The sequence below is a fragment of the Phascolarctos cinereus genome, unplaced genomic scaffold (assembly GCF_003287225.1).
Source record: "Phascolarctos cinereus isolate Bilbo 61053 unplaced genomic scaffold, phaCin_HiC Scaffold_726;HRSCAF=1367, whole genome shotgun sequence".
Classification (NCBI taxonomy): Eukaryota; Metazoa; Chordata; class Mammalia; order Diprotodontia; family Phascolarctidae; genus Phascolarctos; species Phascolarctos cinereus.
Window position 1 is genome coordinate 292763774 of NW_027556098.1, and position 72089 is coordinate 292835862.

At 37.4% G+C, this 72089-nt stretch overlaps 1 protein-coding gene across 2 annotated transcripts; it reads left to right on the plus strand.

Annotated features, from left to right (window-relative positions):
• Positions 1–23304: 23304 nt before the first annotated feature.
• On the plus strand, positions 23305–51573 carry CFAP300 (cilia and flagella associated protein 300). Of its 2 annotated transcripts, XM_020996101.2 has the most exons (7): positions 23307–23984; positions 24073–24154; positions 27501–27576; positions 41179–41345; positions 44281–44453; positions 48360–48426; positions 50965–51573. In XM_020996101.2, exons 1-7 carry the CDS (start codon positions 23878–23880, stop codon positions 51094–51096), a joined length of 804 nt encoding a protein of 267 aa, XP_020851760.1. In that variant the 5' UTR covers positions 23307–23877; the 3' UTR covers positions 51097–51573. The 2 variants fall into 2 exon arrangements, with proteins under 2 accessions (XP_078012959.1, XP_020851760.1); XM_078156833.1 differs by lacking the exon at positions 48360–48426 and having other exon boundaries at positions 23305–23984.
• The last annotated feature ends 20516 nt before the right edge of the window (positions 51574–72089 follow it).

A 72089-nucleotide genomic window follows, 5' to 3' on the forward strand; every position in this document is an offset into this window, starting at 1 on the left:
CATTTGTTCCTGGAAACAACAGGAAACCACTAAAGTTTGTTGAGGGATGGGGAGGGGAGACGGGGAATGTGACATGATCAAACCTGTAATTTGGGAAAATCACTTTAGTGGCTAAATGCAGAATGGATTGGAGTGGGGAGAGGCTTGAAGCAGGGAGTCCCACCAGCAGACTATTGCAATAATTAAAGCACGAGATGATGAGGACCTGCACTAGAGTGGTGGCAGTGTCGGAGGGCAGAAGTTGCAAAGGTGAAATAGGCAGACCTTGGCAACAGCTTGGATATGGGGGATGGGAGATAGTAAGAAATCCAGGATGACTCTTAAGTTGCAAACCTGAGGGACTGAAATGATGGTGTTACCCTCTTCAGTAACAGAGAAGGAGGGACTAAGGGGGAAAGATGAGTTCAATTTTGGACATATTGAGTTTAAGATGTCTGTTGGACATCCAGTTCGAGACGTCTGAAAGACAATTAGAGGAACAAGACTAGAGATCAGCAGAGAGATTGGGGCAGAATAGATAGATCTGAGAATCATCAGGATAGAGTATCCATGATTGCTGCTGAGATCGGATAAGAGGCCTGGGACAGAACCCTGAGAGACACCCATGCCTAGAGGGTATGATCTGGAGGAGGATCCAGCAAAGGAGACAGAGAAGGAAGGAACAGTCAGGTAAAAGGAAAACCAGGAGAGAGTGGCATCCCAAAAACCTAGAGTATCAAGGAGATGCAAGGGATGCCTTTTGGTTTTTTGTTTTGTTTTGTTTTTATTACAGTAGCTTGTATTCTCTGATCTAGGCCAAGGCCAGTAATGATGTGCCAATATGTTTATAAGCCACAAAGCCTCCTTCTGATTCATCTTCCTTCCATCCTGCTGTGGACATCATTATTTCTCCCAAAATACCTTCCCAGTCCTCACAATAATAGCTTTGGGAAGTGGTTTTAGTAGTAGACTTCTACCAATTCTGGAGTTTTGGATGTTTTATGTTGTTTCTTCTGTCATCTGTTTGGGTTCCATATTATGGGCAATCACTAGGTAAGATTACATGAGTTGAGAACATATGGAATGATTTATTCTTGTTACCTATAATTAGCAGTGATAGTTGTAGTTTGGAGTCAAGGTGAGTCAATGTTGCAAAGGCTGGTGTACCGTCATGGGCTTCTCACTCTCTCTCAATCCACATATCCAATCAGCTGCCAAATCTTGCCATTTCTTCCTTCATAACAGCTATCATAGCCTATCTTTCTCTCTACTTGCACAGCTACCAAGTTAGTTCAGGTTTTCATCACATCTCACCTAGATTATTGCAACAACCTCCCAATTTGTCTCCCTGCCTCCAAGTCTCTCACCACTGCAGTCCATCCTACATATTGCTACCACTTTGGTAGCAATTACTTTAATTCTCCTTAAACATAGATCTGACTATGTGACTCTACTACTCAACCAATTCCAATGGCTTCCAATTGCCTCTACAAATAACCTCTCTTTTAGTTTTCAAAGCCAGGCCCCCAACCTAAGCTTTCCAGCCTCATTAGATATTACTTCACCCACCCATTCTACATTCCAGCTAAACTGATCATCTCACTGTTCCTCACTCTTACCACACTGTCTCCCATCTCTGTGCCTTTACCCTGGAAATGCACTTTTTCTGCCTCATATATTCCTTCTCTTCCTTTAAGATGTAGCTCAAGCACCATCTTTGTCATGATTCCCCCAACTACTACTGTACCCCCCAACTACCTTGTATTCAATTACTGTGTATGTTTATTTTCTTTATATTTATGGTTTATTGGTTTTATATATTTTTATGTCTTCCCCATTAGAATATAAGCTTATCTCAAATTATGCTCATTTTTAATTTTAAAAAATTATCCACTTTTATTTTTATCCAGTTACAAAAAATTGTCCACTTTACCTTCTGTGAGTCTCTCTTTTCCTTATCTAGTCGTGAGCTCTTCTCCTATCCACAGATCTGAAAGGTAGTTTTTCTGTACTCCTCTATTTTTTTAGAAGCCATCCTTTATGTTTAAGTTAGTTAAAGCAGTAATCATCAAAATGATTTGATGCTTGAAAAATAATAGGTCAATCAGTAGAACAGATTAAGTACATAACACAGAGAAGCAAATGAACACAGTATCGTAGTGTTTGATAAATCCAAACACCCCAGCTACAAGGATTAGAACTCAGTATTCAACAAAAACTTCTAGGAAAACTAGAAGGTAGTTTGGATGAAACTAGGTTCAAACCAACCTCTCACAACAAAAGAGAGGCTGCAAAAGGACAGCCAGACCTGGCATCCCACGATCAAGGACTCTCTAGGGATATAATGGTGGTTGGACCCCAATGTGTGTGGCTCCAACTATCCCACATAATCATTGACAATGGGAACTGCATTGTATGGAGTGAATGAATAAGGACTCTCCCTTCTACTCATATTGCAGGCTCCTAGTTTGTTGGCTAGAAGAATACTGAGTGGACATTACAAGTTTGTAACCAAAAATGAGATTCTATACACACATTTCCAATAAATGCAAGTTATATATAACCAGGCTAATTCATCCCAGATGGGCACAGCAAGCCCTAATAAATGTGTGTATACACACCTATATATGGGAGTATTACATGCTAAGTCCTTACCTAGGATCCAAAGTAGCTACATAATCTATCATAGTCCTTTTCTCTTCTAGTTAACAATCTCATCTCTAAGAAGGGATATCAAAAGTATCCTCAGTTTCCTAGAAAAACTCATTCACATGGTCAGATAGGAGACTATCAGTGAAGTAAAGGGTGGCCCAATAGGCATCCTGAATTGCTAGGCAGGACACCATGAAGGATATCTTGTTGAGGTCTTTGGTGAATCTCCAAAGGTGTATATCTATTAATAACTGAGTCAAGAACTGTGGGAAGTCCTCTGCTCACCTAACTAAAATAAGTCTGAGGGACTAAAGGTGCTACCTTGTAAAAGGATCACTATTTCATGGGCTGCCTTAGCACTTGGAGTTTACGGCCTTCAGAATCTTAAATGCGCTTGCAGTATATCTAGTTACTCAAAGGCTTGAAATAAATGCCAAACTGCTATCCCAGCTTTTGGATCCGTAAGCCCCATACAAGGAATGAAGGTAAGAGAGAACTGCAGTATGGCAAGCTACATCATCATTGAAGCAGGATTTCTTTGTGGAGTCAAACATTACTTTCCTATGTACCTGAGGCCAGAGCAGGTACTTGGGAATGATGGGCATTATACTGAATAAGGTACTTCTAGGAGCCCAGCAGTTAGGGATCTGGGTATGAAATGAAAATCCTTTGCTATTTTTTGTAGTAGCATGATTACATTGTGCTGAGATCCATGGGCTAAAATAGGCAAGACTTTGTTATTAGAAGAAACTTAAGAGCTAGAAAAATTAGGAATTAGGAAGAGATTAAAAAGCTGAAAACCAGGGAGTGTCCATAAGTCAACTGTTTATAAGATTCAACCCATTTTTAGTCTTTTTAGCATGACAACTTGCATTCTTCTTTCCCAGCCAGTGCTTGGCAGAATGACATATATAGAGGTATAAACAATAATTCCTTGGAGAAGTCACAGGTCCCCAGCATTATCCTTGAAATACTATTATGTCTGGGTCAACCACTTGGCCATTCCCCCTAAAGAATTAGAAAACATCCCAAAGTTACTCTATAGAGTGCTCTCTCAATCATAGGGAGTGGTATCCCAACTGAACTAAAATGATGGCTGCATCCCACTCTACAAGTGGTATAAACTTGGTGGATAAGGGATGGATGAATCTAAAGAGGTACACACTGCATTGCCTAATACTGAAGTTTTGCCTTTGAAGAACTACTTTACCTGCACTAAACAGCTTCTAAAACAATATTGTATCTGGTTCTCTTCCAGATGTTTTAAAGTTGTGACAACTTGATTGTGTCCATAATAATGTTCCTTCCTAAGTAATCATTATCAATTCTATAATCTTTAAAAAGTTTAATGCTATAAATAGGATTTTCCAAGATTTATCTCACCAAGATACAGCAAGTGGCATTTGTGAAAAAGCTTTTAAGAGTATTTTGGATTTTTTTTTTCATTTTTAATATTATATTTCAAGTTTTGTTGAATGCTTAGCAAACTTTTATAATGCATTTTTTCCAGAGATGTGTATGCTTCTGGACAAAAAAAATTCACAAGCAAGCTTTCAGAATGGCCTAAAGTCAAAGCAAGGGAACAGGAAGGAAGAAATAGGAAGATAAAAAGGCATTTTTGAATGAAAGCAAGAAACCCCATCTTCCAACACAGAAGTCCAAGCACTTGCTTTTCCTTAGTCAAAAGTGATGCTGTTAGTGCTACAATAACCTTTTTGCTGGGCCAGTGACCCATCAGACCTTGCTCAATCTTCCAGGACTCAATTCTGGAAGAATAAGCATATTATTTCTGTATATTTATTTAAAAGCTTTATTTAGCAATAGCAATACATCATCATTATTATTATTATTATCAAAATGATATTAAACTATTTTTTAAAAATTAAAACAAAAGGTTGTCCCAAGATATCTTTATTTCATTAAAATGGTAAGGAAAGGCTGGAAAATATTCTTGTCTTGCTGGAGGAAGGGCAAAGGATAGCTGGAGTTTGTTGAGTTTTAAAAAGCCAGTAAATTTTAGGCTTAGAGTACAGATATTTCTAGGAGATACTGGCTGATTTCTTCCTAATGCAAAATATATTCCACTGTATTGATTTAAATAGAATTCCAAATGTGCACACTACCTGAAATGTATGAGGTTTTCAAAAGGTCTGTTGCCAGATGGACTGAGAAGGGGAAAATATTTAAAACACAAAGATGTTATCAGAATATTCCAGACAAAGACTTGGAGGCTGGAAGTCAATGGGCCCTATAGCTAAAATAAATTATATCTCTTTAAATTAAGGAAATTTAAACCACTCTATTCTTTATACACTTCCCCTTGCTCTTCAGTTTACTGCCATGCTGAAAAGTGTATTTTATGAAAAAATAAAAATTTAAAAACCTGTCTTAAAGTAAGCCAATTAATTAAGCTGCTTAGATAAAAATAAGGCTGGTTCTTCTTAGCTTTCTTTTTCAAAGCTGTTTAATCACAAAAAGAAGCAAGAAGGTTCTTGTCTGTTGGGTGGGCCTTGGAATCAGATTTGATACAGGGCTAGGATATAATCATACTAGAGCCATCCCAGACTTGCAGATCAAGTCTGGAGTATTAGGGTCACTCCAAATAGTAACAAGTCTCTAAGGTCCTTTCCCTTCCAGAGCCAAATCTTTACAGTTGCATCAAAGCCAAGAATATGTTTTGTGAATTTTAAAAGATTAGTCATACCTACAAAGGCCATTTTGGCATTATATACCATGAGAAATACTATATTCTCATTCCAAAAGAGTTCCAAAACTATTTTTGAGTAATAGGAATGTTATTGGAATAACTATATGGCTCTCCAAGGTAAGTACTTTGAAAAACATGTATATGGATATGTGTTCCAGTATGTTTGTCCAGCCTGCCCTTCCTTGGTTATGGGCCATAAAATTTACACCCAGGTTCAAGGGACTCTTGGATCAGCATCTATTTCAGAAGTTCCTACCAATGCTTCTCTTTTACTAGACCAAGGCAGAAGACACATTATTTCAAAGCAAAAAGCATTTAATTAAACATCACAGCAAAGTATATAACAAGAAAGACTCCCCCACATCCCATACGCACTGGGGCACACTGTCCTAAAAAAATTCCATGCCATCAATGGGAGTGGGACCATATATAGGAAATATACATGAGAGAGGGAACTGGGAACACACATGGAGAGGGAGGAAAGAAAGGAAAAAGAAAGGGAGGAGAAAGAGAAAAATGAGCAAAAGATAAATAACAAGAGACTAAGTAATAAAATCCAGAATAAACATGTATGGAAAACATTGGCACCAGAGGGTGGAGCGCACCAAACCATCATGGGACCCTTTACCTGAATGACTCTAATCTCAGCCCTGCTTGCCCAGATTCAACCAGAATCTCCCTTTACCAACAGTAATGGGACTAGGATTTCCAGCATCCTAGCTGCTGAACAAATGCAGCTTCTCAAATGCCTTCAGTGAGCAGGAAGTCACCAATCAGCCATAATTCTAGTGAATTGGAGGATCACCAGGCCTAACCATCTAACTGCCACTCAGCCCTAAGACCATTAGACTTTTTCATTTGCTCTGCCTTTAAGCCTTCATTTTAGGAGTACAGATGCATAGAGTACCCCAAGAACCTAGTAATTTTTGCCCCTCCCTGGAGACCTAACCTACAAAACCTTAAGTACTGAATTGAGGTAGTAGCCCAATTAGGGTGCTACACTGTGGGATCCTGATCTAGAATATATGGTTCTTCGGTGAATTTTCAGGGACCTACTAGAAAGATTTTCTATCTAGGATTTTCCTTCTTGAATGCCCTTGAGGTCCCTTTGATACATTAGGAAAAAAATAAGATAGGGGTATTCTCTTATTTTAACTTAACAGTCAATTTTCTGGTAAGTTTCCTTTACGAATCATACCAGTTTCTTTAGGACAATTTTTTTTCAATTTAGGTTGAATACGTAAAAACTGATATAAATCTTGCAGCACTGTGATACAGTCTTGTATCATTGTGAATATGGGAGCTGATAAGAGCGGTAGAGATGGTGCTTTCTTAGAATATTGGTACCTAAAAACTTACCTAGAGCACATAGTAGGATCTCATCCATGTTGATTATTTCGTCTTATTTTGATCAGACCTAAACTGCATGCCTTACTCTGACGTAAGTCCAGACCGCCTGTCTGAAATCCTTATGGATAGCAGGTTAAGGTGGCACTGCTTAATGGCCTAGAAACTCTTGAGTAATAAATTCCAAGTGCTTAATCTCTTTATGGGAGCTCCATGCCCCTTTTCCTGCCCCACAGCAGGAGGGCTAGAAGGGCTAATCCCATGATTGTTAGTAAGGGAGTGAAGGGCCAAAGGGTTGGAGAGGAGACTCTGGGGTCTCTTCTAACAAGGGTAGAAATAAAAGGTCAACATCAAGTTGGGCAGGAAAAAAGGAAGGGATGATGGGAAGGTTGTGGAATGAGGAAAGAGAAGAGGGGATGTAGCAAGAGGAGGAACATTGGGGTTCTCCCTGCTATCTCCCATCAGCCATTACTCCAATCTCAAGAAACCCCACTGGAAGCTCTTACACTGACAAATGTTATCCAGGTATTAGTTGGCTTGCAGAAGTGATTTTTTAAAAATCTTTGTTACAAAGGAAGTTTGCTAGGTGGTGTGGAGAGAATATATTCAGAAATGAATGTAATTTAAAGCAAAAGGTACCAACAAAAGAAAAATATATTTTAAAGTAAAACATTTAATTTGAACTTAAAAAGTAAAGGAACAGGGAAAACAATCTTAGGACATACATTCTAGGGATAAGGTCTCATCTTGAAAGGAACTATGTGGGAAATCAAGTCCTTACAGGAATCATTTGGAGCATGATAATATCTTTGGCATAACCAGATAAAAACTTGGAAAGATCTGCTCCTAGAACATCAGATTATCTTTTTGGAACATTTGCAACTTTTCACCATCTCAGCCATCCTCAGACTACTCTAGGTAGCTGGCAAAAAAAAAGGCTGAGGTATTCCTTTTCCCCTTCCTAACCAGGTGCCACCACTCCTCCCCAAAGTCACCTTCCTTCTCCCCAGAAATCTTTAATGTCTTCCTGAAGCAATCAACCTGCCATATGGATACACAGTCTAACAATACTTCAAGTCCTAGGAATTTCAACAAAACCTATTTTGAGGCATGGAGCTTTATGGGAAATGTGATGCAGAAATTAGAGTATTTTTGATACATATTAACCCTTATCACTTGCTTGAACAGAATTATAATTGTATGTCTACAAGCAAGTGATAAGGGTTAACATGTATCAAAAATACTAATTTCTGTTAACTATAATTAACTTGAAATCCTTATGATAGTTCACCTGAGGAGCACAGAGAGAGAAAGAAATCTGGAAATACACAGATGTCACTTAAGGGGGGGCAAAACCTTAACAAAATGAAATAACATTGGTCATCAGGGTTTTGCCACACTACAACTCAAAAGGAATAAAGGTGAGTAGGAGCTTCTTGGGAAAATTAATAATGAGTTAGAAGTTTAATAAACAAAGTGTTCATGAAAACCACATGACTAAAGGGAAATGAAATTCATTTGTACAACTTACAATATATTTTTGAATATCCTCATTACTGATAATTAGGAAGTATTAGTAGATGACAAACTATGCTTGCATAAAAAGATACAATGTGTTTTTTGCTTCCCAAAGAAGTGAGGTACAGAGCTACTGATTACAAATGACAGCAGGCCTTGCAAACAGTCATCATTCCTTTCTGGAGAAAATTCCATTTAGTGAAGGTAGAGACTGTATGAAATCTCTTCATAGGATTATGGAACCTCCAACTGAGAAGAGAATTCATAGGCCATCTAGTCTAACTCCTACCCAAATCACAATTCTCTGTCACATCCCCAACAAGTGGTAGACTTCACTAAAAGATCTTCAGTGACTGAAAAGTCACTGACAGAGACAATGTGTTCCATTTTTGTCAACTCTAATGGTTAGGAAGTTTTCCCTTATGCTGAGCCAAAATTTACTTCTTTGTACCTTCCACTGGTTGGTCTTTAGTTCTATTTCTCAGAGCTATGAAATTTGATACTAGGGAGAGAATTATTTTTATTGCATCTCTAAATAGAACTTCAGGGGCTTGAAAGAATTAATATGATGTCAGGGAGTGACAGAATCCATACTACTATTCCTTGTAAGTACATAACAGTCAATTCCCACATAACTTCATTCACCATTCTCTCTGACTTCCTTGTCTAAAATACTCCTCCATAATCACCACTCTCCAATATGTACTGTCTTCTTTATTAGAATGTAAGTTCCTTGAGGGCAGGGACTATATTGCTGTCTTGTATATGTAACTCCAGCACTTAGCATAATACCTGGCATACAATAAGTGCTCTTTCATTTATCTATTCATTCAATCCCATACGTATCCAAATATTTATACAATCTCATTTTGTGGTAGCAAAAAAACTGGAAACAAAAAAGGCACCCATCATAAAGACAGAGCTGAAAGGAAATTAGAAACAAGTCCAACCCACTCATTTTACATATGAGGAAACTAAGGCACAGAGCAGTTAACTGATTTGCCTACTATGTGCAAGGCGCTATGCTAAGGGCGGGGGATACAAAAAGAGGCAAAAGATAGTCCCTGCCCTTAAGGAGCTCATAGTTTAATGGGGGAGACAAGCAAATAAGTATAGACAAGCTATGTACAGGATAAATAGGAAATAATTAAAAGGGAATGGGAAAGGCTTCCTGTAAAAGCTAGGACTGGAAGGAAGTCAGGGAAGCCAGTAGAGAAAATGCCTGGCACCAAGAGATGTAGTGTCTTTGTTGATGGAATAAAAAGGAGATCAGTGTCACTGGATCAAAGAGTAAGTGGTAGGGACAAGGTGTAAGAAGACTGGAAAGATATGGGCTCAGAGGGGTAGGAGGGAGAAGGTTATAAAGAGCTCTGGACATCATACAACTAGTCACACAACTAGTATCTCAAGTAGGATTTGAAGGTCTTCTAACTCCAAAACCAGCATTCACTTGGATGAGGTCTAAAAAAAAAAATTTATATTTGAGTGTCATAATGTTATTGTGCTGTAAAAAATGACAAATATAAAGAATTCAAAGAAACATGGGAAGTTTTGTATAAACTAATACAAAATGAAGTAAGCAGAACCAGAGCAGTATACACCATGACTACAATGATGCATGTGAAAACAACACAAGTGGACAAGAGAACTCTAATTAACTGTGATTAATTAATGACAATATTGCTCCTTTAAAACAGATAGTGAAACACACTTTTCCCTTCTGTAAGCAGAAAAGTGAGGAAATACTAGTTGGGAATATTGCATATGCTGTCAGGTATAGTTGCTATGTTGGTTGATTTTGCTTAACTGTTTTTCTTTTTTACAAGGGAGGAATCATTATAGGGAGAATCTACTGTGAAGTAACTAAGATGTAAAACCAAAAGGCATGTGGGAGGTAGATGGTATTGTTCCCATTTTAAAGATAAAGAAATTAAGGCAGACAGAGATTAAGTGACTTTGGCCAAGAATCATACAGCTAGTAGTATGTGAGGCAGGATTTGAACTCTGGTCTCCTGACTCCAGGTCTAGAGAGCTATACAGTGTACCACCTAGCTGTCTAGGTGATATGAGAAGCACCTAACCAAAGGAATGGTGGTGGAAAATAGAGTCCAATGAGCACTCCAGGGAAGAAAGAAGAAAAGGAAAATTCAGCATTGGATTATCTCTCATAGACCTTTACAAACATAGTCATGAATTCTGTTAAGAGAAAAGCACTATGAAAGGAGGCAAGTATGGTGGACTGGACAGACTGCTTAACTTGGGAGTGGGAAAACCTCACTTTGACTCCTGGCTCTGCCTCTTAATAAAAGTTGTATAGCCTTGAGCAAGTCACCTAACCTGAGCACAGAATCTACATCTGTAAAATGGAGGCATAAGAGTGAAGCTACTTAATTCACAGAGTGATTTTAAAGCTCAAATTAGATAATATTTGTAAAGTGTTTTATAATCACAAAATGTTGGCTAATGTGAGCTGATATCTACTAGATTGTGAGTTATCAGAACACTTTCCAGAGGCAAGTGGGTGGAAAAATACATAGGACACTGGGCCTGGAATTAAGAAGATCTGAGTTCAAATCTAGCCTCAGATGCTTACAAGCTATGTGACCCTGGGCTTACCCAAATAACCCTGTTTGCCTCAGTTTTCTCAACTGTAAAACGGAGATAATAGCACCTCCTCCTGGAATTGTTGTAAGGATCAAATGATATGCACTTAGCAGAGTGCCTGGCGCATAGTAGGTGCTTAAATGTCTATTCCCTCCCCTTTCCCCTTTAACTACATATCTCTTAAAATGCCTGTTAGTATATTACACATAGTAAACATCTGTTGAATAAGTGACTGAATACACAATGGAAAGTAGATACAAAAGCACAATTGTGCTATGAAATATCTATCACAGTATTGTAGAAGACTTTTAGCAAGTCATATCAAGTTTCCACATTGAACATGTATGTATGTGTGTGTGTGTGTGTGTGTGTGTGTGTGTCTCTCTCTCTCTCTCTCTCTCTCTCTCTCTCTCTCTCTCTCTCTCGGAATATATACCCTCAGTTTTCCCTCCATAGCAGTTAGAATAAGGAGTTGTATTTATGGTCCCAAGCTGGGACTTATCATGCAGTGCTGGAGGCCTGGCAGATTGATTTGAGCAGGAAATTGGGGTACCTTACTTTATAACATTTCATAAACTTTGTTTAAACAAGTGTAAACAAAAAACAGGATTTTGCAATAAAAACTATTTTTATGGAAGCCAAACAAAGACTCACATGACCTTGTACCCAACCCTTAGAAAAGCAGAGGAATTAACTGGTTTGTTCGCCAACCCCAAAAAGCTTTAAATTAACGTCAAAGACAGGCATCTTGCCAGAGAACAGAGACACATTCCAGCCCCTACATGTTTATATCTTCCTGGTGCCATAACTCCGCCCCCTAACACTTGATCAGAAACAAAAGGCAGACTTAACCCATTCCTATTTTCTATATCTGCTTCCTCTGCTGCTGGAGTAAGTTTCTGATTTCTGCTGTACCACTCTATTTTGTGACAAGTTAGCATTAAAATAATCTCTTTGAGCCTGAGAAATTGAAATTACTGGAATTTAAGTTTTGGAAGTAGCAGGTTACTGCTACGATCAAGGCTGTGTGCCTCAATCTATAACAAATATCAAAATGACTACAAAATTCTGTAAGGAAATCATGATGGATTTTTGGCATCATCTAAACAAAACCAGAAGCAGAAAGACTGGTTTTTTTTTTCTATTTTCAACCACTTGTAGACATAACCTATATTCTGTTAACAAGGATCTCAGAAATCACCTTTAAGTGAAATAATTGACAATTGCTGAAGTTCTTAGCTAAATTAAGATACCCAATAATGTCAGTTTAGCACTTTCGTGGTGTGAAAGATTCATTGTGTGAAAGGAACTCCCCAGTATGGAAACATCCTCCATTGTTGGCAAGTTAACAACTTGTTTGTAAGTTAGTCTTAGAGATGCCTAGCCTCTGTTGCATTAGATACTGTTGATCACTTTCTCCTCCTGGATATTGTCTCCTCTCTATATTTTTAGGACCCTGCTCTTCCCTGGTTCTTCCTCCCTTCTTCCTGACTTCTTAGTCTCTTTTTATGAGTCTTCATCCATGGCATGTCCAAAATTTGTGGATGTCCTCCAAGGTTCCACTCATCAGAAAGACTCATCTTCCTAAGTTCAAATCTGGCCTTAGATATTTATTAGCTATGCAACCCCAGGCCACTCACTTTATTCTGTTTGCCTCTGTTTCCTTATCTGTAAAGTGAGCTGGGGAAGGAAATGGTAAACCATTCCAGTATCTTTGCCAAGAAAACCCAAAATGGAGTCATGAAGAGTCAGACACAACTGAAACGACTGAACAACAATCTCCCTAATGATTTCAGCTCCCATGGGTCTAATTATCTTCTAGCAAATGATTCCAAGCTCTATGTATCCAGTCCCAGTCTTTCTCCTGAACTGGGTCCATCTCACCAAATACCTTTTAGAGGCTGAGATGCAACAAAATATGGATCAATTCCCTGCTGCTTGTGCTAATTTTGGCCTAATAGTTAACAGCAAGAAAACACAGGTTCTCTGCCAGCCAGCACCACACCATCCATAAGTGGAACCATCAGTTACAGCAAACTGAAATTTTTTAAATTCTGTGGACATGTTCACCTACTGTGGCAGTATACTTTCCAGGGATGTACACATAGATGATGAGGTTGACACATGCACTGCCAGAGCTAGCTCAGTGTTTGCAAGGCTCCAAAGTAAAGTGTGGGAGAGAAGAGGTATCAGACTCCTACCAAACTGAGGGTCTACAGAGCCATTGTGCTGACCTCATTATTGTATACATGTGAAACCTGGAGAGTATCCAAGTGCCATGCCAGGAAACTGAATTACTTCCATTTGAAATGTCTTAGGAAGATTCTGAAGATCCCGTGGCTAGATAAGGTACCAGATGCTGAAGTCCTTTCTCAAGCTAAACTGCCAAGCATTCAAACTCTACTGCAACTCTGATGGACTGGCCACACTGTTCAACTGCACATTTGCCTAAAAGACTATTTTACAGAGAACTCACACAAGATAAGCGCTCGCATGGAAGTCAAAAGAGCAACATAAGGACACTCTCAAGGTCTCTCAAGAACTTTAGCACTGATTGCATGACATGGAGATGCTGGCAAAGGACCACCCAGCATGGCAGGCCCCATCAAAGAAGGGGCTGTGCTCTATGAGCAAAGCAGAATTGTAGTAGCTCAAAAGAAATGTAAGATGCACAAATTTAGAAACATCTCCACTCCAAATGTTTTTATGGACTATTTGTGCCCAACCTGTGGCAGAGCCTTCTGAGCTAGTTTTGGTCTCCTAAATTCTGTGGCCCAAGTTACTATAAAAGGGCAGAATCTACTTAGCTGTATCTCCTGCACCACTGTGGAAAACAATTCTAATCATAAGCAGATCTAATCATTAGCACTGACCTGTGCTAGCTGGCTCAGTCAAGGAAGGAGTGGCACAGCTGAGAAGCCCACATTAACAAGCAGAGCTACATAATGGAACCCTCCTACCTTATAACCTCATCTGAATTAACAAGTGCCACAAAAAAATAAATAAATTCAGTAAATTTAAAAAAAAGTCCAAGGCTATGACTGTAACTCTTGACTCTTGGTAAAGGACTCACTTCTACCGGAATTGGAAGTTAATAGGGAAGAACACCAAGAGCTGCATGAAGTGAGTCAGTAGGGCCCAGCAGTCTAGCCATCGCTTAACTCTTTGGAATGAGTTCAGGCTCAATTTCCCCACAGTGGAAGGGACCAGAAAAATAAGTAGCTGGAAACCATGGAGATGATAAGGAACTAGACAACTAACCTATAGATAGGCAAACCCCTAGTGATAGATAGATCAGTCCCACAGACAGATACATGACCTTTAGCCCAGCTGCTCTGTGGACAATACACTGCTGCTTAGTGGTCAACTGACTGGTGATACCCCAAGGCTGCACTCAAGTCCATTCATCTAAGTATATAGCCATTGATGCCATTTGTACTGAGTCAGCATTAAACATAGTCATAGTTATAATATAATATAATACAATATAATATAATATAATATAATATAATATAATATAATATAATATAATATAATATAATATAATAATATAATATAATATAATATAATATAATATAATATAATATAACATAATATAATGTAACATAATATAATATAATATAAGATTTAGAGTTGGAAAGCATCCCAGTAGTCATGTAATTCAAAACCCTCAGTTTATACATGGGGAAACTGAGACCCAGAGAGAGGAAGTGACAAGGTCATGCAGGGAGTAAAGAACAGAACTAAGATTTGAGCCCAGGTCCTCTGGTTCATGATATAGTCTGACTCCTCTTATAAAAAATAAATAGCTTAGCAGTTTTTAACAGTGAAATACGGGCCAAAACAACCCAGAACTAATAGTGAGAATTCTAGGATTGAGTAGAAAGAAACAAAGCTTTTTAAAAAATGAAATAATTATTTCTGCAAAATTTAGAGAAGATTTAAACTGAACGCAAACAATGGCCATGTGAAGGGGAGAGAAGAGAATGGATGAGAGAGATGTTATTGAGGTAGAATTAACAAGATTTGTATATTTGTATAATTGTATATTTGAAGAGAGAGAAGAGTGAAGAGTCTGAGAATGAAAAACAGAGTAACTGGATGAACTGTGAGAAGTTTGGTAGAGGGATGGGCTTGGAGTAGGGACAGGGAGTAAATAATGAGTTCCATTTTGGATGTGTTGAGATGCCTACAGGATCTCTACTTCAAAGTGGTCAATAGCAGCTGGTGATGCAGAACTAAATCTCAGGAGAGAGACCCAGGTCAGATAGATAGATAGATAGATAGATAGATAGATAGATAGATAGATAGATAGATAGATAGACAGACAGACAGACAGAGATAGACAGATAGATAGACTGATTATGCAGAACTCGTCTGCATAATTGAACCCATGGGAGCTGATGAGGTCACTGAGGGAGAGTGTGTAAAAGCAGAAGAGAAGATAAGGATGCCTCAATTCCTTGCTACACTATTCAGAATTGCTGGGAAAATGTATTATTAAATCTTAGACGTGTATTTGCAGAAAATCGAGCTGGTTACAGAATAGGAAAACAGAATGTGGCTTCAGAAAACACAGCCAAACACAGGATCTGATATATGTCATAAAGCAAGTAGCTAGAAACACACTTGGTTATGGTAGAGAGTTTCACATATGTTTAATAAATATGTTCACAAAAGATCATGTAATAAATGTGTTCATTACAGTACAATAAGACAACTGGAAGTCACTAAAAACAGAAGAATGGTGGTGACAGATTCATAAAAATTGACCCACTCATTTTGGTGGTACAAAAGTTATACCACTTATTTTGCAGTTATGCAGAAACTAAAGCATTTTAGGATCCACTGGATTCTCAATAAATATTGAAAGTAAAACTGTATATTCTACCTCCAATTATTTATTTTTCATTTCATAAAGGGATCAAAAAATTAAAAAATGATTAATCAGTGAAAATCATATATGCTTTTCCAAATTTTCCAAATAAGTAAACAAAAATAAGTTTCAGTAATTCAAAACTATTTTAAATAGACATGTCAATCTTCATTTTGACCTCATAATTTAAACTCCATCAAGGAAATACATAGATTTTACTATAACATGACAAAATAAAAAAGATGATAAAATCAATGTTCATATTTTTCAATGATCCTTTAAGAGGACATGATGAAATATTTTTCTTGGGGCAGGTGTATCCAGACCTTTGATTTCACCTATATGGAGAATTCCATATTATGGCAACTTCTTCCATTGATGCAGTTTGGCAATTCATCTGTAATTTCTAATCTTAGCATTTCCTTAGAATGCTAGAGGTTAAATAAATTATCCATAGTCACAAAGCTAAGTATGTGACAGAAGCAAGACTTGACCCCAGGACTTCATGACCCTACCTAAGGCTGCCTTTCAGCCTTTGTGGTTCCAAAAAAAACTAAAGTCCCAAATACCAAAATATCATAGTATTTATTGAGTACCTAAATATGTACCTAGCACTGTATGTTATACTATATGCTATAAACTACAGTGTCCTATAGAAATTATAAAAGAGATGTGAGATAATGTCCCTGATCTAGAAGAGTTTACATTTTAGTTGAGATGATAAGATAAATTTTCAAAAATACTAGGATATAGTATACAATATAGTACATAAATTTAATGAAAGTCATTCCATGGTTTATATGCTCAGAGTCACTATGCCCCCACCCCAGAGCAGAATTTCAGGGAAAATCTCTGAAACAAAACTTTGGAATTAGGTATTAGACTTACCAAAAAAAAATTATTTACCCTTTTAGAAAAGGTATAATGTACGAAATAGATTTCAGGTATAGGACAGTTAATTATTTCCACTATCACAGAAGAAATGCTTAAAACACAAAAGGTTCCTAAGCACACATTAACAAATACTTAAAACACAGAATAATAGCCCATCATATCAACTGTATTCTCCTGAAAGATTAAAGAGAATTTCATTCACTTCATTCTGCATTGTCTGAACAACTCACAAAGTCCAAATCTTCTGGACAGCCAGGCATAGCTCTTTAGTCCATTTAGGCTCAAAACAACCTAGTCAGTGATCCTCTCTTTCTCTTAGAATCAGTGTAGTTGCAGGAAGCCCTTCCCACTACTCAGCCAGCATGGACTCAGGACCAAGGAACAAGCCATCAAGGCTGGAAATATCCATCTCCCAGGATCGATCTTCAATAATCTGTGCTCAGGGAATCATAAACTAGAAGAGGTAGCCAGTGATTTGAGATACCCTCTCATGCTCATCTAGGCAAGCTCACATTATTGCTGTTATGTTTGTGGAGCTTTCCTTGCATAGGGGAAGTGGTGGGGGTGGCGGGGGGGGGGAATTCCCACAGAAAAAGTCCCAAGCATTCTTCTCAAAAGAGACTGAAGGAGGCGGAACATTGTCTCAATCTACTGAGGAGGGAAGCTCTATATGTAAAGTGCTTTGCAAACTTTGAAGTGCTATATAAATTCTAGCTATTCAGACTTCATCCCCAGTGAAGCTAAATTGCCAATCCTCTTTGACCTAATCAAGTCACCCTAATCATGGAGCCCCATGAAGTCTCTTGGCTCTGTGAGGATAGAAACACACACTAGCCTCTTATTTAGGGACAGGTCCTTCACTTTGCTGATATGAGGTAGCAACTCTTTATTGGTCCCTGTGAAGACAAGAGTACATGTCCCATAGGATGACCCCTGCTACCCTCAATGCTAATTGCACTGTATAGACTATAAGATGTGGGCTTGGGTAGATTCATCAAAGATTCATGGAAGAGATGACTGAAAAGGGGAAGGAGTAGGGCCATCCTTGGAGTAAAGAAGGGGGGCGAGGAGTGAGGGACAACAGGAGCAATGGAATGTAGGTAAGAATGAGCTTGGTTTGTGAGTGGGCAATTACAAACCTGACTTACTGGATCAGAGAGTTTGAATTAGGAAGCAGTGAAAGATAAGATGTGAAAGCTAAGTAAGAAAGGTCCAGCTGATAGATAGTTGACAGAGTAGCTAGGTGGCCAAGTATAGATCTAGGGGACTGAAGTCAGGAAGACTTTGTGAGTTCAAATGTGGCCTCAAACACTTATTAGCTGTGTGACCCTGGCAAGTATGTCACTTAACCCTGTTTGCCTCAGTTTCCTCATCTGTAAAATGAATTGGAAAAGGAAATGGCAAACTACTCCAGTATCTTTGCCAAGAAAACCCGAAATGGGTCCAAAAAAGAGTTGGACATGACTGAACAGTTGATGGAGATCTTTAAACGTCAGGCTGGTCAATTTGTACTTGAGCTATTAAAGAATAAGATCCTAAGCAAAAAAGTAATGTGAAGTTTTTAAACAATATTTTAGGAAGACAGTGGCACGTAGAATGAATTGGAACTAAAAGGCAATCCAGGAGTAAGACAGTAAAGGATCAGACTGTGGTGATGATAATGATAATGAGAGTAAAGAAAAAAAAATCTCAAAGCCATTGTGAATTAAGGAAGAACTGAAAGGACTTAAAAACTGGATATTAGAGAAGAAGCAGGAGAAGAAGAAGGAAAAGGAAAGGGAAAATGACTACAAGGTTTTGAGCCTTGGTAATAGAAAGGTGGTGCCATTAACAGAAATAAGGGGTGGGATGGGGAAGAAGAAGTGAGCTAACTTTGGTAGAAGGAGAATGGGAGAATAAAGGGTTTACTTTTAGATATGTTGAGAGTCTGAAGTGAAATACGGTACTTTAGAATAGGGATTTTTAACATGGGATCCATCAATCTACAAGGGGCATGTAGATAGATTTCAAGTTGTTTATAAATTTAGACAGGGAAAAACTAATATACCTTAATTTTCACCAACCCCTAACTGAAATTTAGCATTTTTTCAATTATTTAAATATTATTCTCAGGCTAGTTTCCAAATGCTTCAACAAACTAACAAAGGGTTCTATGCCATGCAAGCACATACACATTAAGAACCCCAAGTCTAGGAGGATAACTAAGAAAAGAAAATTGAATATTAGCTAGACTGTTAAATTTTCAGTGCAAGGAAAGATTACATGTACACCTCAGAAATCAACAAATAATACAAATCAGGATTTGATTTATTGTTTTGTTGACTGTCTAGATTTAAAACAGTAGAGAAAATGTTAATGGAAACTAAACTTTGTTAAAGTACGTTGGGCATACAGTTTTAGTTTTTTCCAGAGAGCCTATTGTTAAACATTTGCAGCTGGAAGGGAAGAGTCCTCAGCAAACTCCTCTAGGAAATGAGCTAGGAAGTAGATGAACAATAACTATAGGTAGTAAATGGCCTGAAACCAGTTGTAGTTTGATAATACAAGCAGAAGTTCAGTGGGGAAAGAACTAAGAATTTGACCTTTTTTTCTTAGTGCTTTAGTTTCACTACATTTCATCAGAGAAAGAATAAAAATAGCTCTGACAAGTACCCCAGAGTTCCTCCCATCCTCCAGGTCTCTTCAGTTCCCTTCTCTTTTTACTTTGTGGAAGAAGTACTGCATGTGCTCTTTAGGAGTGAGACCTGAAAGGGAACTTACTTAGTACAATCCCCTTAACTTTAAAAATGAGGAAATTTAGAGCTAAAAGGCAAAGTGATGGGGGCGGAGCCAAGATGGCAGAGTAAAAGCAGTGACTTGCTTGAGCTCTCCTCCAAACCCCTCCAAATACTCATAAAAAATGGCTCTAAACAAATTCTGAAGCAGCAGAACCCACAAAAAGACAGAGTGAAAAAAATCTCCAGCCCAAGACAACCTGGATGATTCATCAGAAAGGTGTATCGCACAGGGCTGGTAGAGGAGCACAATGCGGTGTGGGAGCGCAGGCCTCAGCTAACCTGGAACAGGCCTCAGAGGACTGAATCGCGGGCAGCTATGGAGGTTTCCAGACTCCTCAATCCAGGAATGCCAAAGACAACTTAGAAGGTCAGTGGGAAGAGTCTGTTTCTGTCGGTGCTGAGATACGAAGGTGGGGTTTCAGCTCCATTCCCCAAGAGCTTGGCCCTGGTGGGGGCAGCTGCTTCCCAAGCTTCCCGCCCACAGACTGAGGGGGAATCCAGTGGCTGATCAGAGAGGGATTGCAGGGATCTCTTTGCCAGTGCTGAGGCAGGAATCTCTTGCTTTGCCATTTTTGGATCTGGGTCACAGTTCTGGGCTGCAATGGTGGGGTGAGGAGGAGCACTGACACAGTGGAGCTTGTAGTGGCTGTACAGAGAAACCCCTCCTCACAGTTACAGGACAGAAAGGAGTGCTTGTGGTCACAGGCCAGGAAAGGAGTAAACACCTCGCCCCTTATCATACCACCTTGGAAGAACTGAAAATTTACAGAACACTACAAGTATCTCTGAAAACAGCTGTACAAACCCCTGAAGGTTGGGACAGTACATTCCCCACATTGGAAGCAGACTCTTACCTTTACAAAGAGATTAAAACTCAAATAATTGGCCAGGATCATGAGCAAGCAGCACAAAAAGAGTCAGACTATATTATCTTACTTTGGTGAAAAAGAAGATCAAAATATACAACCAGAAGACAACAAAGTCAAAGCTCCTACATCCAAAGCCTCCAAGAAAAATATGAATCAGTCCCAGGCCTTGGAAGAGCTCAAAAGGGATTTTGAGAAGCAAGTAAGGGAAGTAGAGGAAAAACTGGGAAGAGAAATGAGAGTGATGCAAGAAAATCATGAAAAAGAAATCAAAAGCTTGCTAAAGGAGACCCAAAAAAATACTGAAGAAAATAGCACCTTAAAAAATAGCCTAACCCAAATGGCAAAAGAGGTCCAAAAAGCCAATGAGGAGGAAAATGCCCTAAAAAGAAAAATTGGCCAAATGGAAAAGGAAGTCCAAAAGATTACTGAAGAAAATACTTCCTTAAAAATTAGAATAGAGCAATTGGAAGCTAGTGACTTTATGAGAAATCAAGACACTGTAAAACAAATCCAAAAGAATGAAAAATTAGAAAACAATGTGAAATATCTCATTGGAAAAACAACTGACCTGGAAAATAGATCCAGGAGAGAGAATTTAAAAATTATTGGACTATCTGAAAGCCATGATCAAAAAAGAGCCTAGACATCATCTTTCAAGAAATTATCAAGGAAAACTGCCCTGATATTTAGAACCAGAGGGCAAAATAGAAATTGAAAGAATCCACAGATCTCCTCCTGAAAGAGATCCCCAAAGGAAAACTCCTAGGAATATTGTAGCCAAATTCCAGAGTTCCCAGGTCAAGGAGAAAATATTACAAGCTGCCAGAAGGAAACAATTCAAGTACTGTGTGAAACACAATCAGGATAACACAAGATTTAGCAGCTTCTACATTAAAGGACCGCAGGGCATGGAATATAATATTCAGGAGGGCAAAGGAGATAGGATTACAACCAAGAATCACCTACCCAGCAAAACTGAGTATAATCCTTCAGGGGAAAAAATGGTCATTCAGTGAAATAGAGGACTTTCAAGCATTCCTGATGAAAAGACCAGAGCTGAATAGAAAATTTGACTTTCAAATACAGGACTCAAGTGGAACATGAAGAGGTAAACAGGAAAGAGAAATCATAAGAGACTTATTAAGATTGAACTGTTTACATTCCTGCATGGAAAGATGATATTTATAACTCATGAGACCTTTGTCAGTATTAGGGTAGTTGAGGAAAAAAATTATATGTATGATAGATAGATAGATAGATAGATAGATAGATAGATAGATAGATAGATAGAGGCACAGGGTGAGTTGAAGATTAAGGGGTCATATCTGGAGAATAAAATTAAGGGATGAGAGAGATGATACTGGAGAAGAAGAAAGGGAGAGGTAGAATGGGGTAAATTATCTCACAAAAAAAAAGAAAAGTCTCTTACAGTGGAGGGGAAAGGGGAAGGTGAGAGGGAATGAGTGAATCTTATTCTCATAGGATTTGGCTTAAGGAGGGAATAACATAACATATTCAATTGGGTATGGAAATCTCTGTCTACCCTACAGGAAAATAGGGGGAGAAGGGGACAAGAGAGCAGGGGATGATAGAGAGGAGGGCAGATTGGGAAAGGGGGTAATCAGAAGCAAATACTTCTGAGGAGGGACAGGGTCAAAAGAAAGAATAGAATAAATGGGAGGGCAGGATAGGATTAAGGGAAATAGAGTTAGTTTTTCACAACATGTCTACTATGGAAGTGTTTTGCATAACTGTACATGTATAACCTATATTGAGTTGTTTGCCTTTTCAATGAGGGTGGGTGGGGGGGGAGAAGAGAGAAAATTTGAAACCTAAAGTTTTAAAAACATATGTTTTTTAAAAAAATGTTTTCAATGGCTACTGGGAAAAAAGAAATACAGGAAAGGGGGTACAGAAGTCTATCTTGCCCTACAGGAAAATAGAAGGGGAAGGGGATAAGAGAAGGGGGAGAGAGAGAAGAGAGGACAGACTAGGGGAAGGGATATTCAGAATGGGTGCCATCTTGGGTTGGGGGGAGGGTGAGATGGGGTGAAAATTTGGAACTCAAAAACTTGTGGAAGTGAATGTTGAAAACTAAAAATAAATAAATTTATATTAAAAAAGTTAAAATAAAAAGATTTTTAAAAAGGCAAAGTGATGTGACGAGGTCATACAGTAAATGGCAAAAGCCGGATTTGAGCTCAGATCTTATTTCCAGTCTTCACTGGAAATACTGTTTCAACCCTGATGAAGTAATGAATGAATAAGGATTAGCCCAGAAAGGAAGGTAAGCAAAAATTATAGGCCATGCAATAATAGCATGGGTGGGGAATGGGGCAAGCCAGCAGTAAAGTATATGAAGATTAGTCATCCTGTCAATTAACACTTAGTAAGCACCTACTATTTATTTACCAGGCACTAGGCTAAGTTCTAGTGGTACAAAAAGAGGCAAAAGACAGTCCTCAAAATCCAATGAGACAACAAGCAAATATGTACAAACAAGCTATATGCAGAATAAACAGGAAATAAGTGAGGAAAGGTCCTAAAATTAAAAGGAGCTGGAAAAGACTGGAGGGAGGCTAACCCCGCAACCGGCTATTGCAATAGCCCAACTATGAAGTAAGGGGGACCTCCACCAGGGTAAGGGCAGTGTCAGAGGAAAGAAGAGGACATGTTTGAGAGTTGTTGCAAAGATAAAATCGACAGGCCTTGGCTACAGATGGGCTGTGGGGTAAAAAGGGGCCAGTTTGTGAAAAGCCTGAAAAACCCACGGGGAGTTTCCATTTGAATTTAGGGAGCCACCAGAGTTTACTGAGCAGGGGAGGTAGGTGATCGTCGTCAGACCCAGAAAATTACTTTAGCAGCAGGCTGGAGGATGAGCCCTAGACTTGACTCAGGGAGACCAAATAAGCTATTGCAATAGTCGGGGGAAGAGATGAAGAAGGCCCGCACTAGAGTGATAGCTGTGAGTGGAGGCTAGGTGCCAGATGCAAGAGATGATGCAGGAGTGAGTAGAAAAGGCAAGATCTGGCAGCTGATTGGCCCTTCCGGGTGAGGGAGAGTGAGAAGTCCAGGATGACGCTAAAGTTGAGGGCCTGGGTGACCGGAATGATTGCGGTACCTATTCAGCGATAGGGTCGTTTGGGAGTCAAAAGAATTTATGAAGTGCCTACCTACTATGTGACAGGCACTTCACTAAACACTGGAAACACAAGTGCAAGGAGAAAGAAAAATAGCCCCCGTCCTTAAGGAGCTTACATTCTAAAGAGGGAAGGCAAGCCATAAAAAGAGACTGAAAGGGAGCAGCAGGGGAAGGGGGTCAAGCAAGGTACCAGTCTGGGGGCCTTACAGGGACGTTGCAGCCGGGAGAATGAAAGGAGAGGGCGTGGGAGGAAAGATAGCTGTGTTCTGCATGCTCAGGGGGAATCCAGTCCAGTTCCAGTTACTGGACAACTAGGCAGAAGGGCCGTATTCCGGAGATGGGGGAGGGGAAGTTTTCCCACTCTGCAGTGTCGTCGGCCCCCTCCCCCAACTGCATCCCCGGGCTCCCGAGCTGAGGGTGCCGGAGGTACTGGGGGCGGGGCCTCTCCCCAGCCGTGACCCCGTTTCCATGACAACATCCCCTGCGACCTCAAACTGAGGGAGCGAGCGAGCATGGCGGCTCACGCCGGGGACAAGTCCAACTTCACCTTCAGGTTCCTTCCTCAGAGAACCTTCCAGTCCCTCAGCAGCTCCGACACGGTCCAGCGCCTACGGAAGTGGTGAGCAGGCGGCCGGCGGGGCGCGGGGAGCGGGGCGGGGGCGGACCCCCGACGGACGTCTCACCCTCTGGTATCGCCTGTGTTCCAGGTCCATGCAAGGAAGGCTCTGCGCGCAGGCGTTCGGCTTCGACGAGAACTTCCAGGCCTACTGCAAAGATGATTTCTTTATGGTAAAGGCGGCCTCGGACCTTCGGCACTCAAGTAGCCAAAACTCCGCGTTTGGGGTCACGTGGTTTCTCTCTGTCCTTTGGGGGGCGGGGGACAGCCTTTAAGTGTGAGGATGAGGAGAAAACAAACAAAAAACCACAACTGGCATCTTCAGATGATCTTTTTACTGTCATTGTGAACGTTGCAAGAAATGAAATTCTCCTGGAAACGTGGTGTCTAAGTTACCTCCAGACTCCTGTCTAGAAAACACTCCCCTCCCCCCACAAAAAAAAAACAGAAATGACTTGGGTTCATTCACCCCCAGAGGAGAAAAGTGCAGATCTGACAACTTGGGGACCCTTTCGACACTGAAATAGTCTAACGTTAACCTGGTTAGTCTTTCCACAGAAGCACCGCCTCGTTGCCTTCTCTCCAACCTTTTGAAATGCAGATACACTTGGGAAAGGGCCAGACCCTTCAGATTCTTCTGCTAACAATTATTAGTTAACAGCCTACAAAGATGCAATTCAATTCAGGTTCTACAAGTAGAATCATTAAGGGAACCCTGAATGGATGTATTAGAGTTTTTAGGTTAAAGGGAGGATCGAGGAAGGAATCCTGATAAGGGAAGTGGGAGGACACAACAGATATTTCAGTGCTTCACTATATGGAGGCTAGGACTAGTCCCCAAGCCATGTCACTCAAAACTTATTCTGCATACTGTTTTTTGGCCTGATTACCTTTGGTTTCCGGCCTCAAAGAGAATAAGCAGCCTTTAGTTGGGTGTAAGGGGCCTGGCTCCTTGAGAGTCTGTGTAGGGACTGTATTTTGTTTGTATCTGTTATCTGAGCATCTAGCACAGTGCCTATGATGGGCATTCAAAAACTGAATGAATAAAGATTGAGAAGCAGTGTGAGGAAAGAACAAGAGAAATTAAAGAGAAAAGATAATAGGACAGATGATGAATGGTAGTAGAGTGCTACCAACAATTTCTATAAGTCGTCTGTCTTCAAGGAATGTGGCCTGCCAGTTCAGAAATCTAAGAATTCTAATACTGCCTGTCCAAAGCTGTTCTCAATCTGGCTCTGCTAAATGTGCTTTAATATTTCATCAATGTAGATTTAGAACTCTATCAATAATAAGCATATGTATGTATATAAATTTGATTAAAATATATCTAACAGTATCGGGTATTACGGAGTTCTGAAGAAGTATAAGTTGCATCCCGGGCTGTTGCCAACAAGATGCTTGTTGATTAGGCTTTCATGACAAAAAAAATTACAAAGGATTCATTGTCTTCCTCCTCTCTGACTGTAATGATACTTAAAAAATATTTTTAGATATCAATATGTACCAGAATTCTATGCATTCAAATGAATGTTGCACTTTAAAGTAGCCACCTTGGATACTATATAATACATTTATTCCCATGACAATGCTGTTGTTCATTTTTGGAGGAGGTGGTAGGGGTGCAGAAGTCTTCTAGAATTGCCTTTAAAGCCAATTTAAAAGCCATACAAGAAAATGGGCTTCATTACATTGTGGTCTTGATGGGTTTTTTGTTGTTTTTTAATTAAAATGTTATTATACACCTTATTCATGGGACATTGCTCTAAATTACTTGTGGTTTTTTTCCAAAAATCAAGTCCAGCCTCAAAAACTGACTGTCACCATTTAGTATGTTCCAAAGACTTTATCACAGAGTTATTACAAAAACAAGGGGATTTCAAAAATGTTTTTAACCATAGAATTTTTTACTTGGGAAAAATACTAGAAAGCCTCTAGTCCAAATCTCATTTCATATATCAGGAAACTGAGGCCTAAGATAGGCTAAGAGATTTTCTAGAATGTATAGCTGGTAATTGGCAAAACCACAACTAGGACCCATATCCCTTGACTTCTGTTCCAGTGCTCCACTATACCACAAAATGGTATTGTTCAAACTAGTATATAAGCTTCCAAGATGACTCCTTTGAAGTATATTAAAACTTATTTGGATGTTTGAGTTCTGATATGTTTACTTTAAAACCTTCCATGTTATTTTATAGTTATAATCTGCATGCACATTTCTTTCCCAATCCCTGAATTTAACAGATCACTAGATACAATTGAGATTTGTGAATTTTCCCTTCAAAATTCACCACTGAAGCCCATTAGACCATTAACTTCCATACACTGGTAGGCACAGTTAACCCACCAAACCCTTTATCTCAGCTTATATTGTTAAGAAAAAAATATTTTTATATTTTATTTTTTATTTGTTCCAGTGTTATTGTAAACAATGAAGAGGAAAAAAGTTTGCCTTTTTTTTTTAACCTTACTGAACTTTGGAATACAGTAACATATTGTTTCCTTTTCAAGTTCTGTTGAATAATGTTATCCCGGTAATATTAGACTTTTCACTAGAATACAAGGAACAGTTAGAGTAGTAGGACTGCTTCTAGTTGGTTTTTTTTTCCCTCCAAAGAAGGTCAAACCTCATATTTAAAAATTCCAACGTGTTCCAAGTGATTTAAGCGTCCTTTTTTCCCTTTTGCAAATGTGGAAGTTAAGTCATGTCCCAAAATTCATAGTGTCAAGGATATCTATTTAAGTAGGTGAGTAGTTCCTTCTTCCTAAACTCTTTTAATTTGAATTTATTTACCACTACTACCACCATCACTTTATATTATCAAGAACAAATACATAAATCTCAGTTTGAACCCTGACAATTTGGAATTTCTGATTATTTGATCAAGTACAAGGCACTTAGGTAGGATTAGGAGACACACTGACAAAAACAAAAGTCTCTGACTTGAAGGACCATACATTACTTTTGTGGCAAAGTGTCTACAGCTAAGTGTGATACAAGGTAAATTAAGGGAGTAAAGAGCGCTAAGTGGGGTGGGGATCAGAGAAAGCATCATACAGAAGTCACATCTGTACTATATATTGAAGTGTAGCTTTGTGCTATTTTTAAAAAAGATTTGCTTTGCAATTAGTATTGTAAGAGAATTGTTTTCAGATGGTATTTGAAAGAATCATTTTATATGCAAATATGGCATTTTCATCAAATACAATTCTTATCTAATTATTAAATCCTAAAGAACCTGTAATTGGAATATACTTTGTTAGCTCTTTTTCATGGTACTGCATATTTATGGAATTAATAAAACTTTAATTCTTTTAAAAATTTATCAGTCTTTTCACTCATTTACACAGACCCTCCTTTTTAGTTTAGCTGGGTTTTTTTTTAGAGATTTTTAATCTGGTTCTTTCATGAAAAAGTAATAGTTACATGGAAAAGTCAAGTATTATGCTTATATTAGAAATTAAGCTTCTGTTATTAGTAACAAAATGTTTAACTTTTTCTCCTATTTTATATTTTAGGCTTTTTTTAGAGACCCAAATGTTATTTCGGATTTGAAATTACTTTCAGATTCTTCTGGACGATGGATTAATTTAGGTAAATAACTGGAATTTAGTATTAATCTTTCCTCATGACTATTTTCCAATTTTTCTAAGGAGAAAATTTTACTTGTGAATAAAAGCAACAATGTAAATGTAAATATTTGCCTTGGTGAAATAACTAACATATCAATCTGCTAGAGAGCCAGCATGGTATAATGGATAGAGTGAGGAAGACCTGGGTTCAGTTCTGGTTTCTCACACATACCAGCTGTGTACACATACCCTACATACCATCACACACACACACACACACACACACACACACACACCCTCCCCATCTTTCTAAGACTCTTAGTTACAGTTAGTAGATTAGTAAAGGGAGTTTCCATGCTGGGAACTCCCATTTCATTTCCATGTCTAGACAAAAGAAAAACCAATCTGCTTAAAGATCTTTCCTTCCTTTATTAACAGTAAGTAAACTCTAGGAATCTTTAATACTTATGATTAAACTGTCACTATTTCTACCTTCGGAAAATTGAAGGTGCTAGCTATCCATGTACCTGGATAGGAAAAAGATCTAGAATTCAGAGCTGAAAAGAATCTCAAAGATCATGTTACCCTAGAGCAATATTTTTTCTTCCTTTCCTTATTCGACTAGGTTAGTAATAGCAGATTACTGAAGTGGGAGTTCCATCCTCAGAAATTCAGCCTAGGTTTTCCAACTCAAAAAAAACCCTCTACTCTATAGGAACTAATAAGGAGATTTATTGCACTTGGACCATAGACATCTCTCCACTTTGCCCCAGGCAATTACCTTGGGCCATCATTACCTTGAAGACTTTAAATCCTATCTCCTTCTCTGTTCCATTTTCCTCCTAGCCTCTAAGTGTGGTTGTCACGTGGCTCTCTTTTTATCTCTCCTCTTTTGTCTCTATATTCTCTTAGTGATATAATCTACTCTCTTGGATTCATTTATCACTTACATGCAAATAACTGTCTCTTGAAAGTTAATTGAAATAATGGAAACGGTATGGAAAACTGAATCAGGAATGCCTAAATTCAAATCTGACATTTACTAGCTCTGTGACCTTGGGCATGCCTGTTGCATCTGTAAAATGGGAATGATAATAGTACCTACCTTGCAAGGTAGTTATGAGGATAAAGTGAGATAATACTTATAAAACTCTTTACAAACCGTAAAGGGGCATATAAATAAATGCTCCTTCTTGTTGTTGTTATAGCTGTTATATCCAGCCACAAACTTGTAGGATCTTTGAGTTGGAAAGTACCTCAGAAGCAACCTAGTGCAATCCTTACCTGAACCAGAATCCTCACTACAACATGTGGTCATCCAGCTTTTGCTTGAAGATATCTAATGAAATCACTAGGTCTTTTTTGGATAGCTCTCATTCTTAGAAAGTTTTTCCTTTTGATCATTTCCTGAACAAACTAGTGGTATGTTGGTAAATGTTTAACAACTGGCTCTCTGAAAGAAAAAATGTACTCGACATACTTTTATGTTTATTCAACTTTTATTAACATTTTCTCCATCATTTTGGGATGTAAATGCTCACACTGAAAATTTAACAATCAAACCAGCTCCAGCATACTCCTATCAACAGATAGAAACTTTATGACTAACAGCACTGATTTCACTTACAAGCAAACCTGGGTGGAATACTACCTATTAGTAAGAGTAGCTATGAATAATTTTATTATTATAACTTGGCGGGGGAGGGCCTGACCTGTGATTATATTAATGTAGAAAACTAGGATGGAAATTCCCTCTACCAATTCATATCAGCAACTGTAACTTGCAGTCTTAGGGTACTGAAAGTTTAAGTAACTTGCCCATGGTCATATAACTAATATGTGTCATAAGCAGAACTTGAACCCAAGTTTTCTTCCCAAAACCCAGTAACCAACATAAAAACCAATAATTGTTCATTATCTCCACTTTAAAAAACATCCTAAGGAGTTGAAGATGAGGGTGTGTGTCACAGTTCACAGTAATCTTAAAGTTGTTAATTCTCTTCTCAATGGTTGTTCTTTTACATGTTTGGACTTGAAAATTATTTTGTTCATCATATTTTAATATTTCAAAAGATATGTGATTTCAGTGTTATAAGTCCTCCCTCCACTGATAAAAATTAGTACTCATTTTTCTTGTAATCACCCCTAATTTATTTAACTGCCTCCAATTTCTTCACTTCATTATTCACGTAGTTGCCTAAATAATTTCCCTAGTATGCAGTTATAGCTATATCATTATCTGCTTGAATACCTTTAGTGGCTTCCTATTCCCTAGAGTATAAAGTAGAAACTACTTAAAGAGCAAGTATTTAAGCCTTCTACAATCTTGGATCCAGCTTACCTTTTTCATTTATTGCACATTTCTCCTTTATTTGCTTTATATTTCAGCCAGACTGGACTACTAGCTATACTTCAATCTCATCCTGCCAACTCCTATCTCTCAGCATTCACATAAGCCATTACAACTTACCTTGGAATGGATTCTACCACCCCCAATCCCCCCCCCCCTTCCTGCATTTAAAATTAAAATTCTTTTCTTCCTGCAAGGCTAGTTCAAGTTCCACTTAATCCATTATGCCTTCCTTGATTGCCCAGATGAAAGTGTTCTCTTTCCTTACGTTTTCTAGTGTACTCTCTGGTTTTATCTTATGAAACTTTACTTCCTGTTGTACTTATCTGTCTCCATATCATAACCTGCCTAGAAAATTATAAATTCTTTCAGCTGAGGGACTCTGTCATCTTTGTACAGCTAGTGCCTAGCAAATAATAATGTCTTAATAAACATTTGTTGAATTGAATTCATTGTTGCTACATATGTCTAGGTATAGTGGACAGAGGTAAAGTGTCCCTTTCCTTCTTTAACATTGGGATAAATAAAGATAATACCACATATGGAATGATAATCAGGTAATTTGTTACCAGGAGTCACAGTTAACAGTCAGGGAGGTAAATAAGATTTTCAATAAGATTATTGTTTCCGAAGGTTGAGTAAAGAGAGGCCCAGCATCCAAAACATATGAGGTTTTACTCCTCTAGTACACCACCCTAGAAAGACCACATCTATAGTATTGTCTTCAATTGTGGAAGTTCTCACATTTTTGGAAGGACATTGATAAGCTGGAGATTGTCCAGAAGGGTGTACATGTGGTAAAGGGCCTTGAAATCATGCCATATGAGGATTAGTTGAAAGAACTTAGGATATTTAGACTGGAGAAGAGAATACTTGGAGAGGGTAGAGTGGGGGGAGATGAGGAAGAGTTAGTGGTCAAGTAGTTGAAGAACTGTTACCTAAAAGAAAGGTTAGACTTTTGTTTGGTCCCAGAGGGCAGAACTAGGAGAACTGGGAGGAAGTTTCATTGAAGATTTAGGTTTGATATAATCTTCCCAGCAATTAGAGCAATGCCAAAGTGTATTGAGCTGCCTCAGGTGGCAGAGGGTTACCCCTCCTTGGAGGGTCTTCAAACAAAAGCTCAGCGTTAAGTATTTGGAGAAGAAATTCTTTTTCAGCAGTGGGTTTAACTAAAGTAGATTCTGATGTCCCCTTCCAACTCTGAGATTCTTTGATTCTGTTTGTAATAATAGAGCTTTAAGTGAAAATCATTTACTAATGCATGAAATAAAAAAAAACTTACTGATATTTCATACTTTTATATGCAGTATTTCAATACTTCTTTGAGTCTGTGAGCTCATCAGTGAGGGAATTCCCTCCAGCGCTGCAGATCTCAGCTCATCCATACTTTTCTTATCCTGTGAAACAACTGCTTATGTTCTCCCATAAATTTTCTAAGGGGACTACTAAACATGCTTCAGGCATTTTGTTGTCTTTGCACAAGACTTAAAAAAAAAACCTCCAAGAAAATACTCATTGGTGTCTCTTGCTTTGAGGTTCTATCAATACAGATTTATCAACAAATCTTGATTATGGTACCTTCTATCCACTGATCTCCCTGACACTCTCCTTCTTTGCTTAATTAGTACAGCGCCTGGCTCACAGTCTCCTCTCCCCAACTCCTTCCCTCATACTAAGGAAACTTCAGCATATATATTGACACCTTAAATTCCCAGTTCTTCAACATATCTCCTATGGCCTATGCCTCTACCCTACCTCAGCTATGGACAGAGATGGTCATACCTTTCATCTAACCATCACCTATGTGTTCTACTTGTAGGTTCATGAACTCTGAAATTCCTTTATCTGAATGTAATGTTATCATTCCACTTTTCCCTCTGCCTTGTAACCCCTCCATAGATTTTTTTTTCCCCCAGGCTATCTCCCTTGCGTTGGCTATGCTTTTCTCCCCTCCCCATTTGACCTCTTGATGAACCAATATAATTTTATCCTATACTCTTCTCTCAAGTCACTTGCACTCTTATCCTGTTGTCAGATTTACCATACCAAGCCATAGCCTTGGACTACTTCCACAGTCTACTGCCTTCACTTCTATTCATGCGCTGCAGAACAAAGCTAGAGAAAATCACAAAACTGTATCAATGGTTTCTACTACAGATTTGTTAAAGAATCCCAACTGAGCCCTCACTGTTGCAAGGTAGTCCTTTTACAATTTACAGATGTAAAACTACCTTACAGGTGATTTCTTTTATATCTCCATAGTCAATTCACTGATATTCTCACTACAGCTGCTTTCCCATATCTTTTCATCCCTTCTCAAATCTCCCATGACTCCTCCCTTCCTCCATATTCTTAGCTAAGAATCTTGCCTTTCACTGAAAAAATGAGGCATTTACTGAGAGCTCCCTCTTCTCCCCTTATTTCATATCTTTCAGATGCCTTCAGTTAATATCTGCACCCCTCTCTAGCTTGAAGAGGTGGTCCTCCTTGCCAAGGCAAGCCCCATGCCTTGATCCCATTCCATCTTGTCATGTTCAGCAGATTACCCCCACTTTCATTAATCTTCAATCTCTCCCTGTCCATCAGCTGCTTCCCTGCTGCCTGCAAACATGCCCATGTCTCCCATATTCTTAAAAAACCCTAATTTAATCCATTCATTCCCCCATAGCTGTCATCCCATATCTGTCCTTCCTTTCTTGGCTAAACTTCTCAATAAGTGCTCCTACAATTAGTACTGCCACTTCTTTCTTCTCACTTTCTACAGGCTTACGACCTCATCATTCAGCAGAAACTGCTCTCTCCAAAAATACCCAGTGATTTCTTAATTGCCGAATCTCATTGCCTTTTCTCAGTCCTCATCCTTCTTGACCTCTCTGCAGACTTTGACACTGCTGAGTACTCTCTTCGCCTTGATATTCTCTTCTGACTGGGTTTTCATGACATTACTCTTTCCTGGTTTTTTTTTTCAACCTGTCTGACTGTTTCTCAGTCTCCTTTGCTGGATCTTCTTGTAGGTCATACTTTCTAATGTGGGAGTCTCTGAGAGCTCCGTCCTGGGCTCTCTTCTCCATATATACTGTTTCACTTGGTGATCTCATCAGAGATGATTCAATTATGTTTGAATTCAGTCATTCTTAATCAGTTAATAATAGTCAAACAGTTAGGATTCTCACATCTATTTATCCGGCCTCAACCTCCGTCTTGACCTCCAGTATCATATCTCTTACTGACTATGGACATCTCAAACCAGATGTCCTATAGACACCTTAAACTCAGCATGTTCAAAACTGAAGTCATTATTTTTCCTCAAAGCCCTACCCTCTTCCACTTTTTCCTATTACAATCAAAGCCACCACTGTCCTCCTAGTCACTCAGGCTCACAGACACCTCTCTCTTTTTCTCTCTCTCATCTAATCCACTGTCCAGTCCTGTTGATTATATCTTTGAAACATTACCTTTCTCTTCCCTAACATTGCCACCACCCTGGTGAAGGGCCATTGTATCTCATGGCTAAACTGTTGCAGTAGCAATACTGCTGGTATCCTTCTTTTTGTGGAGCAGACCTAAATTAAAGTGGCAGTAATAGTAACAATAGTTAAGATTTATATTGTGCTTTAAGGTTTGCATGATGCTTTGCAAATGTCATGTTTTGTCTTCACAACAATCTGGTAAAGTAGGTACTATTATTATCCCTGCCTTATCTTACTAATGAGGGAACTGAGGGAGACAAAAGTTAAAGGATTTGCCTAGTGTCACACAGCTAGTAATTTGTCAAGTTGGATTTGAACTCAGGTCTTCCTGACTCCAGGTGCAGCACTCTACCCACTCAATGGCTCTGTAGGAGTGATAAAAAGGGATGGTTCCATCATAGTCACCCTTTCTTCTAATTGCCATTGATATATATGCAGTAAATTTTTGGCAGTCGTTCAGCAGGTATTATTTCTGGCCTCATCTCTTTTGGTTACTAGTGTACCAAATGTGCTCTGTGTCATGCTGTGGGTCTTAACTACCTTCTAACAAAACTAGAGGATTTTACACAGAAATAACTGAATGTCGTGTTTCATTCAGCTAGCAGCACTCTTTTTATAGTTACTACTTTATGTTTCCCTCTCAGGGAAATGCTGTTCCTACTACCTCCAAACCAGTCCAACAAAGGACTTTATAGGGTTTCCAACATTTTCTGTCAGAGACTGAAATTTCATCATTAAAAGACTAGGGTACACCAAGCACTGGGTCAGGAATATCCAGGTTCAAATTCTGCCTCTTACAAACTACTTTATGTTTCCTGAAAGTCACTCAACCTCTGTCTAACTCAGTTTCCTTATTGGTAAAGTGGGGATAATAGCCCCTACCTCCCAGAGTTTGTTGTGAAGATCAAATGAGAAAATGTTTATAAAGTACTTTGCAAACCTTAAAGTAAATGAATGCTCACCATCACTAACTATTTTTATTAGTTGTTTTCCCAGTGCTTAGCACAGTGCCTGACACATAGTAGACTCTTAATAATGCTAGTTGACTGACTGGACAAATCACTTGACCTCCTTGGGTCTTGTAGCCCTCATCATCTGTAAAATGAGGGGTGTTGGAGGAGATTGGACTAGGTGAACTCAAACTGTCCCTTCCAGTTCTGAATCTGTAATCCTAAGCTACCATCATTGCTATAGCCTAATCTTCTCCTTGGGCAAAAGAGGAGTCAAATAAAAGTGTCAGTAAACCAGGCAATAAGTGGAACAGGGGATGCAGGAAAACATTGCGTCTCCATTGTTTGTCACTGTGAATTAAAACAACAAAACCCTACTATGTGATATGTACAAATGGAATTTATTAGCTAAATAAATTGACAGCAATTATATTGCGTTGACAACAATAACAATAATCTTATCTTAGATATCTTTCTGTAACTGAATGGAGTTCCCTAACCTGTTTCTAATAATAGGTAATAATAAGACGTAGAGTTGCTAGGAACATCCTCATTTTGGATATGAGAAAACCGAAGCTCAGTGGAAGTGAAACGACTTGCCTAATATCACATCTAGCCAATGACTACTGGTATTCAAATTCAGGTTTCCTGACTGCACGTACATTTTCTATGACACTACAAAGCTCTAATTCTGAAAGAACTCCCCACCCTTTCCATGACCCATTTTTCAAGGGACAAATAGGATATTCAGAATACAGGATTGACTGAATAGGGAGGGAGTGCAGAGAATAGAAAGATCTAGGAAGACAAGGTGAAATTGTGATATTAAAACCTCATTTACAACAACTAAGAGCTTACGATAATTTGGACAAAGTTTGACTAAAATGTATCTTTACCCAGAAAAATTTTGCAAGGAAAAAAATTGAAATATAATATAAACTGTTTATGCTGTCAACAAGTTCTTCAGAAACATATTTACATTGTTGTCAGTTTACTTGACATGGAGTCATGGAGTGAAATGATTTTTTGTTGTATCCAGGTGCTTAATGGGATGCCCAACAAGTAGAGGATATGGCCAAAGAAAGTCCCAAGAGTAAATAACTTAGAATCTTGGAGTCATCAGTACATTGTCGCTATACTGGAAGAATGTTTTTTTGTGAAAATGGGATAAAATAGCTCAACTCCACTGATCTTACTTCTTTACATTCCAGAGTTAGTGAACTATAGGCTAAGCTGAAGTAAGCACAATAACCTTTGAGGTGTTTTACAGTTCTTTGACCCTATGTTGGGAAGTGTAAAATCAACTCCAAGGCTCAAAGAAAGAACTAGAGTGAAAGAAGGAAAATGACAGGGAAAGAAGTAAGTTCACCATTAGACTTTAGCAACCAAAAATCATTGACAAAAAAGGCTGAGGTCAAAGGAATAGATTTAATTTTGTTCCTTTTCTTCTACCTTTATCTCCCATTTCCTATGTCTTTCTTTCTTCCTCTCCCTACCTATTCTCAAAAATGAATTCTGGAAAGTGTCAGGAAATATATACAATTGCAAAATGAAATTAAAAAAATAACAGTTCTAGTGGGAAATTTAGGTAGATAGCTGTTAGGTATCTTAGACTTAATCATATAACTGACTTGATGTTACTCAACTGGACCCAATTTTTATTTCTGCCTCAAGGAACTTAAAACACCGTTATTAATGTGACTACATTGGAAAATAATTTTGGCAGCCTGAAAGTAATTTACATCCTAATTATATAGATGATTCTGATCTATGCATTAAAGTAGGACTTCTCAAGAAGAATGTGAAATCCTTAAAAGACAAGGATTTGTTCTCATTTTGTCTTTAACACTGTACCTTATACATAGTAGGTACTTGATGCATGCTTGTTGATTAAAATTTCCATTCAATGCAGTGACCGACGATGACTCCAGCAAACCAGTGATGAAGAATGAGAGAAGAAAAGTGATGGATCCAATATGTAGAGTGATGCTTACATTTTTAAACATGAGCAATGTGGGAATTTGTATTTCTCTTTTCACATTTATTACAAAAAAATTGTTTTTCTCTTTTTCTTTCTCTTTGGGGAGGAGAAGGGAGAGAGAAAATAAATGATTGTTGGAAATACTTGCTGACTCTATTGCATTTCTTTTTTCATTCAGTTTTTTCAGTTAATAAACATTTATTTTTCCCTCTCCAACTCCCATCTGCCACCATTAGAAAAGAAAAAGAAAAAAAAACTTTTATAAAACATATGCAGATTCAAGAAAAGCAAATTGCTGCATTGGGCATGTCTACAATTATATGTCTCATTCTGAATATTTAGCCTATATATATCTCTTAGGAGATATAGTTAGCGAGTTTCATCTTCAGTTTGCTGGAATTATGGTTCATCATTGCACTGATCAAAGTTCTTAAATCTTTCAAAGTTATTTTTCTTTATATTATTGTTGTATAAATTGTTCTGATTTTGCTCACTTCACTGTGCATCAGCTCATATAAGTTTTCATGGTTTTATGAAGCCACTCATTTCTTTATGGCTTAATATTATTCTATTACATTCATATACCGTAATTTTTTAGCCATTTTCAGTAGGCAGGAGCTCCCTTAGATTTTAGGTCTTTGCCATCACAAAAAAGCTCCAATAAATATTTTTATACATATGGGTCCTTTTTCTCTTTCTGTGATCTCTTTGGGGTATAGACCTAACAGTGGCATAGCTAGGCATTCATGTGCTTATTTCCCAAATGCTTCTAAGAATTCTTGGACTAATTCACAGCTCCACCAATAGTTTATTAGCGTGTCCATTTACCTGAAACCCCTCCAGCATTTGTCATTTTCCTCATTTGTCATCTTTGCCAATCTGATGGATATGAGGTGAAGCCTTAGTGTTGCTTTAATTTCGATTTCTATAAATATTAGTGCCTTAGCATTTTTTCAGATGGATGTTGATAGCTTGGATTTCTTCCTTTGAAAACATCCTATTCATATGCTTTAACCAGTCATCTATTTGGAAATGGCTCTTACTCTCATAGACTTGAATCATTTCCTTAGGTGTCTTAGATATGAGGCCTGCATAAGAGAAAGTGCAAATAATTTTTTTCCAAGTTACCTGTTGATCTTCTAATTTTAACTGTATTGAGTTTTTTGGTGCAACACTTTTTAATTTTTTATAATCAAAATTGCCCATTTTATCTATGTCCTCTCTATCTCTTGTTTGATTATGAGCTCTTCTCCTATCCATATATCTTCAAGGTAGTTTCTTCTGTGCTTCTCTAATTTGCTTATGATGTTACCTTTTATGCCTAAATTATGTATACATTTAGAGCTTCTCTTAATATACTATGTGAGGTATTAATCAATACGTACTTTCTTTCAAACAGCTTTTCTCTGCAGTTTGTTTTCATCAGTCCTTACTCTAGTACCTGGGATCTTTAGATTTATTGAACACTATGCTACTGTGTTCATTTTCTTTTATATGTTATGAATCTAATCTATTTCATTGATTTTCCTGCCTATTTTTTAACCAGTACCAGATCATTTGGATGATTATTTGGTATAGTTTGATATCTAGAACTGCTAGGTCCCCTTCTTTCCTACTTTTGTTTGTCGTTTCCCTTTAAATTCTTGACCTTTTATTCCTCCAGATGAATTTCACTATTTTTTCCTATTCTAGCTCTATAAAATAATCCTGTGGTAGTTGACTGACTTGTCACTGAGTAAGTAAATTATTTTAAGCATTTTTGTCATGTTTATTGTATTGATATGACAAACAAATGAGTAATTAACATTTCTCCAATTACTTAGGTTTGTATTTCATTAAAGAATACTTTGTAGTTGCATTCATGCATTTCCTGGGTATGACGTGGTTCATAAAGTCATACTTTGTGTATTCTATAGCTATTTGGAATGTAACTTCTCTTTCTCTTCTTTCCTTTTGGGTTTTGTTGGTAGTGAATGGGAAAGCTAATGGTTTAGGGGGATTTGTTTTATATCCTGCAATTTTCCTTAATTTGTTGTTTCAATTAATTTTTAGTTGATGCTTTAGGGTTCTCTAAGTAAACTATCATCTGCAAAAAGTGATAGTTCTGTTTCCTCTTTGCCTGCCTTTATTCCCTCCATTTCTTTTTCTTGTCTTGTTGCTGCATTTCCAGTACCATGTTAAATAATAATGGTGATCTTTGTATAAAGGCCTCTTAATTTTTCTTTGTTAGACATAGTGTTCACTCTTTATTTTAGACAGATAATACTTACTATATTAAGGAGCAATCCTTTTATTCCTATGCTTTCTAATTTTTTTTTTAACAGAAACAAGTTATGGGTTTTGTCAGAAGTCTTTTCAGTTATCTATTGATAGGTGGGATTTTTATTATTTTTGTTATTAATATTGTCTATTATGTTTACACTTTTTCTTATTTTGAACCAACCCTGTATTCCTGATATAAATCCAACCTGGTCATGTTGTATAAATGTTTTTAATATGTTATTATAATCTCTTTGCTAATATTTTATTTAAATTTTTCCATCAATGTTCATTAGGGATGTTGATCCAAAGTTTTCTTTCATGTCTTTGTCTCTCCCTTGCTTAGGTATTAAGGCCATATTTGTATCATTGAAAGAGTTTAAAAGGTTCTTTTCATATTTTTACAAGCAGTTTATGTGATACAGAAATTAATTGTTCTTTGAATATTTGATAGAATTCACTTGTAAATCTGTCTGGTCCTAGAGTTTTTTCCCTCTTTTTGGGAGTTTATGACTTAACTCAATTTATTTTTCTCATATTGGGTTATTTAAATAATCTATTTCTTCTGTTAATTTGGATATTTTATATTTTTGTAAATATTCATCCATTTCATCTAAGTTATCAGTTTTGTTGGTATATAATTGGGCATAATAGTTCCGGATAGTTTCCTTTGCTGCACCTTCAGTTGTTGTAAACTTTACTGATTACTTTTGTTCTTTTTAAAAATCAGATTATTTGTTTGTTTTTAAAGCTCCTGGATTTATTTAGCAGTTCAATGTGTTTTTTTTTCCTTCAATTTTGTAATTCTCTGGTTTTCAGAATTTCTAATTTGGTCTTTAGAGGAACATTATCCCCAATTCATTGATTTCTACTTTCACTGTTTTGTTAATAAAGCATTTAGAGAAATAAAATTTAAAAGTAAATCCTTAACATCTTACCTATTTATCTTCTTGTTAGATTTGTTTAGGTCTGAAAAGGATGCATTGAGGTTTCCTGCTGTTATATTTTTACTGTCCATTTTTACCTACATTTCAATTAAATATTCCCTAAGTATTTAGATACTGTGCTGTTCAGTCAATGCATGCACACACACAGTATTGATATTGATACATCATCTATGGTACCTTGAAGCGTAATGTTAAGCATAATGTATTTTCCCTGTTTACTTCTATTTATCATGCCCCTATTTCTGTAACATTGTATAAAATCACGATTGCTTCCTGCTTTTTTTAGTTCATCTGAAGCATAATAAATAGTTCTGATCTAACCCCCCCATTTTTTAGTCTATATGAGTATTTATGTTTCAAGTGAATTACTTATAAACAACATATTGTTGAATTCTATTTTCTAATCCATACTCCTATTCTCTTTGATTTTATGGGTGAGTTCATCCCATTCTGTAGTAGCATACTATGAAAACAATCCCTGATAATATAGTCTTTATTGGATTTCCTTCAGACATTCTGTAATTGAGGGTTTCTTTTTCCTAAATGACATTAAACTTCCTTTCAGTTAGCCTGTATTATTGAACCTTTTGCTACATTTTTTAAAAAGTGATTACAAAAATGAAGTAAATGCTAGAAATGATGAATACTTCAAGTATTTGACAAGTGTAAAGACTTAAGATTTTGGGATAAAAATTCATCATTTGGTAAAAAATTATTGGGAAAATTGAAAAGCGGCGTGGCAGAAACCGGGCATAGACCAATATCTTACACCATTTACCAAGATAAGGTCAAAGTAGATACATGACCTAGATATAAAGAGAGATAGTACATGAAAATTAGAAGAACATGGAACATATTACTTATTAGACTTATGGATTGTGAGTTTATGAATAAACAAGAGATAGAGAGCAAAGTTAGGTATAAAATGTATAATTTCAGTTACATTAAATTAAAAGGGTTTCATATAAATAAAACCAATTCCCCAGATCAGAAGGAAAGCAGAAAATTGGGGGGAAATTTTATAGAAAGTTTCTAAGATAAAAGTCTCATATCTCAAATATATAAAGAACTTTGTCAAATCTGTAAGGATATAAGTCATTCCCAGATTGATAAATAGTCAAAGGATATGAACAGGCAATTTTCCAGTGAAGAAATCAAAACAATTTGTAGTCATATGAAAAAATGCTCTAAATCATTATTGATTAGAGAAATGCAAATTAAAATAAACTTGAGATATTTTACACCTACTAAATTGGCTAAAATAATTAAAAGGGGAAGTGACAAATGTTGGAGGAGATGTGGAAAAATTGGAACACTAATTCATTGTTGGTGGAATTGTGAACTGATCCAACCATTTTGGAGAGAAATCTGGAATTATGCCCAAAGAGTTATTAAACTGCCTATACCCTTTGACCCAGCAATACCTTTACTAGGTCTATTTCCAAAGATGACTAGGGAAAAAAGATAAGAACCTATATATTCTTCAATATAAATCTTAAATATTTTTAAATATAATTTCATTTTAGTAGATTCTTATATTCTTGGACAGTAGATTCTATTTTACTTTCTATGGCCCTGATTAATGATATTCTGAGAATTTTACTTTTGGAGGTAATTTAGAATAATAGATAAATTATTCTTATTCTCTGTAAAATACAATCTTTCAGGAGCAGAAGTAAAGAAAGTTGAAGCCATAAGTATTCCCTGCACACAAATTTCAATGTCATTTTTTGACCGATTATATTCTGAAGAAATTGTTCGAGAGAACGGACATATTGTTAAATGTTTGGATAATTTCTGTGACCCTTTTCTCATTTCTGATGAGTTAAGAAAAGTAAGTACAGTGGTAACAAACTTGTAGAGTATTTTTTTGAGTAATTTTCATACCTTGGGCACTGATCAATATATGCTACTTATTACGTACATGCTGTATTTGTGAAGTATGTAATATCTGCACAGTAAATTAATGTGTTATACCTACTTGAGCATTCCTGTTCTCACCTTAATTTTTATATAACTACTCTGTCTTCTTCCATTTCTGTCCTCTGTACCCAGTTGGTTCTTGATTAAAGTATTGTGTTTGTTCTATTAAGTAAAGCTGTTGTCCTCAGAGACTTCAAAAGACTATTTAGAAACAATTAGCCTTAGAACAGAAGCATAATCTTACCATTTTTCTAGGTTCAACAAAATTGTTTTTAATAAGGATTCTTCATCACAGATCACAAATGTAGAGCTAGATAGAACCTTAGTTAAGGCCATCTAGTCCAACCCAGTCTTTACACATGAGGAATAGAGACCCAAGAAGGTAAAGTCACTTGACCAAGGTTACACAGGCAGTGACCAGAACTGGAGTTTGAATCCAGCTCCTCTGACTCCAAATCCTGTTCCTTTCACTGTATTATGTTTCACAATTTAAATAAACCATTAAGTTGAGAAGGAAAATGTCAAATTCTACAATCTAATAATTTTCTGATCATTTAATGATATAATTTACCTATATGCACACACATATACCTGTAGATATGCTATTCAATCAACAAACAGTTATGAGCGAATACTGTTTGCCAAGATATTTTTGAAAAATGGGCAGGGCCCATTTGTAAATTGACAATTTGCCCAAATAGGGAGGACAGCTTGATCCAAGGCTTAAGAACAATAAAACTTATTAATACTTTTATTATGTTTATAATAATGCCTTATATTTGAGTAGTACTTTACAGTTCAAAAAGCATCTTCTTGTAGATAAACAGACATATGTGTGTGTGTATATGTGTGTGGATAGATAGATAGATAGATAGATAGATAGATAGATAGATAGATAGATAGATAGATGTGATATAGCAGTTGATTTTTTGCAAAAATTATCTAGAGTTAGATGGCTGCATCATGATATTCTTATTTTACAGAAGGGGAAAATTAGGCCAAAATTATATAACCCGTAAGTGACAGGGCCAAGATTTGAACCAGAGTTTTAAAATAACAAGTTAATGAAAAATAATATATCTAGTGATGTTTGAAATAAAAATAACAGAAGAAACACCCTCATTGAGTTAAAATTGATACTGTTCTATTATTTATAACTTTACTGATAAAGTATTTTTAAAACATCAAACTCTGAATCAAGATTTTCTGTTTTAGGGCAGGTCCTAACTACAAATAAATCAGTTTCTGATATTCAACTTAATAACTATTTAAAAGCATCTGTACTAGATCTACAATCAGATGACCTACTTTCAAATTCTGACTCGGTTACTTACTATATATGATCATATACAAGTCACCTAGCCTCTCTAGGCCTCAGTTTCTTACATCAGTAAAACCAGGGGGTTGGAACAGATGATCTCTCAAGGTCTATACTCTCACTTATCCCAACTTAACTAGTTAGTTGTACCACCATACATTCGGAAAACATTTTTAAAAGTGCTGTCACTTCAATTCTCTCTGTATATACATATATATATTACATCTATACATGCACACACAAACATATGTATTATATACACATATATACTTGTGCATGTATACATACTGACATATAATGCCTGGGGTTTCCTGTTTCTTCTATCTTTATAATGTAGGGACAATGATGAGGACTACACCTATGGTGTCACTGGTTTAGAGAACTCCCAGATAAAGAAACTGCCTCTGCCAATAGAAGTCAAGACCTCTTAGAAATTTGGCTAGACTGCTGAGAATGAAGTTATTTGCCCCAGATCACACAGCCACTATGTGTCACAGGCAGGAGTTTAATTCAGGTCTGACTTTAAGGTCAGCACTCTTATCCACTATATCCACTGCCTCTCTCTCACATATATGTGAAAAACACATATACAATAATATGTGTGCATATAATGTGTGTGGAGAAAAGAATAAAATATGAAAATACATTTTAATATGGAAAAACAATAGCAGAATTTTATTGTATTTAACTGTTAAGTCAAAGGTGTTTTTAAATTACATGTTATATACAGACGCAAACACACATGTATAACACAACCAAGTTGATAAGTCCACCAGTGATCAGCACATACATTTTACATGTAAATATGGTGTGGTGGAATAGGAAGGGACCTCAGAGGTCATCTAGTCTAACATTTTCCTTTTATAGATGAAGAGACTAAGGCCCAGACATGTTACAAGAGGGATAAGCTGATAGGAGCAAAGTGAAATAAAAATCAGAGCAGCTGAGTGGTACAGTGAATAGAGCCCTGGGCTTGGGATCAGGAAGATTTGAGTTCAAATTTGACCTCAGATACTTACTAGCTATGTGATCCTGGGCAGGTCACTTAACCCTGTTTGCCTCAGTTTCCTCATTTGTAAAATAAGATGGAGAAGGAAATGGCAAATCACTCCAGTATCTTTGCCAAGAAAACCCCAAATGAGGTCACAAAGAGTCAGACACGACTGAAAAGACTGAACAACAACAAAGCTAAACACCAAGAATAAATGAAAAGCATTTTTAAATGATAAGGCCACTGCCCCAGGGTAGGAGCAAAGAGGAATTATGTGTGGCAAGTGCTAGAGAAGTCCTTCAATGAAATGTCTAATGATAAGGTAGAAGCAAAACAGCTAAGATACTCATCTAGATTGCTCTGGCTTTTGGTCTTCATGCAGGAATTTCAAAAAATTCACTAATAACCCTGTACTACCTATAAAAAAAATCTTTACTAAAAAAAAAGATTTGAACACAAACTCATTTCCAAAAACATCAGATATTCTTAAGCTAATGTTACCTTGAGATTAAACCATATTTTCTCATCTTATATAAGGTTTTACTAATAGACGACTCTGAAAAATATGAGGTATTCAGTCCATTGGATCGTCAAGAGTTCCTTTTTTGTATTTTTAAACATCTTTGCCTCGGTGGACTTCTTTGTCAGTATGAAGATATACTTGACCCATATCTGGAAACCACAAAGACTATCTATAAGGATCTTGTAAGGTAATATTTCTAGACCATAATGTGTTAATGTCTGATCAGTTGACTGAATATAAGCAAAATTATTTGTTTGACCACTCTGTGTGCTGTCCATTTATGGTCACTTAAAAATAGCCTTCCTGTGACCCACTCTCATTCCTTCTACCCCGTGACTACACGCCACATAAGACTGAGGTATTACTGGCCTTGCCTCAATCCTATATACACTCATCAGCTGTCTTTCTCTTCTCTCTAACCAGCATTTCTCCATATCCAATGCTCCAATTGTATCCAAATCTAAAGTAATTACCTATACGCCGTCCGTCGTCTCCCCCCCCCCACTACACATAGACTAAAATTCTTTTGGGGAATCTTTGAATTTTTTTAATAAAAAATTATATTTTTTATACTTAGCAGGAATGTTATACATGTAGTTTTTTGTAATTAATTTCATAAGTGTTACATTTTCTCTTCAGCGTGGTCTATAGGATTCAGTGGAATGTATAAACTCTATGTCTGCAAATCCTCTATTTGTAGGACATTTGTAGTTGCATTTTTTTATCTTATTTCCTTGGTCTCTCCTATATAAGGTCTCCCCTTTCCCCCACATCCCCACTTCTTGCAAACTTCTTTACTTCTTATAAAATTCTTTAGTGACAAGAACAGAAAAATTAGCTTCTCAACTGGCTCATAATAGCAGCTCTGCTGTTACTTACCCCCCTCATGTCCCATTTCCTTCAAGGTTTATTTTGTGTTTTCTCTACCGAAGATATATATGTATTCCTTAGAATCTCAAATTAACTTTCAGTGGGTTAATTAAGTTTTAGATTCTCCAAAGATGTTCTATTAACACCAAAGGAGAATGGTAGTACTAGACCTGGAGACAAGAAAAGCTGAGTTTAAATCTGACCTCAGACACCTTACTAGTTTTGTAACTCTGGGCAAGTTACTTAACCTCTGTTTGCCTTGGGTTCCTCAACCATAAAAAAGAATAATAATAGACCTACCTCCCAGGGTTGTTTTCCTTGAGGATCAAATGAGATAATACTTGTAATACTTAGCACAGTGCCTGGCAGCTAGTAGGTGCTTAATAAATGCTTGTTTCCTTCCTTAGTTTTTTAAAGTTTACTTTACATTCAGTAAAATTAATAATTTGTAAATCACTGACAGTTTTCACAAAGAAAAGCATTATTCTTTATTTTCATACTAAAGTTTATTTTTTCCCTCTTAAACTGTGTTAGAACAAAGGGTGAAGTAAAGACCAAACTAGAAAAAAGAATCTAGGAATAAAGAAATAATTGCTCATGATTGTAGCAGTTCCAACCCCATTTGTTTAAACTATATTTGGTATTGATACATTTATAAATCTGTGACTTGATTGGTGCAGGTTTGCTGTTCAACTATAGCTAGGTGGTACAGTAGGTAGAGCAGTAGGCCTAAAGTCAGGAAGATCTGAGATCAAATTTGATCTCACCTCCCTGCTGTGTGACTGTAGGCAAGTTACTTAAATTGCCTCAATTTCCTCAACTGTAAAATGGGGATAATAATAGCACCTACATCCCAGGGTTTTTTGAAGATCAACTGAGATAATATTTGTAAAGCACTTAGCACAGTACCTGGCACATAGTAGGTGCTTTTAAAATGGCTGTTTCTTTACTTATCTCCAGCTATGCAGATGGTCCCTTAATACCTTCTCATTCTGTCCGTTCATGTTTTCCAGTAAACCCTCATGAAAAATCTACCCAGTGCCTTGGATGTCTTACCTTTGCTCTTGTAATATTTAGGGGATACCAATGTACTCCATGGGAAGCTATATCTTGTCTCTCAATTCATGACTGACACAAAACAGTAATACCATGTGCATTTTTAGTAGATAGTATACTAATACAATACATTTCCCAATTGATCATTCATTGAGTTATTTATCATTTGAATTCTTCCAGTCACTCAATAAACATTATTAAGTGCCTGCTATTTTCCAGGGATTGTGTTAAATTCTGGGGACATAAAGAAAGATAAAAGATGGTCTCTATTCTCAAGGAGCCCATGGTCTAATGAAGGAGACAATATGGAAACAGCTATGTACAAACTATATGTAAGACAAACTGGAAATAATTAACAGAGGAAAGGCACTAGAATTAAGGGGGATCAGGAAAGGGCTTCTGTAGAAGATGGGATTTTATTTGGGACTTGAAGGGAGTCACGGAAGCCAAGAGGGTAGAGATGGGGAGGGAGAGCATTCCATGAATGGGGACCAGCCAGAGAAAATGCCAGGCATCAGGAGATGGAGTGTCTCATTCCAGGAAAAATAAGGAGGCCACTGACACTGAGGTATAGGCTTTAAGAAGTCTGGAAAAGTGGGGGAGGGAGGGAGGGAGGCTAGACTATGAAAGATGTTGAATATCAAACAGAGAGTTTTATATTTTTTCTTGGAGGTCATAGGGAACCACTAGAGTTTATTGAGTAAGGGAGGTGACATGGTCAGACCTTCACTTTTGGACACTTCACCTTGACAGATGAGGTGAGGATGGACTAGAGTGGAATCATAATGGTCCGTGACTTATAGCCACATAGAATTATTGGGAAATGTTTAAAAAGGGACTTTTGCAGCAATGAACAGTTTGAGGTTATTAAAAGCACTGGGTGATTTTCCAAATGTGATCCAAGTTTATCTTCTTGGAATTAATTTTTTGACATAGTAACTCACAGAGCAGACAAAAATATAAAATGTGTAGGGGCAGCTAGGTGGTGCAGTAGATAGAGCACTGGCCCTAGAGTCAGGAGGACCTGGGTTCAAATCCAACCTCAGACACTTGATATTTACTAGCTGTGTGACCCTGGGCAAGTCACTTAACTCTATTAACTAGCAAAAACAAACAAAACAAAAACAAGGAAAAAAACCACAAAATGTTTATCAGTCCTATACCCTTTTACTCATGTATTGACAATGGTAGAATGAGTTCGTTTCCCTTTAAACCATACAATTTCACAGACATATTTATGCATACTGATGTACCTGCATATATTCATCCCATACTGATAGATTTCTTTTCAAATTCTCCCCTTATGAGAGATCAAATGCATTTTGATGTTGTTTAAAAAAATTGTAGTGGAAGTCAGGAGGCCTACATTCTAATCACAGCTCTGCCACTAGCTAGCAGTGTAACCTTGAGTATGCAATTTCACTTCTCTGGATTTCAGTTTCTTTATCTGTAAATTGGACTAAATTATTTCTAATGTCCCTTCTAGTACTTGTAATATAACATTCTTTTCTGTTGTTTCCATATTTTTGAACCAACGATGGACTCCACCATATCTGAGACCTGTTCAGAAGCTATAGATTGACCACTTGATGTGAAATCCTGTTATGATTCCAGTTTGGGGAAAGGGAGGAACAGATATCTTGATTATAGACTTTCTATGCAGCTAGGTGGTGCAGTATAGAGTGTCAGGCCTGCAATCAAGAAGACTCATTTTCCTGAATTCAAATACAGCCTCAGACATTTAGTAGCTATGTGACCCTGGGCACATTACTTAATCCTGTTTGCCTCAGTGTCCTCATCTGTAAAAAGAGCTGAAGAAGGAAATGGCAAACCACTCCAATATCTTTGCCAAGAAAACCCCATATGGGATCACAGAGAATCAGACATGACTAAAAAATTACTTTGAAAAAAAAAACATACATGCTTTGGCAAATGATATGTAGCATATGTCATCATATAAAAGAAGGGCATCTTCTCACTTAGAGCATTTACTTTATAAATACATTGATTATTCATGATATTCCTATGACCAAGAGGAATGAAAGTATAATATTGTATCTAAATTTGTATTGTATTATATCTAAATTACCATTGACTAGAACTATGTAAATAAAAGATAAAAGCGCGTATAGATATATGTCTAAAATATGTTTTCCTTTGATTCTAGTGTTATAAAGGAACCTCAGACCAAAAATATATGTGTTACTTCTGTTGTCTTTAAGGTTACAGCATACGTAAGTCTTATTCTGCTACTCTTTATGTACATTCATTACTAAGTGGATTGAGGGAAAACTGGATAGACGAGTATTTAGGTACTTATTACTGATGGAATTGTAGGAGTACTACTAGGTGCTGGAAGAATGTTCATTCATGTATCTATTCATTGAACAAATAAAATCTTTATGAAATTTGCCTTTATTTCTACAAAATACCAAGTATGTGAGAAATACAGATGTGAATAAGGCATGGCCTAGATTGCCTCATTCACTCAATCATTTATGTTGAAGCCTGGTAAGAAATAGTTCCTTACTCTAAGGAGATTACCATTTACTATGGGGAGTGAGGCAAGTACACAGATAATTATAATACAAGACAGAATTTGTACCTCTCATATGAAGGTGAAGAAGGCTGAGTGACCCAAGTCTTATTTTACTTCTTTTTTCTTTCTAACAATTAAAGTCATCCAAAAATTGGAATGTGCTGTCAGGGAAATGAAGTAATTTCCCACTCATTGGATGTCTCAAGGCAAAACCTAGATAAACCCTTTGGGGGGGGAGGGTTATTGTAGAAGGTATTCTTGGTCAGGTATGGATTGGACCAGATGATATCTAACATCTCTTCCAACTCTAAGATTCTGTTCTCAGGGTTCATCATGTGAATGAACCAGGAATCCTTAGCAAGTCAGGTTTTAGTAAAATAGAAGGCATGGAAGGAACATTTGAGAAAAAAAAAACATTTGAAGATGTAGGGGGGTTGATTTAGAATAAAGGATATGGGTTGGTCACAAGGCACAACAGAATGGATAAGGAAAGGAATGAGCATGAGTAGAATAAGTTTTAATCAGTTTCAAGGAATAGAAGGAAATAGGGGTATTCAGCTTTGTGTCATTTTAGCAATAGGGGAGGAACATTTGCTCAGTGATCAGAAAATAGATAACAGAGAAGCATGAGGAATTAATTGATCCCTAAATTCTAATTGTAATGTTAGTATTTTTGAGTGTGCCTCTGTGCAATCCTCCCACCTCATGTGTTCTTTAGTCAGTGTTGATGATGGCTATAGGTCTTCTAGATAACACCATAGATAATAGAATCTAGGTTAAAAAAAAATATGCCAGTAGGTTAGAATGTTGGGATAAATCTAATGAGATAAAAATGAATAAAGATAAAAAGAGTAACTTGGGTTAAAAAAAACACCAGTTTCACAAGTATAAGTACAAGGAGATATCGAGGTCTGGAAAAAAAAAAACCATCAGGGAGTTATAGTGGACTACAAACTCAATATGTTCCAACAGTGCAGCAGCCAAGAAAGATAATTTGATCTTAGGCTTCATTAATATGTAACTTCCAGGGACAAGGAGGCCATAGAACACTTCTGGAGTATTATATTCAGTTTGAGGATGCCATATTTTATGAAGGACTTTGTAAAGTTGAGGAGTATCTAGGGGGAGGGCAACCAGAATACTAAAGAGGCCTGAGTAAATCCATGAGGGTCAGTTGAAGAAATTAGAAATTTTAGAGAAGAGTTAGGAGTGTTATGATAGTCTTCTTCAAGTATTTGAAGGGTTGGTTGTCCTGTGAAACAAAAACTCTACTTGTTCCGATTGGTCCCAAATGGCAGAACTAGGAATGACGGGTGGAAGTTTCAGACAAATTATGATTTGCTACTAAAAAGAAAAAAATCTCCCCACTAGATCTCTCCGAAAGTGACTGTCTTGGACAGCCATGGGTTCCCCCTCCCTAGAGATCTATAAGCAAAGGTTATGTGACTGCTTGTTGGATTTATTGTAAAGATGACTCTTGTTCAGATATGAATTAGATTAGATGGACCCTGAAATCATTGTGAGCTTACTGTGATTCAGGGAGACTAAGCTAATAATTAAGTGTGATAACACTGAAGCTACAGATGAATTATACACCTATTTGGGAACAGCTGCTTTACAAACTTTCTTTTTTCTTTCCCATTTTCCTCTTATCATTCCTGCTACCTGTTCCCAACAATATTCCTTACTTACCTCAAAGATTAGTGTATGACCAAGTTGTAGCCAATCACATAGTTTTTGCACCTAATCATAATTTTGAAAACATGAAGGAAATGAAAGAAAATACCACCATAATTTTAAAATTTCTAGAATGCTAGAAAGCTTAAAATCCTGATACTTTTAAGCATTGACTCTAATAACTTAAATTATTGCTGTGAGAAAAGCATTGTTTGTTATCAAATTGAGGAGATTCAAATCCCATGGCTTCCATTCTAACCTAAAAGTAACAAAAAAATTTTAAAAATTATAATCTTGGGAGTTTACCATTTTCCAAAAGAATATTTTTAAACTCTGATATCTAATTTAGAAGACAAGAATTTTATTTTTCAGGTACAAAACCTAGCACAATATGTTGTTAATAAATGTTAAATGATAACTGTTTCATTATTTGCCAAAGTTCCTTATTGAATATTTCCATGGGGCTTTAATAAAAATACTAAATTCAAGTATTTTAATAAAACTCAAATCCAGTATTATATGTAGTAATTTGGGGTTTGTTTGTGTTTTTTTTTAGGATGAAAATGGTATGTGCTACCCTTCAACAAAAAGTCATGAACAATCATTTGCTTACATGGTTGTGGATCCTTTAAAACGTCATGTTAATGTTTTGTACCATTGTTTTGGTGTAGGTGAACTATCTTTCTAATTGATATCCCAAGTATATGTGTGTGTGTATGTATGCATATATATATATATATATATATATATATATATATATATATATATATATATATATATATATATATATATACACATACATATGGCTATTCTGTTTTTATTTTTCATTTTATAATAATGTTTATGAGCACTTTGGTAGAACTCAACCTCTGACCAAAATTTAGTTTTTAATTCACATAAAATGTGTGTACTTTTAAAAAAAAGGAAAATAAAATTCCATTCCTCTATGTTGGATTATTATTATTCTGGATTACTAATAGAGGAATAGACTTCCATCCTTCATTTCCCATGTAATACTACTAATGAGTTCTAGAATTCTTCCTGAAAGTTACTTAGAATAAAAATCTAGTCCATAATTATATACACAATATAAATCTTGTTAAATCTTTATTTACTCCATATATTTTATGTTAAAGGTATTTTTGTGAAAGTAATAAAATTAAATATATTCACAGCAAACTCTTTGAATATATGATTTTGTTTTTATGTGTGGACTTAAATTTAGTTATATTTATTCATAACAAACAACTCGTAGTTATGCAGCAAGTTTACTTTCCTTACAATAGAACTGTCAAAATGAAGTATGCAAGTATCCCCACTATTACTCCCATTTTACCATTAAGGAAAAAGCAACTCAGAAAGGCAGTGACTTGCCCTGCTTCATACATCTGTCACCATAATGACAGATGCAAAATTTGGACATATTTTTCTCTTAACTCCAAGTCCAGCATTCTTTCCTCTAAATCACAATTTACAATTTTTGGTTTTAAGTAATATATGATCATTATTAATACTTCTGATTTTCTGAGAATCTTACATTTTCTTCATTATTCATTGAATTAAAATCAAAAGAAATGTACTTTGTGGTAAATCAAAAGAATGTCCTGTCATTTTGAGGAAGTCAAAGCTGCCTCATTGCTCAGCCTAGATCTTAGCTACCTTACTGCTTTTATTAAAGATTTGAAAAAAATAGACTATCTCATGCAATTCCCAATACCTGTGAGAAAGGAATGGCCTCCTAAGTAGGTGAACTCGTTGAATTTTAGACACCCCAGGTCCTAGGATGAATGGGTAGAGGACATGTGTGGAAAATCACATATAATGTCCTACGTTTTGCAATGTTTTAGTTAGTTTTGCTAAACTTTTTCCCCCCTCTCATTTATTTTTGTTATAAGGGATTGCTTGGGATGGTGGGGGAGAGCAGTGCATTAGAAAATGTGAATGATAGTAAATAAAAATATCAATAAAATCTACTAAAATTAGTTTATCACAGGCAAGCAGGTAAAGATAGTGAAAAGCAAACTGACTCCATGCTGTCCTCTAACTTGGCTCAGTACCTGACTCACTAGATTATTTTTCCACCTTCCCTCCAAACAGGTACTTTACCTGCCCCATCCCACCCTGCCTTTCCACTCCCTTTTATGTTGTCTTCCCCCATTAGATTATAAATTCCTTGAGGGGCAGAGACTATATTTTGTTTTGCTTTAATTTTTATTCTAAGTGCTTAGCACAATGTCTGGCATATAGTAAATAATAAATGCCTTAGCTAATCTCTAATCCAGTCTCGAAAAGCCCCACACAACAGCCCTTGTCTCATATTACTTTTCCCCAAGAGATCTGAATTCTACATGCTCTTTGGCTAACAGATGTGCTCCTTGCCTATCTTCCCAACTGTGAAACATTTGTAGTCTTTGGAAATTACATGGGGTATACTTAACCTCTATGAAAATAGTTATCAGAACTTCTATATTACAGAGTCACTGGTAGTAGTTATCCCAACTATCTAGTATAATGCATATGTAAGTGCTTAATATATCACATTCATATATAATTGTATGCAGTGAACACTGCAGAAAGCAAACATACTACATAGCACAAAATATATATAACAATGGCATATATCATGGTCTAGGAAAACAAATTTCATGTAATACAAAAAACGTATCACATAACGAGTTGAATACTATGACCAAATACTGAAATATACAACTTACACATAGATCAATAATACAGTGTAACATGGTGATACAGTGAATAGTACACTGGGCCTGGAGTGAGGAACATCTGAGTTCAGACCTGGCCTCAGACACTAGCTGCGTGACCCTGAGCAAGTCACTTAATCTTTTTTTGCTTCAGTTTTCTCATCTGTAAAATTGAGATAATAGCACCTACATCACAGGGTTGTCATGAGGATCACATGACATAATAATTGCAAAGCTCTTAGCACAGTGCCTAGCACAGAGTAAATATATATAAATGTTAGCTATTATTATTATTACTAACATATACAGCAATGACACATAACAGCGATAATAGTATATTGCATAGCAAACACATAGGTCATAGCACATAATAATGTAAAAAGTGGTTATATACAAAGGACACATTAAATGCCCTAAAACTCTAGGGACCCGCTGACTATCTGGCTGCTGGCTATAACTATTCACCCTTTTCTCTTGAAGTCAACAAGCATTTATTATGTACCTACTGTGTTCTAGACACTATGCTAAGCACTGGGGATACAAAGAAAGGTAAAAAAGAAAAAAACACCTCAGACCCTGTTATCAACCTACAAACAACTTGGTAACAAGCAGAATTATACACTGGGATCAATCAATCAATAAACAAGCACCTACTCTGTGCCAGGCAATATGCTAGAGCTGGATAAATTGAGAATAGTCTCAGAGGGAAGGCACTAAGATTAAGGAGGACTTCTAAGATTTCTTGTAAAAGGTGAAACTTTAGCTAAGAATTGAAGTCAGGAGATGGAGATGAGGGAAAGAGTTCCAGACGGGAGGGACAGCTAAGGAAAATTCTCAGAGTCAGGAGATGGGGTGTTGTGTAAAAGGAACAGCAAGGAAGCCAGTATCTCTGCATCATAGAGTACATGGAATGGAGTAGGGTGTAAGAATACAGGAAAGGTAGGAAGCGGCCAAGGTTATAAAGGACTTTAAAAGCCGAACAAAGGATTTTATAATAGGGAACCACTGGAGTTTATTGAATTGGGGGTGGGAGGTGACATGGTCAGAGCTGTGACTTAGCAAAATCAATTTGATAACTAAATGAAGGATAAAATGGAGTGGGGAGAGATGAGGCAGGCTGACCAACCAGCAGACTTATTGTAATAGTCTAGATAGATAGATAAAAGCCTATACCAGGGTGATGGCAGTGTCAGAGGAGAGATGGGGTATATACAAAAGATATTTCAAAGGGTAGAATAAAACTTGACAACTGATTGAATAGGGACAGGGACAATGAAAAAGAGTTGAGAGTTGAGGATTGTACGTAGGTCATGAGCCTGAGACTGGGAGCATAGTGGTACCCTGAACAATAATAGGAAGGGGGGAGGTTTGGTTGAAAAAATATTGAGTTCCATTTTGGACATGTTAAATTTAAGATGTCCACAGGAAATCCAGTTTGAGATGTCAAAAAGGCAGTTGGAGATGTGTCTGGGGCTCAGGAGAGATGTTAGAGGTGGATAAATTGACCTGAGAATTATCAGCATGAAGACGGTAATTGAATCCATGGGACTGATGAGATCACCAAGTGAAATATTTGGAAGGAGAAGAAAAGGGAGCCCAAGACAGAGCCCTGGAAGACACCCATGTTTAGTGGGTGTGAACTAGATGAAAATCCAGCAGAGGATACTGGTCAGACAGGTAGGAGGAGAGCCAAGTGACGGCAGTGTCACACAAACCTAAAGTGAAGAGAAAACCAAATTTCTAAGGCTACAGAGAGGTGAAGAAGAGTGAAGTTTGAGAAAAATCCATTTGATGTGACCAGAAATTATTTCTAACTTTGAGAGAGCTGTTTCAGTTGAATGATGACGTTGGAAGCCAAAGTTCAGGGAGTTAAGAAAGGAGTGAGAGGACAGGAAATGGATGTGTCTATTATAGATGGCCTCCTCAAGTTTATCCACAAAACAGAGGAGAGGTATAGGACTAGAAGGGATGAAAGGATCAAGTGAGAGTTTTTTAAAGATGGGAGATATGTGAGCATATTTGTAGACTTGGTCACTGACCGAATTGGCCTGGCATCTTTACAAGAAGGGTATGATATGGTGGAAAGAGTTTTGGCACTGGAGTCACGGGACTTAGGTTTGTATTCTATCACTGACAGTCATTATTTGTGTGACCTTGGACAAGTCATAAGCTCCCTTCAGTTTCCTCATCTGTGAAATGAGGGGGCTAGATTAGATGGTCTCTGAGGTCCCTTTCAACTCTAGGTCTATGATCCTGTGACTTCAGCTTGTGCATAATCTTAGCATCTTGGCCTCCATAGCTAGAGTATCAGGTTGGAAAGGGGCTGCCTCTGGGTGCAGTTTTCTTCCTGTTTGAACAGAGGTCCCCCATGGATAAATATAGGGTTGACTTGCCTAATTCTCTGAAGAATGCTAACACAAAGGGTCATTCTCATCTGAGTTATTAAATTCTGAGATATCAGGCTCAGGCCATCTCTCTGCAACTGGTAAGTGGGTTCGTCATCTTAGAGTCTTCTTGGCTTCTCGCATTGCTCCTTTCCACCTAACCAGAGAGCCCAAACAACTCTTCAAAAGTCAACAGATGATTATGGCCACTTGGTTACTCTCTGGGGCTAATTTTTAGATTATAAAGTTGCCCAATTTTTCACCATGGTATGGGATAGCTTTCAAAACCACCATTCCACTAATTTGTGTGTTTTCTGCACAGCAGAATTTCTTAGAACTCTATCACCTTCTTGAAAATCTTATTAAACTCTTAACAAAAGGATTTGTTCTGTGAAGCTTGGATTCAATCAAAAGGCTGCACTTGAGGACCTAGAGGGCCTCCGGTTTCCTATCCTTGCCTTAGGCCATAGCTAGTTAGTAGACTTTTTCAACAAATCTCTAAATCAAAAGACATACTGGTTGTAAGTGCCTATGTCATTTCCATTTTCTAACACCTCAATGCACAAGTCAATATAGGCAAATATGACTCTTGCCCAAGCAAGAGCAGGTATGGTAAATAAGTCTAGAGCATCATTGTTGTTAGCATTGTATATATTCACTAGAAAAGCTATATGTTGACTCAACTGGACTCTTTGCTAAGGCTTCAAAGATATGTAGCCTGTTTAGTAGTATGTGACTGTTGCTGTCTGTGAGGGTAGTAGGTATGGTTGTAGACTTCTTGATTCCTGATAAGGCCAATGCCCCTAAAAGTAGTTTGCTTTCAAAGTCTCTGCCTTGGTCAGAATGAATCCTGGCCCAGAAGCCATATGCAGAGAAATATTTTTCCTACAATGTCTTAGCAACTGTAGAAGCTTTTTGATTCCTAGTTGAGTGTGCCTGTGCATACCTGGTGAAATAGTCATACTAGAGTGTTGCTTATATCTTTCCTAGCTCTTTCCAGCAATAAAATGATTTATACATACAAGTACCAGTGCCTTACTTGTGCTTATTCTTTCAAAATAAGCAGTATGAGTTGACAGCATTTTCCTTTGAATACACCAAGCACAAATCTCTAACTGCTTATAGATCTCTGCTGCTGTTCTGAGACAGTAAAATCTGTTTCTTACTAGTACAAATGTTCCCTTTTGGTTCAAATGCCTAAAGTCACCCAACATAATATGGGTAGCACCTAACTTTTCTCTGGTACTGTGAGTGCCTGGTACCATTACAGTCAAGCACAGCACTTCACTGCCTAACTCCAACTTCTGCTATTACTTCAACAGTTGTGCTCAAAAACCTGTTTGCTATTCTAGTCCCAATGATCTCCAAAATTGAATTTACTCTTTTCTTCTCTTCTACCTTTAGTTCTTCTCAGCTATATACTTACAAGATCATTGAGAGGCTTAACAACGCTAGCATGATTCTTCACACATTTTTTATAATAACCACTATTTGACAGAATAGTCTTTAGTTCTTGAAGACTCTTTTGATGCAGCCAGCTGGCAAGTACTTCTCTCTTTTTGGGATCAATACTCCCTTCTGAGCCACTGTGTTACCCATGTACTTGACAGAGGCCCTATAAAATTAGCATTATAAAGTTGACAGTTTCAGACCAGCTTCTTCTAAATCATCTAACACTCTCATTAGTCTTTACTAAAATTTCTCCAAGATCTTACCAAAGACAATAAGGTCATCCAGGTAGCCCAACACCTCCAGATATTTCTGGTGTTTTACCATCTTTTATGTAAATCATCATCCTGCATAATCCCAACATCATTGGTCCCCCACCTCATCACCACCCTCTGTCCCTCTGATTGGAGGGTAGTCAAGAACTCAAAGCCTATATATATTTAAGGAGGGATCTCAACTCAGAATACCTCCTCATTTCTTACCTGACTTCACTACTTTGGGACTTCTCTGATTTTTCCACTATGTCCCTGTGCCAGGTGCCTTCCTTCATCCTACCCACCTCCATTTTCAGTTTCCTTTTATGTGTTGTTTTCAGCTTCTTTTGTGTATTCTCTTCCCCAACAGATTGTAAGATCCTTGATGGCAGGGATTCTGTTTCTTTTTTTTGTATATTTGTATCCCAGTGCTTGCCGCATAGTAGGTGCTTTATAAATGTTTATTGACCGCCTGGCTGACTGAAAAGTGATTAGTGCCACTAAGATTCTGAGGGCCATATACTCAAACTGGTAGAATTCGGTGCAAAAGGTTAAGACTATCTTCTTGCCTTCTTAGTATTCATAGTATGGGTCCAGTACTTAAAACCACTAACTGCCTATCAGAAAGTCCAGGACATCTCAGACTTATTGAATGGTGTCCTGGTGTACCTTAGTTCTCTCATTCAGTGTCCAGTAGTCTATATAACATTGGATCTTTCTAGTATATTTTTTCATATCACTACTATGGACGATGCATAGAGACTCTTAATTCCACAATAATATCATTGACTAATGGTTGTGGATATCTGTGTCATCTTCATCTTCTCAGATTACAAAGCATAAGTCAGTAGACAAATGTGGCATCTTTTATGTGATCTGTAAGTTCTCAACTACAGAATTCTGAGAATACTCTCAAAATGGTTGGAAATTGAAGAAGATTCTCACCACCCCAAATAAAACTATTCTCTGCAAAGTTACCAATAATCTCTGGATTGCCAATTTTAATGGATTTTCTCAATCCTTTTCTTCTTTGACCTCTTTGAAGCATCATACACTATTGACCATCCTCTTACCCTAGAAAGGAAAAACAGAAAACATTATCTTTCCCCTCCTGACCATCCTTCCTTCAGGACTTCCCTATTACTTCCAGATAACCACAATCCTTCCAATCTGCCAAGTCCCAAATCCTTTGTCATCCTTGACTTATTGCTCTCACACCATACATCTGATCAGTGGCCAAATGTCTTCTTTCTATCTCTACAATGTCTCTTACCTCCATCTCCTTCTCTCTCCACACACAGCCACTACTCTAGTTCAGTTCCTTTATCATCTCTCCCCAAGAGTACTGCTATAGCTTTCTAAAAGGTCTCCTGCCTCATCTCTCCCTATTCCACTATGTTCTCCATGAAGTTGCCAATGTGGTTTTCCGAAATTGTAGCTCTGGCCATGTCACACACTTACTAGCTATATGATCCTGGGTGAGTCACTTAACCTCTGTTTGCCTCAGTTTCCTCATTTGTAAAATGGGGATAATGGCACCTACCTCTCAGGGTTGTTGTGAGGATCAAATGAGATAATAATTGTAAAGTGCTTAATAGAGTGCTGGGCACATAGTAAGCACCATATAAATGACAGTATTATGACTCTATAAACTTGAGTGGTTCCCTACAACCTCTAGGAGCAAATATAAATGCTGTTATTTGGAACTTAAAGCCCATCATAATCTGACCTCAATTTGTCTTTCCAGCCTTAGTACCTATCATTCCCCGTCAAACTCTCCTTCTAATTATTTCTCATACAATGCATTCCATCTCCATGAATTTACACTGGTTTTCCCTGATGCCTCACCTCACCTCATCTCTGCCTCCTAAAATTCCTAGTTTCCTTCAGGGTGCAGCTCAAGCAAAACCTTAAAAATTGAGCTTTTTTGACCTTACCAAATATTAGTGCCTCCCCCACAAAATTACCTTGTACTCTATTTTTTCTTTATCTCACATTTTGCAAACCTTAAAATAGCAATTTAAATGTTATTTGTGATGATGATGATAATGTAGGTATTGTCACCCCCAGTTAAATAGTAATCTCCTGAAGTTCAGGGACTATATCATTTTGTCTTTGAATCCCCATGGCCTAGCACAGTGCCTGGGACATAATTATAACTCAATGAATGCGTCTTGATTGATTTCTCCATAAGCTCATACCATATCCCATTCACACAATAAGAAATACACCAGCCCTAAAACTAAGTTGTTTTTTTTTTTCCTGAAATGACTCTTCTGTTGTTCAGCCATTGGAGAATCACCAAAGTCAAACTTGTTTAGAATCATTCTTGGAGTAGAAGTTAATCAATAAATAAGCAGTTACAAATCAGTGAATCAATAAGTATATATTATATACCAAATAGGCACCAGACAATGTTCTAGGCATTGTAGATACAAATAGTAAGAATGAAACAATCTCTACTCTCAAAAAGTCTATAGTCTATCAGGGCAAACAACAAGTGAGAGTATATATTAAAAAGAATAAATACAAACTAAATGCATGGTAATTAAATACAAGATAATTAGAAAGTATTCCTATAGAAGGCAGTACTTGAAATGCTAGATTTGGAGTTAGGAAGACCCAAGTTAAAATATCACCTCTCATACTTACTAACTCAGTGACCCTGAACAGCTCAATTAACCTCTAAGAGCTTCAGACAATTTCCTAGGATTTATTTACCAAGTAATAGCTCGAATATGCAAGATTCCGTGCTGCACGGATACAAAGGAACAAATTAAAACCATCCCTACTCTCAATAAGCTTACATTCTATTGAAGAATAGCCTTAAGTACCCCATAGTATCCTAAAGTAGATGTGAAAACTTAAAAAGTGAACTCTGGGTTTCATTTAGAATCTATCAAGGTGAGTAACATTGGTGCTTTACCTTCAGACAGCACTTAATGCATGTTTGTTCAACTGAACAATTCTCACTTACAGGTTAGTCTTATTCATTACAATCCAGTAGATTGTAAACTCCTTGAGCATAGGGACTGTCTTTTGCCTTTTTTTATCCCCAATGCTTAGCACATTTCCTGGCACATAGCAGGTGCTTAATAACTGTTTATGGAATTGAATTGAATTGAATTATTGCACACACACAACACACAAGAAGGCAGTGCTTGAGCTACATTTTGAAGGGAAAAAAAAGGATTCTATGAGGCAGGGGTCAGGAGGAAGTGAATTCCAGGCATGGCAGATGGTCAAATACAAAGGCATACAGTTGAGAAATGAAGTGCTATTTTATGAGGCATTTGTCTGCAACATATTTCTCATCTGACCCCTTCTTTAATCACCCAGGCACCACAGAGATCACCAAGCAAAACAGCAAAGAGAAAGAAGAGAAGAGGGCCCAGGATAGGGCCTTGGAAAGGGACTCACATAGTTAACAGAGCATGGATAAAGATCCAGCACAGTAGACTGTGAAGGAACAGTCAGGTGAGAGGAAAAGTAGGAGAGTGTCACAAAAACCTAGAGAAAAATGGGCAGCTAGGAGGCACAGTGGGTAGAGTTCCGGCCTTGGAGTTGAGAAGACCTAAGTTCACATCTGACCTCAGACACTTGACACCTACTAGCTGTGTGACCCTGGGCAAGTCACTTAACCCCGATTGCCTCATCAAAAAGAAAAAGAAACCTAGAGAAAAGAGAGGGTCAAGGAGAAAAAGGGTGATCAACAATATCAGAGATTACAGAGAAGCCAAGAAGGATGAAGACTGAGGAAAGGCAAAAAGTATGGCCATTAAGAGGCTACTGGTGACTTTGGAGAGAATAGTTTCAGTTGAATGATGAAGTTGGAAACCAGATTTTCTTTCTGGCCATGCCTCCGGGCACATGCATTCACTCTTTATCTCTGAACATATTCATGCCCAAAGTACAAAGTACTGAAGTCTTATTACAGGAAAGAAGCTGGGGGGGGGAGGAAGGAAGGAAGGAAGGAAGGAAGGAGAGAGAGAAAGAGAGAGAGAGAGAGAGAGAGAGAGAGAGAGAGAGAGAGAGAGAGAGAGAGAGAGAGAGAGAGAAACCAGGATGATCCCAGTTACCATCTTGTCTTTTCTCTGTTTTTTCTTCTTGAAAAGCCCCGAGCAAACCCAAAGACCCTGCCTTCTGGCATAAGAACTCATTCTTTGACAAAAACTGCTGGGAAGAGTGGAAAAGAATATGGCAGAAACTAGGCACAGACCAAAATCTCATACCATATACCAAAATAAAGTCAAAATGGGTTCATGATTTAGATATAAAGGCTGATACTGTAAGCAAAATGGGAGAGCAAGGAATAGTTTACCTATCAGATATATGGAGAATAGAAGAATTCATGACCAAACGGGAGATAGTGAACATTACAAAAGGCAAAATGGATAACTTTGATTACATTAAACTGAAAAGGTTTTGCACAAACAAAGCAAATGCAACCAAGATTAGAAGGAAAGTAGAAAATTGGGAAAGCATTTTTACAACCAGTGTCCTGATAAGGGCCTCATTTCTAAAATATATAGAGAATTAAGTCAAGTTTATAAGAATACAAGTCATTCCCCAATTGTTAAGTGGTCAAAGGGTATGAACAGGCAGTTCTCAGATGAGAAATGAAAGCCATCTATAGTCATATGAAAAAAATGCTCTAAATCACTATTGATTAGAGACATGCACACCGAAACAACTCTGAGGTACCACATCACACCTATAAGATTGGCCGACATGACAAAAAAGGAAAATGATAAATGTTGGAGAAGATGTGGGGAAAATTGGAACACTAATGCATTGTTGTTGGAGTTGTGAAATGATCCAACCAATTTGGAGAGCAATTTGGAACTATGCCCAAAGGATTATAAGGATGTGCAATTTGACCCAGCAACAACACTTCTAGGGCTGTATCCCAAAGAGATCATACAAATGGGAAAAGGATTCATATGTACAAAACTATTTATAGCAACTCTTTTTTGGTGGCAAAGAATTGGAAATTGAGAGGATGCCCATCAATTGGGGAATGGCTGAACAAGTTGTGGTATATGAATGTAACAGTGGAACACTTTTGTGCTATAAGAAATGATGAACAGGCAGACTTCAGAAAAACCTGGAAAGACTTGTACGGTCTGATGCTGAATGAAGTGAGCAGAACCAGGAGAACATTGTACACAGTAACAGCCACATTGTATGATGACTAATATTGATAGACTTAACCCTTCTCAGCAATACAAGGATCTAAGACATCTCCAAAGGCCTCATATTGGAGAATGCTATCCACATCCAAAGAAAGGACTATGGAGTTTGAATGCAGATCAAAGCATACTATCTGCTATTTTTTTTTCTTCTGTTGTGTTGTTTCCTCTTTCTGGTGGTCCCTTCTATTGGTTTTAATTCTTACTTACAACATCACTAATGTGAAAATATATATTTATGTGTGTGTGTGTGTGTATGTATAGACTATATCAGATTGAGCACCATCTTGGGGAGGAAGAAAGGGAGGGAGGGGGATAAAATTTTAAAATTCAGAAGCTTATAGAAGTGATTGTTGATAAATTAAAATAAATTAATTTTTTTAAAAAACAACCAAAAAAAAGGAAAAATGAAAAGCCCTGACTCCTGGCTCACTTCCCACATCATTTTCTAGACTACCTCCTTCCTCACAAGCTGATAAAAACTCTACCCATACTCCTCCACTCTTTTTGTCATGATCTCAGCTCAGAAGCCTTGTGAGTGAGACCAATGGTTGCTCTCCCCACCCAGAGCATGATTATTATAGATGTAACAAGAGCAATAATTTTGTTCAAATAGCTCTGATCATCAATTTCAAGTAAAGAATTAAATAGGAACATTTGTGCTTATCAAATGTGTTTGCCACTCTTAGGGAGGATGCCAGTGTAGGATGCAAATCAAACAGGGGTTTCCTATAGATGATATGATTATACAGATGCTCTTGTTCCCACATAACATTGTACTGATTGCATCAACCCTTGGAAAATTCCAGAGACATCTAAATAAGATCCATAATCTTCAAAATAATTTGGTCTACCTACATAGGAAAAATTTAGACTGTGATATGCAGTTGGATGAATAACCCATAAAGCTCATCCATCCATTTCTATAACTTGGACAAACATTGGAAATAGACAGTGAAAATTGAACCAGAGGAAGAGAGCAAGCTGTATTGTCTTTAAAAAGAACTGCACAGTTCTTTGTATGCTTCCCGGGGGGGGGGGGAAGTGTATCTTTTTAGTGCCAGTATTTTTCCAGTGATGTTGTAAGACTGTGAGATATAAAATACCACAATTTCTGAAGAAGTAAAGTTGGGGGATTGTCTAATAGGGAGTAAAATTTGGTTTCTGAGAGTTTTAGGAATAACAGGGTACTAGACAGGGAAAGAATTCACCTAATTAGCCAAGTAAGAATAGGTTTGCCTGAGGTCTTAAAAATCTAATCAAAAAGGTTTAAAGTGAAAAGTAAGAAGGGAGAAACTTCCTACACATATCCACAAAATTAGGTACTATAGAGAGTAGCTACAATTTAGATAAAAGAATAGTGGTACAGTTGCCCAGAAATGCACAGCAGGTAGCAACAAAATGTATGACCCCAGAGAGCTACACATAAGTGCACAAATTATGAATAACAAGGAAAATGAACTAGAGTATAAAATTAGACCTCATAGGTCTCACTGAGACTTGGTGTTTATGAAACCCCTAATAAAATTATTCTGGATTGGTATACATTTTTTGCAAGGAACACATAAAGATGTGTGAGTGGAGAGGGGGAGGATACTGTGAGTTTCCCAGTAGATTAAGAAAATATACTCAGGTGAGGCCATCTAGGAGCCAGACAGGGGAAACATGATGGAGAATGTATGGCTGAAGATCAAGGGGAGCAGGAAAAACAACAACCAATATTGTCATTGGAGGAATATATTACAGACCAGCTGGACTGAAAACAGAGATAGATGAGGAGTTCAGGAAACATCATAGGACTGTCATGAGATAAGATATAGCAGTGATAGAGAATTTCAATTATCTTGTTATCTGTTGTAACTATCTCTGTCTGTCTGTCTGTCTCTCTCAGTGTGTATGTATGTGTTTTCTCTCTCTCCTCCCCAACCAAAGTGAGCAGTTAATCATTTCTTGACTTGCCTTAATTTCATTCTTCACTGGAGGAATCAATGAAGGAAACTTACGTTCTCAATTTTAATACTGTTCAACAAGAAAGAACTAAAAATGAATGGGACTAGGGGGGGCATGGGTGGGGCAGAAGTGGCCATTCCACCTCAGAATATGTGATAGAAGTGAGGGAAGCCAAACATTGGTCTGACATGCCTAAATGTTGAGACAGCAGGTTTCCAAACATTCAGAAAAAGAATAAGTTGAATTCCATGGACTAAAATTCCACAGAAGTCATCACAAGAGGGATAAGAAGTTTTCAAGAAATTCTAAAAACACAAAGAGAAACCATTCAGATGAGGAGGTAAAGAAAGAGTTGTCAAAAGGGGCATTAAAGAAAGAGAGAGGGCAGCTAGGTGGCCCAGTGGGTAGAGCTCCAGCCTTGGAGTCAAGAGGAACAGAATTCAAATGTGGCCTCAGACACATTACACTCACTAGCTATGTGACCTTGGACAAGTCACTTAACCCCGATTGCCTCATCAAAAAGCAAAAAAAAACCAAAAAGAGAGAGATATGTTGATCAACCAGCTTAGATTTAAATATATATGATAGATATTTATATAATATAATGTGTGTATATATATGTATACATACATGTACACATGTATACATATATATTATATATAAAATATTGAACAGGGGGCATGCAACAGAGGATGAATATAATATCATGGGATAGTCTTGCAGAAAAGCATCCAAAGTGCTAAAGTTCAGAATGAGCAAAGGCTAGTTAAAAAAAAAAATCTAAGGAGAACAAAACGGGCTTTTTAAAAAAATCTGTATTGTGGAAAAGTGGAGGATGGGATATCTTAATGTGGTTGGAGTTGCTGTTGTTTTTAGGCCTGTTCATATGATTTCATTGGTACAGAGGTTTAATATGCCCCCAACCCAAAAACTTTCTTTGCCAACACTGACCATTAACTAATCTACAACTTTGATTTTTAGAGTGAGGTGGGGCAGTATCTGAGAATTTGATTTGACTAACTTGTCTAGAGTCACTTAGCTTATGAGAGAGGCAGGACTTGAATCCAGGTCATCCTGACTCCAGAGACAACACTCTATTCGCTTCATTTTTCTGCCTTTCATCTAGGCATATAACAAAATTTATAAATAATAAAAAGTATAAATCAGACAAATAGTGATAATATAAAATAGTTCTGACTTTTTCACTTTACATTTTGGTTTTATGGCTTGGGATCATAGGATGAGACCTGGAAGGGATTTTATCAATAATCTGACGTTTTCATGGGCAGCTAGGCATCACAATAGGTAGAATGTCAGGCCTGGAGTTGGGAAGACTTGAGTTCAAATTCAGCCTCAGATGCTAGCTGTGTGACTCTGGGCAAGTCACTTAACCCTGTTTGTCTCAGTTTCCTCATCTGTAAAATGAATTGGAGAAGGAAATAGCAAACCATTCCAGTGTCTTTACCAAGAAAACCTCAAATGGGGTCACAAAGAGTCGAACATAAGTGAAATCATCTAAAACACAATGTTTTCATTTTAATGATGAGGAAAATTGGGGCCCAGAGAAATTGTGATTTGTCCAAGATCACCCAGTTAGTATCAGAATTATGTGATTCAAACCTAGGTCTCTGGAAAGTTGTGTTATTTCTTTTTAATCACTTCTTGGTTTCTGACTGGTTTGTGTTATTTCTTTCCATTCTCTCCACTCCTCCTATCAACCCTGCCTACCCAACCCCCATTTATTTGTTACTATTTCTTTTTTGTGAGTAGCACAGGATTTGTAGCTACTCAAAATGTAGTCTGGGTCCCCAGGCGGCAGTTGCTACTTCTCTTCTCAGAGATCTAGCAGACCCTTACAGGATAGGGGTGGTGGTCTTTTAGAGCTATATCTCATGAACTTCCCATGCTTCCTTCATTATCAGTTGGCAATCAATTAGACATCCTCATATATGTCAAACTTAAGGCCAGCTGTAGCCTACAAAACTCCTAGCATCACAGGAATCTGATTAAAATGTAATTGGAAAATGTTTAAAAAATAAATAAAAATACAATACAACATAGTTAATAATAATTCGTGGTTTTCTAAGTTAATATGCAGTCCATGGGGATCCATTTCTATTTGAATTTGACATCACTGAGCAAATTAGCTTTTAGAAAGGAGTTTTTACTAAGGTAGAATATAGTAAGAATAGTTGGTACAAAACATCTTTCCCAAATTTGAAGACTACTCTCCTACAGTACATTCAGAACATCTTAAGCTTAGAGAGGACATGTTGTAAAGGGGTAACACAGCTCCTGAAAATAATTTTCTCCCCTTTGGAGGACTCTACTGGGCTCCTTTTAGAGGACTGTAATGTGTATGTCTAGTTTGTCCTCAGCTCCCATTGTAGACACTACCACCAGTCACTGCTATTCCAGGGACTCTGCCAAAACAATGATAAGTCTCTTTCTTCATACCCTCTGAAATTCACAAGGTCATCCTCTGATCCAAAAAGGGAATGGGATAGAGAGTTTCTTCCTCCCCCTCTCCTTCCTAGAGGCTCAATGAGAACTTTGCCTTTCTCCAAGGTGCCAGACTCTCAAATGCTGAAACTGGCTTGTTTTATAGAAGATCCGCAGGGCATGTACAAGGGCATATGATAGTTTAATGTCTTTGCATGACTGATAGATTGATTCAGGAGAGAAGTTTTCACCTAATAAAGGTATCAAGGCTAGAGTATTTTGTTAGCTTATTTTGTGTGTGGTCAGATGTTTGCTTGATTGACTTAATCAACCATATGGGTACTCATATGTATTGTAAGGAGCATAATGTCATAGTACAAGAACTTTGAACTTTGAGTTAGGAGACATGGATTACAAGTCCTGTCTCTGCCACTAACCATATAATCTTGAGCCAGCTACTTTACTTAATTTCCTCATTTACAATATAAGGGCATTGGACTAGTTGATCTCTAGAATTCCTTTCATCTTCCAAAATAAATAAATTATAGTATAACAAAAACCAAATCGATCTGCATATTTTAGTGAGACCCCAGAAACTGGCTGGCTATGAGATTGAAAATTTAGCAAAGATAATAAGTTATCAGCTCTGAGCAATTCTTATAAATCTGGTTTTTCACCCCCAAGAGATCCCAATTTCCTTGTCTATAAAATGAGAGAGTTGAACCATATCATCTCTAAGATTCCTGCCAGCTCTAATTTAGTGCCTCTAAAAGTTTTGTTATGTTTCTTATGTTCTTATGTTCTTATGTTTATTGACTTGCTATTTAGTCATTAACAGAGAAAATGAAAAAGGAGGCTCTTGGAAGAGTTTCATCATTTGGTTGTCTATCTAACCAGGGCCATAAACAACGTTTAATGTATTTGATGGCAAGCTAAGAAAAACTGTGACTCAACAACTTGAGAAGTACATGGGACACTTGGAGGGGGTTCAGAGGAACATGAAAAGATGATTAAAGAGGTAGAAAGTAGAACTTTTGAGTAAAGGTTAAAGGAATTGGGATTGTTTAGCCTATAGAGAAAAAATATTGAGCGAAGACTTACTAATGGCATTCATATATATGAAAGGTTAGTATGCAGAAGATAGTATCCAGCTGTTCTCCAATTCAACGACACAAAACACTAAGGAAACGGATTTGAGTTAGCTATTAAGAGGGACTTCCTGGCAGTAAAGTTTGCTAAATACTGGAATAGGCATCAAGGGAAATAATTTTTTTTCTGTTAATTCCTTATAAGGAAATGATTCTCAAGCTCAGTAGACTGATTTATTCCCTCAGTTATTAATGATCTGCCTCCTTGCCCCCCCCACTACTCTGAATTTATTTTTCAGTATGTTTTGTATTAACTTTTCTCTGTACATGTTATTTCTCACCTCTCCTCTCCCCTCTTAAATTTTAAGGTCCTTGAGGGAAAGGACTGGTTTGTTTTTGTCTGTGTACATTATCACTATCCCTAGCCCTAGCATTTTGGCTGGAAAATAGTGGGTACTTAATAAATGCTTGTTGGGCTGAATTGATTCGAACAGTCTAATGAAATCTCAAAACAATTATTGTTAAATAAGTTAAAATGTTAAATTCTTTAAAATTCAGCCCTTGTACTGAGTGCATTATGAAATCAAAACTATAGTAAAAAAGTTGCTGGTAAAACCAGATTGGGCTCTACAGGAGAAAACTTTTAAAGTAAAGCCAGTATTGCTATTAGCTACTGGGGTGGGGGGGAGGAGGTCACTTAATTTCCATCTCCTTAATTGTAAAATGAGGATAATTGTTCTTTCACCATCCAATAGGCTTGTTTAGGGGATGAAATCAGATTATCTATCTACACAACATACATATATATATAATGCTTCATAACTATATATATGTTCTATATATACATACATAAACACATACATATACACATACATATATGTGTGTGTATATGTATATATGTATATACATATACATACACACACATACACACACACACACACACACACACACACACACGCACACACACACATATATATATATATGTAAGCTATTATTATCCCCAGCATGGTATAGTGGCTATACCTCCATTTTCATATCACCTCACCAACACGGAGAAATAGACCATAACATAATCCCAACTCTATGATACAGAACTCTAAAATTCCTCCTTCTGCCTACAACCTCTATTGCTTCAATCTCTCCTTCTGTCTCCTCCATTCTAAATTTACTTCTCACTGTGTCCTCACTGTGACCTCTAATTCCTCATACTTTCTCCCTGTTCTCCTAGTCTCTCATATTTGCTTTGGCTTCACTTTTTCCCTTCACAGTATAACACCTGGTTCACTCCCCTCCCCCCAATAAATATTCCCCCAGACAAACTACCCCAGATTCAAGATACTCTGTGGGTCTTGTATCCACTCAGAACCATACTCATGAACCCCCTGATATGTTTACTTTCATGAGTCAGCCGGAGGACACAATTAGTTCAAAGTAAAGGCATTTGATAACATAGCATAGCTGGAAAAGAAGCAAGAGAAAATTTCCTCAAGGGGGTGGAGCCAAGATGGCAGAGTGAAAGCAGTGACTTGCTTGAGCTCTCCTCCAAACCCCTCCAAATACTCATAAAAATGGCTCTAAACAAATTCTAAAGCAGCAGAACCCACAAAAAGACAGAGTGAAACAAATTTCCAGCCCAAGACAACCTGGATGATTGACCAGAAAAGTGTATCACACAGGGCTGGGAGAGGAGCGCCGCGTGGGCGTGCAGGCTGCAGCGAATCTGGAGCAGGCCTCAGAGGACTGAATCATGGGCAGCTATGATGGCTTCCAGACTCCTCAATCCACCAATGCCAAAGACAACTTAGAAGGTCAGTGGGAAAAGTCTGTTTCTGAGGTGCTAAGAGAGGAGCATCGGAACTCACTTCCAGTTCCCTAAGAGTTCGGCCCTGGGGGAGCAGCTGCCTCCTGAGCTTCTGGCCCACAGACTGAGGGGGAATCCAGTGGCTGATCAGAGAGGGACTGCAGGGATCTCTTTGCCAGTGCTGAGGCAGGAATCTCTTGCTTTGCCCGTGTGTGGATCTGGGTCACAGTTCTGGGTGGCAGTGCTGGGTGAGGAGGAGCACTGACACAATGGAGCTTGTAGTGGCTGTACAGAGAAACCCCTCCTCACAGTTACAAGACAGAAAGGAGTGCTTGTGGTCACAGGCCAGGAAAGGAGTAAACACCTCGCCCCTTATCATACCACCTTGGAAGAACTGAAAATTTACAGAACACTACAAGTATCTCTGAAAACAGCTGTACAAACCCCCAAAGCTTGGGACAGTACATTCCCCACATTGGAAGCAGACTCTTACCTTAACAACGAGTTTAAAACTCAAGTAATTGGCCAGGATCATGAGCAAGCAGCACAAAAAGAATCAGACTATATTATCTTACTTTGGTGAGAAAGAAGATCAAAATATACAACCAGAAGAAGCAACAAAGTCAAAGCTCCTACATCCAAAGCCTCCAAGAAAAATATGAATCAGTCCCAGGCCTTGGAAGAGCTCAAAAGGGATTTTGAGAAGCAAGTAAGGAAGTAGAGGAAAAACTGGGAAGAGAAATGAGAGTGATGCAAGAAAATCATGAAAAAAAGTCAACAGCTTGCTAAAGGAGACCCAAAAAATACTGAAGAAAATAACACCTTAAAAAATAGCCTAACCCAAATGGCAAAAGAGGTCCAAAAAGCCAATGAGGAGAAGAATGCCCTAAAAAGAAAATTGGCCAAATGGAAAAGGAAGTCCAAAAGCTTACTGAAGAAAATACTTCCTTAAAAATTAGAATAGAGCAATTGGAAGCTAGTGACTTTATGAGAAATCAAGACACTGTAAAACAAATCCAAAAGAATGAAAAATTAGAAAACAATGTGAAATATCTCATTGGAAAAACAACTGACCTGGAAAATAGATCCAGGAGAGAGAATTTAAAAATTATTGGACTATCTGAAAGCCATGATCAAAAAAAGAGCCTAGACATCATCTTTCAAGAAATTATCAAGGAAAACTGCCCTGATATATTAGAACCAGAGGCAAAATAGAAATTGAAAGAATCCACAGATCTCCTCCTGAAAGAGATCCCCAAAGGAAAACTCCTAGGAATATTATAGCCAAATTCCAGAGTTCCCAGGTCAAGGAGAAAATATTACAAGCTGCCAGAAAGAAACAATTCAAGTACTGTGGAAACACAATCAGGATAACACAAGATTTAGCAGCTTCTACATTAAAGGACCACAGGGCATGGAATATAATATTCCGGAGGGCAAAAGAGATAGGATTACAACCAAGAATCACCTACCCAGCAAAACTGAGTATAACCCTTCAGGGGAAAAAAATGGTCAAGCATTCTTGATGAAAAGAACAGAGCTGAATAGAAAATTTGACTTTCAAATACAAGACTCAAGTGGAACATGAAGAGGTAAACAGGAAAGAGAAATCATAAGAGACTTATTAAGTTGAACTGTTTACATTCCTGCATGGAAAGATTATTTATAACTCATGAGACCTTTGTCAGTATTAGGGTAGTTGGAGGAAAAAAATGTATTATGATAGATAGATAGATAGATAGATAGATAGATAGATAGATAGATAGATAGATAGATAGATAGAGGGCACAGGGTGAGTTGAAGATTAAGAGGTCATATCTGGAGAATAAAATTAAGGGATGAGAGAGGATTATACTCAGAGAAGAAGAAAGGGAGAGGTAGAATGGGGTAAATTATCGCACAAAAAAAACAGAAAAGAAAAGTGTCACAGTGGAGGGGAAACGGGAAGGTGAGAGGGAATGAGTGAATCTTATTCTCATAGGATTTGGCTTAAGAGGGAATAACATACACATTCAATTGGGTATGGAAATCTGTCTTACCCTACAGGAAAATAGGGAGAGAAGGGGACAAGAGAGCAGGGGATGATAGAGAGGAGGGCAGATTGGGAAAGGGGTAATCAGAAGCAAATACTTCTGAGGAGGGACAGGGTCAAAAGAAAGAATAGAATAAATGGGAGGGCAGGATAGGATTAAGGGAAATAGAGTTAGTTTTTCACAGCATGTCTACTATGGAAGTGTTTTGCATAACTGCACATGTATAACCTATATTGAGTTGCTTGCCTTTTCAATGAGGGTGGGTGGGGAGGGAGGAAGGGAGAAAATTTGAAACCTAAAGTGTTAAAAACATATGTTTAAAAAAATGTTTTTACATGCTACTGGGAAATAAATACAGAAAATGGGGTATAGAAGTCTATCCTTCC

What these genes read in the sequence shown, in the direction of transcription:
- CFAP300 (XM_020996101.2), top strand. Translation starts at nt 23,878, where the DNA reads ATGGCGGCTCACGCCGGGGACAAGTCCAACTTCACCTTCAGGTTCCTT. An exon ending in GTCCAGCGCCTACGGAAGTG is followed by an intron (nt 23,985 to 24,072) that starts GTGAGCAGGCGG and finishes CCTGTGTTCCAG; the next exon opens with GTCCATGCAAGGAAGGCTCT. An exon ending in TCTTTAAGGTTACAGCATAC is followed by an intron (nt 48,427 to 50,964) that starts GTAAGTCTTATT and finishes GTTTTTTTTTAG; the next exon opens with GATGAAAATGGTATGTGCTA.